At 41.4% G+C, this 72089-nt stretch overlaps 1 protein-coding gene and 1 non-coding gene across 5 annotated transcripts; both read left to right on the forward strand.

The window, feature by feature from the left end:
* Window positions 1-698: 698 nt before the first annotated feature.
* STX11 (syntaxin 11) lies at window positions 699-52722 on the forward strand. Of its 4 annotated transcripts, none has more exons than XM_032873109.1 (2): window positions 699-948; window positions 51836-52722. In XM_032873109.1, exon 2 carries the CDS (start codon window positions 51841-51843, stop codon window positions 52702-52704), a length of 864 nt encoding a protein of 287 aa, XP_032729000.1. In that variant the 5' UTR covers window positions 699-948; window positions 51836-51840; the 3' UTR covers window positions 52705-52722. The 4 variants fall into 4 exon arrangements, with proteins under 4 accessions (XP_032729000.1, XP_032728999.1, XP_032729001.1 ...); XM_032873108.1 differs by lacking the exon at window positions 699-948 and adding an exon at window positions 11060-11261; XM_032873110.1 differs by lacking the exon at window positions 699-948 and adding an exon at window positions 40437-40455.
* A 16224-nt stretch (window positions 52723-68946) lies between these two features.
* Window positions 68947-69028, forward strand: TRNAL-UAA. Its single transcript has one exon. It is a non-coding gene; the product is annotated as a tRNA-Leu (tRNA).
* The last annotated feature ends 3061 nt before the right edge of the window (window positions 69029-72089 follow it).

The raw sequence follows: 72089 nt of genomic DNA on the forward strand, positions 1-72089 counted from the left end.
AGGGCACTCGTAATCCCCTTCACCTGTTTCACCCATCTCCCCGCCCACCTCCCTTCTAAAACCATTAGTTTGTTCTCCACAGTTAAGAGTCTAGGAGTGCCTGGGGGGTTCAGCTGGTTAAATGTTTGACTCTTGATCTCAACTCCAGTCTTGATCTCAGGATTGTGAGTAAAGCCCGGTGTTGGAGCCTACTTGAAAAACACACCCAGTGTGGGGCCTACTTAAAAAAAAAAAAAGAAGTTAAAGCATCTGTTTCTTGGTTTGTTTCACTCTTTTTTTTTCCTCTGTTCGTTTGGTTCTTAAATCCCACCTATGATTTGTTTGAATTTTATAGTTTTCTAATGAGGCTGTCCCCATAAGGAATTTATACCATGTTTATGTAAGTACCATTATATTTACATTGTATTACATTACATTACATTACATTATATATTATACATTACATTATATTACATTTGTCAGAACTGAGTGTCATTTATTTTTTTTTTCCTTGAAGAGAGGTGTACTCACTACTTAAATTGGAGAGATGATGTCCTAGGACCCTGAAAAAAATAAGGCATGAACAGATTATAGGCAACACCCACATTTGCATTGTAATCAATCATGAATTCCAATTTGCCTGGGGGCATTTGCTTTGTAAATGTTTCTTTGTGACTAGGGATGTAGAATTGTGGCAAAAGTTCCTGTTTCATAATTGACTATGCCTATCACCAACTTGTAGAAAATAGGGTTTAAAGAAATCAGCTAGAGTGGCCTGCTTTCAACACTGAGACTTCGTGATGCAAGGCCCTGTCAGCTCCCACCAAAGATTACTATTCACGCTCCGGGCACATAAGTAAGGTAAGGAGCTGCGGACTGAGGGGAATATCTGTCAGCTTCCCCAGGGTCTCCCCAACAAGATCATTATTCCAAGCGGAGGTATCCACAAGAAGACTGTCCCCTCAATCTGTGAGTTTCCTACTGAGACTTCAATCTGTTCTCACTGTGTCACTTTTAGTAAGCTCATCTTTAAAACATATTCACCATTTGAGACCTGTTTGTTTTTTGTGGTGCCAATACTGTACTTTTAAATTTTCCTTATGGTCATGGAAGGATGTTGGCTGTGGTCCATGCACTTACAAAAATTATAAACCATTTTTGAGGAAGGACTCAGTCCTTTTGAAGATTGTGTTAAAGGGAAAAGTAAGACAAAGTCATGGAGCTGCAAGAAGAGGAGGAAATGAATGAAGAAAAAGAGAAGAAAATCATGTCTCAGCCCCAAGGTAAGGCTTTTTGGTGTAGAAAAACACGGTTTCTAAATGAATGGCACAAATTCATCTAAATGAACCAAAATATGGATTATAAAAATGTTTAGTCTGTGAAAATTATGCTAGTTGAGAACAAATTTAATTGTTCCAATTCAAAACCAATATTTAAAGGCTCATGATGAAACCATTACTTTATTACTAAAAGGCCTGGCTTATTTGTAACATTCTGTTTATGCTTTTCTGTTTCACTTTTATCAGTTCCGCAGGACAGGGCAGTGGTGCAAAAAGGGGTTTACCAGAAGTGAGTATTGAGTAAGTCTCATCTTAAAATAGTTTTGCAACATGTTATGCAAAATCACAGTTGCAGAAAAATCATTGAGAGCCATTAAGCAGATCAATTATACTATCTCTAGACCTGATATTTTTTTAGTCCATTCTCTCTCTGTCTCTCTCTCTCTCTCTTTTTTTAAGATTATTTATTTGACAGAGAAAGAGCAGTGAGAGAGGGAACACAAGTGGGAGAGGAAGAAGCAGGCTTCCCACCTACCAGGGAGCCTGATGTGGGGCTTGATCCCAGGCGCTTAAGGACTGAGCTACCCAGGCGCCCCTAGCCCAGTCTCTTTGACAGAGCATGTTCTATTTTTACACATAGAACATCTGTCCATGCTCACCTTCGACCCTCTTGCAAGTATACCAATATATCAGAGGGAAGTTTTCACTTAATTGCAATTTGGGTTAAAATAAAAATATAGCCATGTCATTTCAAGAATTGTAGGCAGGAAGATTTAACTAAAACCCAAATAGTCCATTTTCACCGCTAATTTTCTACTTCTCCTTGTGTATTGTGCACAGAAAAATAAGCTTCCTATACAATAAGAAATTTGCTTTTCTAGGAATTATCTGTTGCATTCTTTTTTTTCTTTCTTTTTAGTAATTTTTCTAAGCTTATTTAGATTTAGACATCACTCTTTGAATGTAGGTAACAGGATAAGAGAAATTTGCTTCATATAGTCCTCATTTTTTGGTTCTGTGGTCTTTAATGCTGTTCTTGGATTCTTAATTCTTTTTTAAAAATTTATTTTATTTAATTTTTTAAGATTTTATTTATTTGTTTGACAGAGATCACAAGTAGGCAGAGAGGCAGGCAGAGAGAGAGGGAGAAACAGGCTCCCTGCTGAGCAGAGAGCCTGATGCTGGGCTGGATCCCAGGACTCTGGGATCATGACCTGAGCCGAAGGCAGAGGCTTAACCCTCTGAGCCACCCAGTCGCCCCTGGATTCTTAATTCTTAAGAACATGGACTTTTGTGTTGGACACAAGGATTTGAACCTAGGATCCTTTGCCTCCTGGTGTTGGGGCAGCGGGCAGGAGATTTTTAAGGCTCATTTCCTCCTCTGTCAAATGAGGTTGAATTGTACACTCCTTATAAATTTGTAATGAGAATTAAATAACATATGAAAGTGTTAGCATAGTAGTTGGCACATTGTAACTGAGCAATATGTATCAGTTGTCTTTATTTTATTTTTTTTAAAGATTTTACTTATTTGTGTTAACGGGGGAGCAACAGGCAGATGGAGAAAGCAGGCTCCCCGCTGAGCAAGGACCCAATGCAGGACTCGATCCCAGGACCCTGGGATCATGACCTGAGCTGAAGGCAGATGCTTAACTGACTGAAACACCCAGGCGTCCCCAGTTATCTTTAATATAAGTATTAGCATTATGGGGTTTATATATTTTTAAATGAGCTGATGTCTGCTAATAATTGTACCTTCAAATATTGAGCTTTCAAAGTGTGTCTTAGTCCACGTAGGCTATATGCTATAGCAAAAATACACGAGACTTTACGGCTTATAAATAGCAGAAGTTTACTTTGTCACAGTTCCGGAGACAGGGAAGTCCCAAGATCAAGGTGCCAACAGATTTGGTATCTAGTGAGAGCCTGCTTCCTGGTTCACAGATGGCTGTCTCCTTGCTGTGTTCTCACATGATGGAAGGGGCAAGAGAGCTCTCTGGGGACTCTTCTATAAGAACATGAATCCCATTCTTGAGGGTTCCATCCCCATGACCTAATAACCTCCCAAGCCCTCACCTCCTAATATCATCACATTGGGGATTAGGTTACAACATTCGAATTTTGGGCAGACACAAACATTCAGTGTATAGGAAAAGGTTAGAAACTATATTCTCTGGTAAATTGTATTTTGAGTAATGATGGTTTGTTTACAGTGCTGAGGTACAGATTTTCTCATATCTAGAAATCATCTAGATATCAAGATATTTAATATCTTAAACACTAACCTATTTATTTTATAATCTTCTTTATATATTTCCACAAACAATATTTTATGTAGAGAAAATATATGCAAGAAGATGTGCCTATGAATCAGAATATTTTTCTAGTCTGAGTGTACTGGAGAAAAATTTATATTATATGACATACAACATGGTTTCTTCAAAAAGCTGACTGGTAGATTGAAATAAAGAGATGCTAATATTATCAGGGAATATTTTTGTAGAGACTGTAGGTATAAAATTTTCAAAGCAGAGATTTATACACTGCAGTCTAGCTGATTAAGGATGCCTGTTCCCACCATGAAACAGACATGTTCAAATTAGAATAATTCGATGAAGGTTTATAAATAAAGGTAATATTATAATGGTATAGGCAGAGTGGAAATCTTAGGGACTCTCAGGCTGTCATACTCCAGGCCTGAGAACCATGAGTAGGGAGAGGTTTTCAGAACCAAGAAGGAGAGGGAATCATGTAGAACAGACCATCTTAGAGGAATAGTGACCTTCTGTTAGGAACACAGATAGTCCTTCTGCTTGGAATAAATTCCCCGACCTCATCCCCTGCTTCTGCTCTCCTGTTAGATCTCTCTCTTGGCTAAACCCAAGGCAAGCCAAAGAGAGGAGCCTGTTGCAATCATTCATTAAGATCAACCATCCAGGGTAGAGAGCAGAATGGAAGAAGGTAGAAAGTAAATCTGAAGGGCAAACAGAAGGTATGCTCACACATGCTGACATTATTAAAATCTTTAAAAAAGATTTAATAAAATTCTTTATTTTTCCTTGTTATTATATTCATTGGTGGCTAGTGTTTATAAACAAGTTGAAGCTTTATAAACATGTCCTAGACAAGATCCTTCCAGGAATTTTTGAGCTACTTTTTAAACAATAAGAGAAAAGAACACGGCTTAAAATCCCTGTTTTGTTTAAAAAGATAAAAAGTGTTAGATCCATATTCTTCAATCTCTTTATACCAGGGTGTCACCCTCTAAAATGTTATTTTAGTGTCCTGAGCTCCCAAGTTCTGCTCAGTGCTTACTTTTGTCATTCATTCACCCATCATTCAACAAATATTTTTAAGAATCTCTAATGTCGTAGGTATTGTGTTAGGCTTTGGGTAAAAAGTAGTAAGGGGAAATATAATCTCCATTCTGAATCTAAAAATATTTTTTGAAACCAATGGTTTAGTAGATAACTATTTTGAGTGACATAAAGACTTACCTAATTTAGCAAATCTGTGTTCATCAAGGTAATCATCTAGAACAACAGAACCACAAAATCACAGAAAAGTCCAAATCTAATATTTAAACACAAAAATTTGAGACCTTGCATGGCAGGCACTTATATATGAAGGGCCTTAGACTTTTTAGATAGCATATTTCTTCCCTCCTCAAAGAAAGACCTTTATCTTAAATTTTAAGCTGTCCAATTCTGGAAAAACTTATCCAAATATGATTTGTGGGACAAAGCACAGGGCACTAGCAGGATCTAGAAAGCACTGCCCAATATAGTAACCAAAGAACTGGTAATGTTCACCGTGATGTTCTACTCTGTGCAGTCCAATAGAGTGGACACTAATAACCACCAGTTATGGTGGCCGTTGGGCACTGAAAATGTCACTGAGACTGAGAAACTGAATTTAAATTTTTGCTTAATCTTAATTAATTTAAATAGCTACCTGTGGCTACAATAGGGAACAGTGTGAATCTTAAACAAGATATGCAAGATGGGGCTTGCCATCTTAATCTCATTTCCCTTTTCAACAGGGTTAATGACAGCTGTTCATTTACTCATACAACATCATGTGTCCAGCAGCATGTCATGAAGAGAGGAAATCAGAGATAGGTTCTAAGAAGTAACAAGTGAGGCAAGGAGGTGGAGATATCAGAACGCTTGTGCTTTGCTAGTGTAAGTGTAAAACAGTGCAGCTTCTGTGAAAAATGGTATGATGATACGACAAAAAAAATTATACAGAGTATTACCATGGGATCCAGCAATTCCACTTCTGGGTATATACACCAGAAAAATGAAAGCAATGACTGAAAAAGAAATATTATGCAGCCTTTAAAAGGAAAAAGATTCGGACACACATGCTGTAACATAGATAAACCTTGAAGCTATAATGCCAAGTGAAATAAGCCAGTTAGGAAAGGACAAAGATTGTGCCATTCTACTTATGGGAATGTCTAGAGTAGTTAAATTCATAGAGACAGAAAGTGGAGTGGTGGCAGCTAGGGGTGGGGAAGTGGGGGATTGGAGAATTAAGTGTTTAATGGGTACAGAGTTGTCAGTTGGGAGGGTAGATAAAAAATTCTGGAAATGGATGGTGATGGTTACATGACAATGCTAATGTACTTTTGGAGCTGAACTTTACACTTTAAAATGATGACAAAGGTATATTTTATGTCACATATATTGTATCACACACAAAAAAGACAAGTGAAACATACGTCCTCAAGGAGTTTGCAAATTAGTATGGTGAAGATTAGTATGGGGATTGCTACATGGTGTGGGGATAAAAAATGACTATTTACTGAGGGTGGTGGAGGAGTTGTACTTGAGAGGGGTGGCTGGGCTAGATGACCTGCCAATCCTGAGATTCAATGGGTTTATGAGCGCTTCAAATTTGGGATGGCAGGAGGATACAAAATGGTGTATACAGAGGACAGGACTTCATTTCATGTAGCTGCTATGGCCCTCTCCAAGCACTTGTCCTGCTTTATTTGGGTTTATCCTAAAGTCCTCATCCATACTCCTGGTTCAAAAAATCTGCACTGGAGGTGAGAGCCAAGCTCTCCAGAAAAAAATGTATAAAACATAGGAGACCTACCTGGGAGCCTAGAAGGGGGTGGGCATAGCAATTGCAGAAAGCCCAGGTCAGTCTAGACTTTGTTATTATCAGTATCTTTAGCCGTTCAGCATCTAAGTCTCGAAGATCCCACTCTCTGATAACCAACTTGCATTTTCCAACTGAATCTTTCTAATCCCCCACTGCACAATTCCTTGACACGCTGGAGCCTCCCATCCATTCACCTAACACCTTTTCACTTTGCCTCAACACCGTCATTCATTTCCTCTCTTCTCTCCTTAGTTTAAATGCCATGTCCCTTCCTTATAATCATTCCCTTGCATAGATGCTCCACACTCTTTTTTTTTTTTTAAGATTTTATTTATTTATTTTTACAGAGAGAGATCACAAGCAGGCAGAGAGACAGGCAGAGAGAGAGGAGGAAGCAGGCTCCCCGCTGAGCAGAGAGCCCGATGCGGGGCTCGATCCCAGGACCCTGAGATCATGACCTGAGCCGAAGACAGCGGCTTAACCCACTGAGCCACCCAGGCGCCCCAGATGCTCCACACTCTTATTCCTCTCTCCTCCATCATATTCATCTGGCAACTCCAAACTCTGGTTGTATCTGGACCTCTGCCTAGCTTTATTTGAACCCAAATAGGCAAACGAAGCTGGTGAGAATACACAACTCTACCAACTGGCCTCCCTTCATATCATGGTCCCTGACTTCAAATGAACCCTTAGGGTTAACCAGTAATCCGACTATACTTTCAAAGTGTATTTACCGTGTCACTGTCCCTGGATGATATTTCATACTTTCTATCCTCTTCTCAAACTTCTTCTCTTTCCATTGATAACCTTGCTTCTTCATTGATAAAACATTTTTCTGCCTCCGCGTTTACCAGCATCTGTGCCCATATGTTCTGCCTCCCCCCCAGCTATCAGAAAAGAATTCTATTTTCTCTATCTTCTCCAATTTAACCCCAATATTCCTTTTGTGCATTAGATCCCACCCCTGCTCATTTATTCAAGAACATTGCTACAACAATGATCTTTACTCCTCGGTATCATCACTTTTTCCTTCTCTTTTAGTTCATGGCCATGAGCATACAAACAGGCATATCTTCTAATCAAAAATAAAAATCTCTCTCTTGACCATATATTTCTTCCAGCTATTGGCCCATTTTCTGTCTCCATTTGCTCTTTTTTCATTCTCTCTGGGCCCAATCCAGACAGGCTTTGATCACTACACACCACCAAAATTCTTAGCAAGTGTGCCAGTGACTTCCAGGTGGCCAAGCCCATTGCTGTTTTCAGTTCTAATTTTACCCACTTTAGCAGCATTTGATAGAGTTAGTAATTCTTGGAACATTGTTTTAATTTGGCTTCTGGAATACCACTGGTTATGTTTGTTAGTCTAACTCCTATATCACTGATTATACCTTCTCATTCTCCTATTCTGATTCTTCATCTTCCTGATCTCTGACTTTCAGAGAGTCGTGGGCTCAGATTTCACACATTTAAATTCTATCTGCTGGTGCCTGGGTGGCTCAGTTGTTAAGCATCTGCCTTTGGCTCAGGTCATGATTCCAGGGCCGTGGGATAGAGCCCCAACTCCATTGGGCTCCCTGCTAGGTGGGAAGCCTGCTTCTCCCTTTTCCACTGCCCCTGCTTGTGTTCCCTCTCTTGGTGTCTCTGTCTCTTCATCAAATAAATAAATAAAATCTTTAAAATAAATAAATAAGTAAATAAATTCTATCTGCACATCACCTATATGCTAAACACTCCCAATTAATAGCATTATCATAGACTCATCTATCTAAATGCCTTCTTGGCAACTCCAAACTTAAAGTGTCCAAAATGGAACTCAGTCCGTAGCAACCCTTTCCTCCCCTCTCCCAGCCTCACAAATTACTTCTCAAGCAGTCTTCCCCTGTTAGCATAAGAAACCCCTTTTCTTCTAATTGCTCACCCTGATCCTTTTTACTCTCTCACGTCCTACATTCAGTTAATCAGCCAGTCTTGTCAGCGTCTCCTTGGGAATATATCCAGAACCTGCCCACTTCTTACCAGCTGTACTGCTGGGGGTTTGAATCAGTGAGGGTTGTCAGAGAAACAGAACCATGTATATATGAATGAAACATATATATTATGGAGGCTGAGAACTTCCAAGATCTGTAGTCGTCAAGATGGAGACCCAGGAAAGTCCGTGGTATAATTCCTGTCTGAGTCCAAATGCCCGAGAAGCAGGAGAGTAAATGGTGTCACTTCCAGTTTGAGGGCAAGTCTGAAGGCAGGAAAAAACTGATGTCCCAGCTCAAAAACAGGCCCAAAGAGGACAAATTCTCCCTTCCCCAGCCTATTGTTCTATTCAGGCCTTCAACAGAGTGGATGAGGCCCACCCATACTAGGGAGGGCAATTTGCTTTACTCATTCTATAGATTGAATCTATAATGGTGTAAAGGATATAAATCTCCCTTGCAGAAGAATTTGTAAAATTGGGCTTCTTCCACCCTCTTCTCTAACTCGTCAACACAACAGTAAAAAAAAAAAAAAAAAAAAAAAAAAGCCATATCAGGTTACCCTTCTACTAAAAATTCTTTGGTGTTTTTCTTTCTCAGTCAAGGTAAAGTATTAAAACTATCATGACCACCAAGGCCCTACATACTCTGTTCTCCACCCCTAGCTCCACCACCCATTGTCTTTCTCCCAATCATTCTGTTCCACCCACACTGACCCTACTCCTAGAAGCTAAGCATCCCTCTGCCTCAGGGCCTTTACATCTGCAGATCTCTCTGGTTGAAATAGTCATAACTCAAATAGCCACATTGTTTCCTCCCTCACACTGTTTTATCTTAGAGGCCTTTGGAATAAACCTGTTTTTTTTGTTTTGTTTTTAGTTTATTAAAACACCCCTCATCTCTCTTATTTTGCTTTACTTTTAAAATTAATTTCATGTTTTGGAACAATTTTAGATTTACAGAAAAACTGCAAGGATAGTATAGAGGGTTCTCAGAAACCTTGTTCCCATTTTCCTCTACTATTATAATCTTACAATTAGTATGGCATATCATCACAACTAATGAACCAATCTTGATACTGTACTGCTAATGAAAGTCCATACTTTATTCAGAGTTTATTAGTTTTTTTAAAAGATTAATTTATTTATTTGAGAGAGGGAGAGATCAAGAGCAGGAACTTGGCGGGGTGGGGGGGTGAATGGAGAATCTCAATCAGACTTCTGCTGAAGGGAGCACCCTCTAAGGTTCCATCTCACAACCCTGAGATCATGACCTGAACTGAAATCAGGAAGCAGACTCTTAATGGACAGAACCACTTAGGTGACCTCTCCTTAGTTTTTATCCAATGTTCTTTTTCTGTTGTAGGATCCCATTCAGGATACTACACACATTTAGGTGTAATGTCTCCTTAGCCTCCTCTAGGCTGTGGCAGTTTTTCAAACTTTACTTGTTTTTGATGACATTGACAGCTTAGAGAAATATTGGTGGGGTATTTTGCAGGATGTTCCTCTGTTGGAATTTGATGTTTTTCTTATGATAAACTAGGGTTATGGGCCTGGGGAGGAAGGCCACAGAGGTAAAGTGACATTTTCATCACATATCAAGTGCTTATACTAACAATGATATATTTATGACTGTTAATGTTGACCTTGATCATTTGGCTGAGGCCCTGCTTTTTAGGTGTCTCCACTATGAAGTTACTCTTTTTCCCCCCTTCCATACCTTACATTTTGGGATTAGTCACTTTGAGCACCCCATACTTAAGGAGTTAGAGGTTACGTTCACATAAATTTTTACAAATTCTTCTGCAGGAGAGATTTATCACCTCTCCGCCATTTATTTATTCATTCAACTACTTATATCATTAGAAACTCATGGATTTTCTTTTTTACTTTGGATTGCTGTCTAATACCACTTTATTTGTTAATTTTCTCAAATTGTTCTAGCTTTAGCCATTGGGAACTCTCTCAGTTGGCTTCTGCATTTCTCTGAAACTCCCCATCAATGAGGGTTGTTTTTGTTTGTTGGTTGGTTTTTTGTTTTTGTGTTTGTTTGTTTGTTTGTTTTTAGTATTTCCTAACTTTTGAGCCTCAGTCTTGTTTTTCCGAGACTCCACCATTTCACATAATACAACCTTTATCCGTTTATCTTTCCGCACTGGAATGCAGGTCGTCGAAGACAGGGTCTCGGCGCTACTTTTAACCGGGAAAGCATCCCCAGTCCTTGAGCGGACTCTCCGTCGGTTCTGACTGAATGAATGAACCCGGCTGGGTCTCAGGGCTACTTGAAAGGGGTGAGTCCGAGGAGGCTCTGGTAAGACGGTGCTCAGCCTCCCTGCCCGCCGCCTGGCGGGTCCCTCAGGTGCACGCCAGCCCGAGCCTCTCGCAGTCACACCCACACCCAGAATCTGCCCCGCGCGTCCGCGCCGAGCCCGACGCAGCGGCCGGCAAACGTCACCAGCGACAGGGGGTTCCCGGGGAAAGTCCGGGGCCTTCGGGCCCCCTCCCCGCGCGGAGATGGGGAGCCGGTGAGGTGCCTCGAGCAGCCCGCGGAGAGCGCCCGTGGGCTCCCAGGAGAGCGGAGGCCGCCGGAGCGGGCCGGGCCAGACCGCCTGCTGTCGGGACGCCGGGACCCAGGGCGGGGCCGGGAGGGGCGCGCGGGCTGCCGGCGCAGTCGTCCCGGGGCGGGGCCTGCTTCCCCAGCTGTGGGCGCTGGCGACACCAGGGGCTGGGCGGGTGGCGTCCAGATGCGGCGGCGGCGGCGCGGAGCTCGGGCGACTGAGCAGCAGCCCAGTCCCGGCAGCGGGAGGCGCCAGGAGCCTCGCCGCCAGGCGTCTCGCAGCGGGTTTCCTTCGGTCTCACGACTCCCAGCGTGGGACCCGCGCCCTTCTTGGTTCGCACGCTCCGTCCTGTTTCTGGTTCGTTTTCCGCCTTTGTACCTGATTTTTCTCTCCTTAACTGCCCAGGAGCGAGGATGCGCCCCGCTAGGCTGAGAGCCGCGGGGGGCGCCGGCTGGCCTCGCTGGCTGGGGCCTGGAGGGGTGGCTTTCGGGTCTGGCCCGAGGCTCATGCCGCCGCCTCCCGCCTTAGGGAACTCGGCTCTGGGTTTCTCCTGTACAGCGGAGTGCCTTTCCGCCCCTCCCAATAGGCAAGGGACCGCGCATTTAGGGCTTCTTACAAATTATTTCAGGTACCTGTTGATAGGCTTTCCTTCCTAAGTGTGCACCTAAGACTTACTTTAGTTTTAAGTCGAGAGGCTGAAGGTCTTCTGAATTACCAGGGACATTACTTCGCTGTGATCACCTGTTCTCTCCCTCCCTTCCTTCATTTACTTATGAGAGAGTGAGGCGGGGGGGGGGGGGGGGGGGGGGGGGGGAGGGGGTGAGAGAGAGAGAGAGACTGAGACTCTCAAGCAGGATCCACGCCCAGCGCAGAGCCCGACTCAGGGCATGATCTCAGGACACTGAGATCATGACTTGAGCAGAAATCAAGAGTCTGCCACTTAACCAACTGAGCCACCCAGGTGGCTGGTCACTCCCAATTTTAGGTTGCACTTTCTCAAAAACACTGGAATGGGTACTTCTGAACTTGAACTTAACAATGGGAATCAGGAGCCAGAAAATACGGAGAAATTGATATTGCCTTGAAATAGTTCCTTCCAAGCCCACATAAAAAGACTTTTATTTTTTTTAGAAGAATGAAGACAAGAAATAGTGGCAAGGTAACTTCAAGAACCACACGGTCCTGAAGGAATTCTAGACTTCTCTGACAATAGATGCAATCTGTATTACTTCCTGTGGTTCTCATGCACTTGTTGAAGGCGTTTCTCAGAAAAGGGAGGAGTTGTTATTTCCACAGGGGTATCCAAAAATGACTCACAGCGCTGCTCATTTAATTGTGAGGCTTTGTTAATGAACTTTTGAAAAGTGAGGTTTGCTCTGGGTGTGTGTAAAGTAAGACTAAGATGTAAAGTTCTTGCGCTGCTAAACTGGGACTGGTGGTATAGGAAATAACAGTTCAAGTTTTCAGTTTCCTAAAGCGACTGATGGTACCGCCTACCAGCTAGGGTCACTAGGCTGATGTAAGATAAATATTCAAATCATGTGCTTTGCTGCAGAGGCCCAAGAGAAAATTAAGTAAAAACCCTATGTTATTACTTTCACTGGTATGGCATGGTATGGTATGGTAGAAAAACATCATTTTACATAGGGATTGAATTTCACTCTCTGAATTCAAATATTTTGGACAGTTTGTCTTTAGGAAATTAGTGCCACATGAAAATACTTGAAGATGGTGGATACCTGTTGGAAGTGAAGATATTAAAATATTTAAGCTGATAGGTTCCAATGCAGCTGGATAGTGGCTCTTCAGAAAGGACTGTACACTGTCTTAAGACACAGTAGAGAAGGGGACAGCATCTCTGTTGGAGCTGAGTTGAGCTGAGGTCAGCCCAGCAAACAGTTATCAAGCACCTTCTCTGTGCCAGACTTTTCACAGAGTTCTGGTTATAGTCATGAATAAGATACGATGTTGCTGAAAAGGGCCATAAACATTAGTGTGGAAGGTTGGAAAATCCCATGAAGGAGACAGGTGCTCTGACAAATCTGTGTCCATGCTAGAGCTTCCATCCCAATATGTTTCTGCAGATTTGAATGAACTGTGTCAGCATAATGAATAAGCTGTGCTTATTCAGTAAACATTTCATTTAATGAGTGATTTAGCAATGCATTAATTAGAAAGGCATGATTCTTAAAGTGTTTAAATTAACCATATTTCATATTATTTAATAACTATGTTAAAAAAAAAAAAGGCTTCTTATTACCTCCAGACAATGGCAGACACTCAGAGTTACTTACCTTTTAAAAACAGAGAGGCAGGGTGCCTGGGTGGCTCAGTGGGTTAAAGCCTCTGCCTTTGGCTCAGGTCATGATCCCAGGACCCTGGAATCAAGCCCCGCATCTGGCTCTCTGCTCAGCGGGGAGCCTGCTTCCCTTCCTCTCTCTCTGCCTGCCTCTCTGCCTACTTGTGATCTCTGTCTGTCAAATAAATAAATAAACTCTTTAAAAAAAAATAAAAACAGAGAGGCTAGTTAATGGCCTATAAGTTTATAATACCATATTGAAACAACTTTCTGGTTATTGTTTTTTAGAGTTCAAATCAATCTTTCCTAACACATCACAGCTGTACAATTCAAATGTACAAGTCATTTAGTGATGACTAAATCTACTGTGTCACAGTTTACAGTTGAGATTAAAGTCTGGTGAGGTACTTTTGGACTGGATGCCAAAATATATTTAATTTCTACAATTCCATAAGGTATGCCACTAGTATTCCAACTAGTGGGGGAAAGAATGCCAAGTCTGAGACAACTCTTCCTCAGTTTTCATATTTCACTTCTCCCTCGAGGGCCTCAAAGTTACTATGAGAAAGAAAGGATAGAGTATGTTCTTCATCATTGTACTTCTGGACCTTGGTACAGGCATTACATCATGGCAGGTATTGGGAAGTATTTATTGATTAAATAATGACCCTCAATGTAAGAGGGGAACTGCCAGGCAGATGGAGGGATAGTTGACTCAGCAGAAAGATCAGCACTATACTGTCAGCCTGGTTAGTATGGGCACAGGGTGAGGACTGGAGAGACAGATTGGGCCACGTCACCAAGTCCCATGTGCCATGTTGGACCTGTGACTTCATGCTATAGAAGACTTCAGCAGATGAGTTAGATATGTGTTTTTGGAAAGACAATTTAGAATCAAAGTGGAGAATAGATTGGATGAGTACAATACTAGCCTTAGGGAGGCACACAGGAGATTACTATAATATTTGAGAAAAGAAATTGGAGAAGGTTTTAGTCAGGCAGTGATAGTGAAGATTGAAAAAGAGGGAAGGAGCTGACAAGGCTAATGAGAAGAACTTGACCACATCTTTAGGGGTGGGCAGTGAGGGAGAGGAAGGAGTTTAGGATGATTCCTACATTCCTAGTTAATGACTAGGATTGGAACATAAGTAGAAGAATAGGTTTGTGCTAAGGGACCATGGGGCCCTTATACAGTGCTTGGCACATAATTAGTGCTCATTAGTTTTTGAATGAATAATAATAGCTAAAATGTATAAAGCGCTTATTAGGGCCAGGCACTATTCTAGGCTCATTATGTGAATTCAGTCTTTTACTTCTCATTGTATTCCTGTGAGTTAGGTACTATAACTGACTACTTTTGACAGATGAAGAAAGTGTAATGTTAGTAACTGATAGAGCTAGCAATTGATCCTGTGCACTTGGTTCCAGAGCTTACATTCTGAACCACATTGCTTTGATATGGTATCTCTAAGAATGAATGAATGCATGCATGAGTGGATGAGTGAGTGAATGAATGAGTGAACAAAGTCTCAGACACAGTGGTCAACTCAAATCACTGTCTTGACGTCAACAATTCTTCCTCATCCAGGGATGGCCCAATATATAAGATGGGCCCTCAGTGGCCCTATTGTGCTGTATGGCATCGCTCCCCCTACCTTCACCCCACGATATATTTGGTTGGTCTAGGAATAAGCCTAGAACTCCCCTTATCTTTACTCCTCCACACCCACCAAAGTATTTAATCAGTTCTTTCTCACAATCTGGGGAAAGCAGCTTTTTCTGCCCAAGGGTCCTGTCTGCAAGCTTTAATAAAACCACCATTTTGCACTTAAAAAAAAAAAAAAAAGGAGTAAGCCTAGAGTAATCAGAGAATTTATCCTGGGAATTTTAAACACTGTTATGGAAACTCACTCTGGCTGTGAATTTCCAAAACTTCAACAAACGTGTCTTTGGAGCTACCTTGATTACCACTCTCCCCAGACACTGATTGTTACTGCTTTGCATTTCTTAGGTGCAGTCAGTGATCTGCTGCTGAAATCTGTAGTATCCCTCATGTGGGGAAACAGAAATGTTGGCCAGGGGGTATTAATCTATAGAGCAGGGTCCAATGGTAGAAGAATTGCTAACAAATTCTGGCAGGTGGAAAACTCCAAATCTTAGACTCCTGGTTTGTGATCTGCCTTCTGGGGTCCATTTTAGTCTGTTTTTACCCTGAAGCAGGTGCTTACCTGCCTCTAACTTCTAGAATCTTACTAAGTGAAGCTGGCCTGCAGTGTCCTCCTACCCCCCCCCCCACCAGTCCTCTTGATTTTAATAGGCAAAATGACTCAGATTTCTAGGGGCTGGGGCCTGTTTTCTATTTTTAGTATCCAGGTAGATTCCTTTGGTCCCAATAAAATTATTTTTGACAAACAAGCCTAGCTTCCCACTTCCCCCCAAAATCTGGCCTTAGCTCTTCACTGTTCTCATGATTTTATGAGTTAGGTTAAGACTTTGATAATTTGTTCAGCAAGCAGGGCCTAATTATCTTTTTCACAGAAACCTCTTCTTTGAACTATTTAAGGGTTATAAGCTCTGAATTAATATTCTACCCAAACTGAATCAGCAAACTCGTCTTAAGTTTGAAGTTTTAAAATACTTTCTCCACGTATGAAGGACATGTTTCATTCAGGATTTCTTCAGGCTTAACTGGAAATCATGGTATTTATAGCTTCCCACTATATGGGAAGACACTATATGGGGAAACATAGCTTCCCACTATATGGGAGACATGAAGTCTTCTGGAATGATCCAGGCCACATGATCACCCTTTGGTCTGAAATCCTGTACGCCTGCCTGTAATTCATTCAGTGCTCTGATAAGAAACAGAAGGATTTTGGCTAATATTTCATGTGGCTTTGTCTTGCCTCTTCATTTCAACTGTGGTTTCTCTGAGAACAGAGCATCACTGAACTTGGAAGATTTCATAGGTCTCTCAGCTTCCTTCCAGTTATAATCATTCTGTGACTTTTGCTGATAATAAAGCCATCTGTTAGATTAAGCTGTTTGTTAGCCACTCCTTCTGAGGATACAGGACATTATTTGTGTATCTCATAGAAGTTCTTGATAAGGCTCAGTAATCTGGTAGTTTTTAATAAAAAGCACAGTTTTAGAATTGATAATTTACAGTTACTCTTTTTGAACTAACTCAGCATTTTCACCTTGATTTATGTGTTTTTTTTTCTTTTCTTTTTAGTGGCTACAGTATCAAGGTAATCCAGAAAATACTTAGTTGCCTGGAAAAGTATTCCTCATTTTATGTACTTGTTTCCCTGTTCAAAGTTGTAAAAGAGATTCCATTACTCATTGCATAACTTATTGTGTAAAAATGTGAATTCTGACTTTAGAGAGGAGTGGAAATTGCTCTGTTGCTATCTTCATATGGAAACAGTGAACAAATATTGTTCTGTCTTCTGTTTCAGTTTCGGGATTGTGGTAATGCGCACCAGACCTCCTGGTTTTATTTCTTTTTCTTTCTTTCTTTCTTTTTTTTTTTTTATTGTGTGCCTAGCTGTATTGATTAGTAACAAATATGTTGATTTGAGAAAGTAGCACCCAGTATGTAAGATGAACTATATCTTATTGTTAGATATCCTACATCCTCCTCCCTTCTTCCTTGATCACTACGTGGTAAACCAGGATGTGGTGATGTTAGCTAATAGTATTATTAGCTAACTCATTTCAAAGTACTCTCATATATGTTTTCTCTTTTAATTCCCATAAAAACCTGACAAAACAGAAATGGTAAGTATTATTGTTGTCATCTGTATTCGAATTTTATACGTGAGGAAGGACACACTTAGAGAAATTAAGTGACCACCCGATTACCCAGGAGGTCAGATACAGAGGTCCACTACACTGTGCTGTCAGTGCTTGACTGAAAAAGGCAAGTTCAGCATCTTCGGTCACATTCCTTGCCAATAGACGGTGAGGTTTGCAGACAGGAGGTTTATGGGAAATACTGTGGGAGCAGCACTTGTCAGGGAGAGAGAGCATCAGGATTATGCAGAGGGAGAAATTGAACTTCAGCACATGCACAGTGGGACCTCAAAAGCAGTAAACTTTGGAGCAGGAATGGCCCTTCAGAAGTGTTCTGCATGCAAGGGAGCTAGCTGGTCATTGGCATTCCCTGCATTGACTAGTCCCTGGATATGGGCTACACCCAGGCACGAGGTGCAGATTCCTTCAGTCAAAGGCACTTCCTGGAGCTCTGAGCCTTCAGGAGCCAACATTTCTGGCAGCTGGGGGAGTGAGGGCCTTGGTCCTGAAGGGGTTCCGAATATCACATCATCCACAACCATTGGAAGATCCGAGTATCTCATCATCCACAACCATTGGAAGAGAGCATTCTGTGCTGCAGCCTTGTTTGTGTCTTTTGACCCAGACTGTTGTTCTGCTGAGTGGAGCCCAGAAAGTTGGCATTTTTTCCAAGGCCCTTAAGCATTTAGAATAGCTGACGCAGGTAGCAAGAAGACAAAGTAGCTTTAATCCTAGGAAGATGAGGAGCAGAAAGGAAGCCCAGTGTGCAAAGGCTGGGATGAGTGGAGAGATGGTGCCTCATAGAAGACTCATTTCTGACGCCCACAGTTAACAAAAGCCCTCGGCTGTCCAGACGCAGAACAAAGTATAATGCATACTGGCCTTTGCGGTAATTCAGGACTTTACCATTGTTGAATGGCAAACAATTTTGTGATATTAACCTACGTTTTCTCTCTCATTTCTCCCTTCTTCCCTCTCTCATCTTTCTATGCCTTTGAAAAGCCCAGACCAGTCCAGTGATTCTCAATATGTAGCCTGTAGATTATAATCATCAGAATTTCTTGGAGTCTTTAAAAATGAGCCCCCAAACCAAACACCCAACAAAAAAGAAAACAGAAAGTCCAGGCCCACATTTGATATCTACTGGAACAGAATCCTTAAGAGTGGAGCCTATGAACTGTTATTTTCAAAAAATTTTCTCCAGGAGATTTTTATCCATACTATAATTTGAGAACCATTGACCTAGACTGTTATGCTTTTGATGGTGACCAAGCCTAGTGGGATTCTTTAAATAAGCAAGAAGTTATGAAAACTGGGACAACAGAGGAACATATGAGCCTTATTCCCAGCAGGTTTGTTAGAGCTATATTTACCCCTTGTCTTTCATAGAAATTCTCTGGTGTGGCCTTAAGAGACTGTCCTGAATTCTTTGGCTGGCTTCTGCCTCAGATTGCTGGAAAGAGAGAGAAATGAGTCTGATGTGGCCCTTTACCAGCTGGGTGAGAGATGCCAAATTCCTTGAATAGTCGTGGGGAGAAGTCAGTGAATTTATAGGCATCAGTAAACTTTCTAGGAGAATAAGAAGATTCCGAGAAATTTATCTCCGATAAAGCTTTGAGATGCTGTCTTATAACTTCAAGTGACCATCCAATAGGATGAGAAAGAGAACTATGACAAGAAAATGTATTTTCTTATTCATTGAAATAGGGATTATTGTTTTTCAAAAGGGAAGACACTTTGAAACCTACCAGTTCTGAGTCTGGTCATTGCAGGAAGTATTAGTTACCTAAAGAAGAGCCTGATAAACTCCTAGGACATTTTTATGCTTTATGCTGGGTGCTCCAGGGTACATGGCAAACACAACAGGTACAGCCCCTTATGGAACTTAGGGGCAAGTAGAGAGGATGGGCAGTTAAACAGTTAACAATAGACTATAATAAGTATCAGGAAAGAGGAAGTGCCAGAAGGTGTGAGACCATAGAGCCAGTTATCCAGCTCAGTCTGAGGTCAGAGAGTTTCCCATTCTCCTGAAACGTATAAAATAGAAACTATGAGGCTGGCTTTGGTTCCAAGAGAAAGGGCCTCTTTGTAACAAAGGAAAATCTTTTGGTCTATCTAGTTTAAAGTCGACCAGTCCTTCACGTGTGTGTGTGTGTGTGTGTGTGTGTGTGTGTGTGTATGTGAGTGTGTGTGTGTATGTGTGTCCTTCGTGTGTGTGTGTGCAGTATGTGAACACACAGGTTAGCAAAAAGAGGTCAAGAACATGCCTCCTTCCTTTAATGAGGAAAATAGATAGCAAGGAACAGAGAAGGAAGTCTCCTTGCATCTCATTCGATGCGCCACTGCTTGAAGTTAATTAATATTTTATTTTATTTTTTTTTTAGATTTTTATTTATTTATTTGACAGAGATTACAAGTAGGAGAGAGGCAGGCAGAGAGAGAGGGGGAAGCAGGCTCCCTGCTGAGCAGAGAGCCCATGCGGGGCTCAATCCCAGGACCCTGAGATCACGACCTGAGCTGATGGCAGAGGCTTAACCCACTGAGCACCCACGCGCCCCTTGAAGTTAATTAATATTTTAATATGTTATATATAGTAAAGAAAATACATGTAAAGCTCTGAAAATCATGGGCTTATATCCCAATTTTTTTAAAGTTAATTTTAAGAATCTGAGGATGATGCCGTTGGAAGGTACTTGACAACTTTGCTTCCGGGCTCTGTTACAGATCAAGTTTGAAGCACATTTGCTCAGTGGTCAGTGTCTGTTCTCGCTCCTCGTCTTCCCGCTTCACATTCTTGGCCCTGGTGAGAGAGGGTGCAGCAATGGTGCTGAAATTCAGAGCCTCCTTATGACCCGGCAGCTCACGCCAGGCCCTCGTTTTCCTTCTCTGGTCAGTTCTTGCTCTTTTAGTATTTCTGTACTGGCTTCTTTTCCCCCATTAATTATAAACGTCATCCAGGGCAGGAATTGTGATCTCTGGATTTTTAAACCTGTGAATCTCCTGCAACTCTTCTATTATACTCTATCACATTAAGCAAATAACCTATAGTATCTGAGTTAAGAGGTGATCCCTGGGTTGAGAAAGTAACCAAATTAGTTCTCTTTTGAGAACATATTTCTTGTCTAACCTGATATCACAAAGCAAATATGCCAAGTGCTAACATGTGCATACTTATCCTGTGAATGTCTACTTTAATTACTAAAAATACCATCCACCTGGCAGAGTGTAGGGAAGGGAGGATTAAGTCATCAGGGAGCAGCACTTATTAGATGTCAATGGAGGAACAGAATGCTCTTCTGGGTGTCACTTAAGTCCACTTAAACACACGTCCACACCATCCAGCATCTTGGAATAACACCGATACTAAAACTTAGAGTTTATGCAGGGGCGCCTGGGTGGCTCAGTGGGTTAAGTGTCCGCCTTCGGCTCAGGTCATGTTCCCAGGATCCTGGGATTGAGCCCTGCATCGGGTTCTTTGCTCAGTGGGGAGCCTGCTTCTTCCTCTCCCTCTGCCCCTCCTGCTTGCTCTCTCTCAAATAAAAAAATAAAATCTTGGGGGAAAAAAAGCATACTTTAAGTGAAAATATAACTCGAGCTTGAAGTGTGACTTTCTGTGAACAGACATGTAATGTCCTGTGATGACCATTTACCATGTTTTCTTATATCTTTCTTCTCATGCCTTGGCATGTTCCTTGGTTTATTTCAAGTACAAATCAAGTTATGCTCTAATTTTTATCTTGCTTTTACTGTAAATACTGTATTTGGGAGTGCATGAATGGTTAGGGAATCGCTCTCGACGTTTGCTTCTACTTTCTATTTTGTGTAGTTATTGCTGAAGTACAGGTTAAAAATGAGGCCACTGTGAATCTGGTTGAATATGTTGTTAATTGTAAATTAGTTTAACTTTGATATTTTTTATTAAGAATTGGAGTTTCTTAATAAAAGGCTATGTTGGTAAGATGAAATATTTTCTCCTTTTGAAAACTCTTTAGAAGATGGGACTTGTTCCCTAAAGAATCAAAATGTCAGCAGTGTCAACTTATCTGAAAGAAGAAAATCCCAGGTAGTTAGTATGTTTTGTTTCATTGGAAAAATTGTCAAGTTTTTAATTGCCCTTTGTTGAAACTCAGTGCTATAAACACTTCCTCTTTCCTGTTGACATCAGCATACCTGTACCCACCACCAATAATACCATGAACACAGCTAAGGATATTTATTTATTTATTAGAGAGAGAAAGCAAGCGCACAAGCAGGCAGAGTGGTAGGCAGAAGCGGAGAGAGAAGCAGGCTCCCTGCTGAGCAAGGAGCCCAATGTGGGACTCGATCCCAGGACCCTGGGACCATGACCTGAGCCGAAGGCAGCAGCCTAATTGAGCCACCCAGGCATCCCAGAATAAGGATTTTTAAAGATTTATTTTTATTTTTTAAATTTTTTGAAAGATTTTCTTATTTATTTACTTATCAGAGAGAGAGAGAGAGAGAGTGAGAGACTGTGCATAAGCAGGGGGAGCGGCAGGCAGAGGCAGGGGGAGAACAGCAGGCTCCCCGCTGAGCAGGGAGCCCATGTGGGGCTTGATCCCAGGACCTTGGGATCATGACCTGAGCTGAAAGCAGACGCCTAACCAACTGAGCAACCCAGGCTCCCCTAAAAAATTATTTTTAATTGAAACATAGTATATAAATATTACATTAGTTTTAGGTGTACAATATAGTGATTTGACATATGTATACATTACAAAATGCTCACCACCATAAGTATAGTTACCATCTGTCACCAGACAACATTGTTACAATAATATTGGCTATATTCCCTATGCTGTACTTTACTTTCCTGTGACTTATATATTTTATAACAAGAAGTTTGTACTTCTTAATCACCTTCATCTACTTCTCCTCTCCTATCACCTCCCACCGCTCTGACACCACCAGTTTGCTCTCTGTAATTATGAGTCTGTATCTGTTTTATTTTTTCATTTGTTTTGAAATCATTCAGTATTTGTCTTTGTCTGACTTATTTCACTTAGCTTACTTAGTACCCTCTGCGCCAGTCCATGTACAGAAAATGTGTTTTCAGTTTGTATTCTTTCCATCTTGTCCTAGTAACTAAAGCATAGATGAATATTATGTCCTGATTTCCCCACTCATTTTTGGCTAAGACAGTAAGTCTGAACTAATATCTTATTTTTAATTTGTATTTATTTGCTAAATAGTAGATTATTTCATATTTTTATTAAGAATATTTTGTCTCCTGTGAAATGCCTTTCTACATGTTTTGTCAATAATTTATTGTCACGTTATTTTCTTACCAATTGGGACCATCTCTGCACATAATATCGAGTCCCTACACAATGTCTATTATGTTTTGTGCAAACATTTTCTTCCAGTTTCTTGTTTAATCCTTAATAATTGTTATTCTTTTTTGTTGCAGAGAGATTCTGCATTTCATTTAGTCAAATTTGGTTATCTTTTTCTTTGAGATTTCTTCCATAGCCTCACATCTCACAGAAAGTTATTTTCCCAGAGTACTGATGTTCAACTTTACTTTCTATTAGTGTTTCTGTTACTGAGTTTGCATTTTAGTTCTTTGATGTCCCTGAGACATATTACAGAGTCTCCTGTAAGGACTAGAGAGGAATAAATTCTTGCTACTCGATTATACCAGCCTAGTTGCTTAAAATTCTTTTCCTTCATTTTACTTTTTGATGGTTTCCTTCACTTTACTTTTTTCTTCAGATACTAGATTTTATACATAGTTGGTCTATTTCTTAATGTTGTGTTCATGTCCATTAATCTAATTTTTTTAAATTTAATTTTATTTTTTTCTTAAACATATATTTTTATCCCCAGGGGTACAGGTCTGTGAATCGCCAGGTTTACACACTTCACAGCACTCACCATAGCACATACCCTCTCCAGTGTCCATAACCCCACCCCCCTTTCCCAACTCCCCTCCCCCCATCAACCCTCAGTTTGTTTTGTGAGATTCAGAGTCACTTATGGTTTGTCTCCCTCCCAATCCCATCTTGTTTCATTTATTCTTCTCCTACCCCCTTAACCCCCCATATTGCATCTCCTCTCCCTCATATCAGGGAGATCATATGATAGTTGTCTTTCTCCGATTGACTTATTTCGCTAAGCATGATACCCTCTAGTTCCATCCACGTCGTTGCAAATGGCAAGATTTCATTTCTTTTGATGGTTGCATAGTATTCCATTGTGTATATATACCACATCTTCTTTATCCATTCATCTGTTGATGGACATCTAGGTTCTTTCCATAGTTTGGCTATTGTAGACATTGCTGCTGTAAACATTTGGGTGCACGTGCCCCTTCGGATCACTACATTTGTATCTTTAGGGTAAATACCCAGCAGTGCAATTGCTGGGTCATAGGGTAGTTCTATTTTCAACATTTTGAGGAACCTCCATGCTGTTTTCCAGAGTGGTTGCACCAGCTTGCATTCCCACCAACAGTGTAGGAGGGTTCCCCTTTCTCCGCATCCTTGCCAGCATCTGTCGTTTCCTGACTTGTTAATTTTAGCCATTCTGACTGGTGTGAGGTGATACCTCATTGTGGTTTTGATTTGTATTTCCCCGATGCCGAGTGATATGGAGCACTTTTTCATGTGTCTGTTGGCCATCTGGATGTCTTCTTTGCAGAAATGTCTGTTCATTTCTTCTGCGCATTTCTTGATTGGATTATTTGTTCTTTGGGTGTTGAGTTTGCTAAGTTCTTTATAGATTTTGGACACTAGCCCTTTATCTGATATGTCATTTGCAAATATCTTCTCCCATTCTGTCAGTTGTCTTTTGGTTTTGTTAACTGTTTCCTTTGCTGTGCAAAAGCTTTTGATCTTGATAAAATCCCAATAGTTCATTTTTGCCCTTGCTTCCCTTGCCTTTGGCGATGTTCCTAGGAAGATGTTGCTGCGGCTCAGGTCGAAGAGGTTGCTGCCTGTGTTCTCCTCAAGGATTTTGATGAATTTCTTTCTCACATGGAGGTCCTTCATCCATTTTGAGTCTATTTTCGTGTGTGGAGCAAGGAAATGATCCAACTTCATTTTTCTGCATGTGGCTGTCCAATTTTCCCAACACCATTTATTGAAGAGGCTGTCTTTTTTCCATTGGACATTCCTTCCTGCTTTGTCAAAGATTAGTTGACCACAGAGTTGAGGGTCTATTTCTGGGCTCTCTATTCTGTTCCATTGATCTATGTGTCTGTTTTTGTGCCAGTACCATGCTGTCTTGATGATGACAGCTTTGTAATAGAGCTTGAAGTCCGGGATTGTGATGCCACCAACTTTGGCTTTCTTTTTCAATATTCCTTTGGCTATTCGCGGTCTTTTCTGGTTCCATATAAATTTTAGGATTATTTGTTCCATTTCTTTGAAAAAAATGGATGGTACTTTGATAGGAATTGCATTAAATGTGTAGATTGCTTTAGGTAGCATAGACATTTTCACAATATTTATTCTTCCAATCCAGGAGCATGGAACATTTTTCCATTTCTTTGTGTCTTCCTCAATTTCTTTCATGAGTACTTTATAGTTTTCTGTGTATAAATTCTTTGCCTCTTTGGTTAGGTTTATTCCTGGGTATCTTATAGTTTTGAGTGCAATTGTAAATTGGATTGACTCCTTAATTTCTCTTTCTTCTGTCTTGTTGTTGGTGTAGAGAAATGCAACTGATTTCTGTGCATTGATTTTATATCCTGACACTTTACTGAATTCCTGTACAAGTTCTAACAGTTTTGGAGTGGAGTCTTTTGGGTTTTCCACATATAGTATCATATAATCTGCGAAGAGTGATAGATTGACTTCTTCTTTGCCGATTTGGATGCCTTTAATTTCCTTTTGTTGTCTGATTGCTGAGGCTAGGACTTCTAGTACTATGTTGAATAGCAGTGGTGATAACGGACATCCCTGCCGTGTTCCTGACCTTAGCGGAAAAGCTTTCAGTTTTTCTCCATTGAGAATGATATTTGCGGTGGGTTTTTCATAGATGGCTTTGATAATATAGAGGTATGTGCCCTCTATCCCTACACTTTGAAGAGTTTTAATCAGGAAGGGATGCTGTACTTTGTCAAATGCTTTTTCAGCATCTATTGAGAGTATCATACGGTTCTTGTTCTTTCTTTTATTTATGTGTTGTATCACATTGATTGATTTGCGGATGTTGAACCAACCTTGCAGCCCTGGAATAAATCCCACTTGGTCGTGGTGAATAATCCTTTTAATGTACTGTTGAATCCTATTGGCTAGTATTTTGGTGAGAATTTTTGCATCTGTGTTCATCAAGGATATTGGTCTGTAGTTCTCTTTTTTGATGGGATCCTTGTCTGGTTTTGGGATCAAGGTGATGCTGGCCTCATAAAATGAGTTTGGAAGTTTTCCTTCCATTTCTATTTTTTGGAACAGTTTCAGGAGAATAGGAATTAGTTCTTCTTTAAATGTTTGGTAGAATTCCCCTGGGAAGCCATCTGGCCCTGGGCTTTTGTTTGTTTGGAGATTTTTTTTTTTTTTAAGATTTTATTTATTTATTTGACAGACAGAGATCACAAGTAGGCAGAGAGGCAGACAAAGAGAGAGGAGGAAGCAGGCTCCCTGCTGAGCAGAGAGCCCGATGCGGGGCTTGATCCCAGGACCCTGGGATCATGACCTGAGCCGAAGGCAGAGGCTTTAACCCACTGAGCCACCCAGGCACCCCTGTTTGGAGATTTTTGATGACTGTTTCAATCTCCTTAGTTGTTATGGGTCTGTTCAGGCTTTCTATTTCTTCCTGGTTCAGTTGTGGTAGTTTATATGTCTCTAGGATTGCATCCATTTCTTCCAGATTGTCAAATTTGTTGGCGTAGAGTTGCTCATAGTATGTTCTTATAATTGTCTGTATTTCTTTGGTGTTAGTTGTGATCTCTCCTCTTTCATTCATGATTTTATTTATTTGGGTCCTTTCTCTTTGCTTTTTGAGAAGTCTGGCCAGGGGTTTATCAATCTTATTAATTCTTTCAAAGAACCACCTCCTAGTTTCGTTGATTTGTTCTATTGGGTTTTTTTTGTTTGTTTCTATTTCACTGATTTCTGCTCTAATCTTTAGGATTTCTCTTCTCCTGCTGGGTTTAGGGTTTTTTCTTGTTCTTTCTCCAGCTCCTTTAGGTGTTGGGTTAGGTTGTGTACCTGAGACCTTTCTTGTTTCTTGAGAAAGGCTTGTACCACTATATATTTTCCTCTCAGGACTGCCGTTGTTGTGTCCCACAGATTTTGAACCGTTGTGTTTTCATTATCATTTGTTTCCATGATTTTTTTCAATTCTTCTTTAATTTCCTGGTTGACCCATTCATTCTTTAGAAGGTTGCTGTTTAGTCTCCATGTATTTGGGTTCTTTCCAAATTTCCTCTTGTGATTGAGTTCTAGCTTCAGAGCATTGTGGTCTGAAAATATGCAGGGAATGATCCCAATCTTTTGATACTGGTTGAGACCTGATTTATGACCGAGGCTGTGATCTATTCTGGAGAATGTTCCATGTGCACTAGAGAAGAATGTGTATTCTGTTGCTTTGGGATGAAATGTTCTGAATATATTTGTGATGTCCATCTGGTCCAGTGTGTCATTGAAGGCCTTTATTTCCTTGTTGATCTTTTGCTTGGATGATCTGTCCATTTCAGTGAGGGGAGTGTTAAAGTCCCCTACTATTATTGTATTATTGTTGATGTGTTTCTTTGATTTTGTTATTAATTGGTTTATATAGTTGGCTGCTCCCACGTTAGGGGCATAGGTATTTAAAATTGCTAGATCTTCTTGTTGGACAGATCCTTTGAGTATGATATAGTGTCCTTCCTCATCTCTTATCATAGTCTTTGATTTAAAATCTAATTGATCTGATATAAGGATTACTACTCCTGCTTTCTTCTGATGTCCATTAGCATGGTAAATTCTTTTCCACCCCCTCACTTTAAATCTGGAGGTGTCTTCGGGTTTAAAATGAGTTTCTTGTAGGCAACATGTAGCTGGGTTTTGTTTTTTTATCCATTCTCATACCCTGTGTCTTTTGATTGGGGCATTTAGCCCATTAACATTCAGGGTAACTATTGAGAGATATGAATTTAGTGCCATTGTATTGCCTGTAAGGTGACTGTTATTGTATATTGTTTCTATTCCTTTCTGATCTACTACTTTTAGGGTGTCTCTTTGCTTAGAGGACCCCTTTCAATATTTCCTGTAGAGCTGGTTTGGTGTTTGCAAATTCTTTCAGTTTTTGTTTGTCCTGGAAGCTTTTAATCTCTCCTTCTATTTTCAATGATAGCCTAGCTGGATATAGTATTCTTGGATGCATGTTCTTCTCGTTTAGTGCTCTGAATATATCATGCTAGCTCTTTCTGGCCTGCCAGGTCTCTGTGGATAAGTCTGCTGCCAATCTAATATTTTTACCATTGTATGTTACAGACTTCTTTTCCCGGGCTGCTTTCAGGATTTTCTCTTTGTCACTAAGACTTGTAAATTTTACTATTAGGTGACGGGGTGTGGACCTATTCTTATTGATTTTGAGGGGGGTTCTCTGAACCTCCTGAATTTTGATCCTTGTTCCCTTTGCCATATTGGGGAAATTCTCTCCAATAATTCTCTCCAATATACCTTCTGCTCCCCTCTCTCTTTCTTCTCTGGAATCCCAATTATTCTAATGTTGTTTCGTCTTAAGGTGTCACTTATCTCTCGAATTCTCCCCTCGTGGTCCAGTAGCTGTTTGTCCCTCTTTTGCTCAGCTTCTTTATTCTCTGTCATTTGGTCTTCTATATCACTAATTCTTTCTTCTGCCTCATTTATCCTAGCAGTGAGAGCCTCCATTTTTTATTGCACCTCATTAATAGCTTTTTTGATTTCAACTTGGTTAGATTTTAGTTCTTTTATTTCTCCAGAAAGGGCTTTTATATCTCCCGAGAGGGTTTCTCTAATATCTTCCTTGCCTTTTTCGAGCCTGGCTAGAACCTTAAGAATCGTCATTCTGAACTCTAGATCTGACATATTACCAATGTCTGTATTGATTAGGTCCCTAGCCCTCGGTACTGCCTCTTGTTTTTTTTTTTTTTTGTGGTGAATTTTTCCGCCTTGTCATTTTGTCCAGATAAGAGTATATGAAGGAGCAAGTAAAATACTAAAAGGGTGGCAACAACCCCAGGAAAATATGCTTTAACCCAATCAGAAGAGATCCCAAATCGTGAGGGGGGAGAAAGGGGATAAAAAGAGGTTCAGAAAGGGGAAAAAAAAAAGGAAACAATTAAAAAAAGAAAACAAATAAAAAAGAAAAAATATAAAAAGGGAAAAATACATATATATTAGATAAACTAGTTAAAAAACGTTAAAAAAGAAAAGGGTAAAAGTTAAAAAAGTTTAGCAGGAGAAGAGAAAAAAATTGAAAAAGAAAAAAAAAATTAAATTAACTGCAAGGCTAAAGAATCATGGGGGAGAAAGCCATGAGTTCCGTGCTTTGCTTTCTCCTCCTCTGGAATTCTGCTGCTCTCCTTGGTATTGAAACTGCACTCCTTGGTAGGTGAACTTGGTCCTGGCTGGGTTTCTTGTTGATCTTCTGGGGGAGGGGCCTGTTGTAGTGATTCTCAAGTGTCTTTGCCCCAGGCGGAGTTGCACTGCCCTTACCAGGGGCCGGGCTGAGTAATCCGCTCGGGTTTGCTTTCGGGAGCTTTTGTTCCCTGAGCGCTTTCCGTAGGTTTCCGGAGGACGGGAATGAAGATGGCGGCCTCCCAGTCTCCGGCCCGGAGGAGCCGAGAGCCCGGGGCCCCACTCCTCAGTGAGCTCTCAGAGAACAGCGCCCAATTACTCCCGTCACCCTGGTCTCTGGCCGCGCTCCGAGCCAACCGAGCCTGCGACTGGTTCAAGGTAAACCCGAGCTGAGAGTCACTCCTCGGCTCTGTCTCCGTAGCCGGCTTCCCCGTTCTAACACCTGTAAGCTCTGCGACACTCAGACACCCCCGATCCTTCTGTGACCCTGTGGGACCTGAGGGCACGCTGACCCCGTGTGGGCTTCACCCCGGTTAAGCCTCTGGAGTGATGTCCCTCAGCGAAGCAGACTTTTAAAAGTCCTGATTTTGTGCTCCGTTGCTCTGCCACTTGCCGGGAGCCGCCCCCCCGCGGCCCCCCCCCCCAGCGGTCTATCTTCCCGTCGCTTTGGATTCACTTCTCCGCCAGTCCTACCTTTCAGAAAGTGGTTGATTTTCTGTTTCTAGAATTGTTGTTCTTCTTCTATCTCCCGTTGGATTTGTAGGTGTTTGCAATCTTTAGATAAGCTATCTAGCTGATCACCTGCTACCCGAAGTAGTCTCAGCCTGCTACTTCTCCGCCATCTTGATTCCTCCTCCCATTAATTTAATTTTTACATTTGCAGGATTATTATGCTTTTAATTATCTTATGATAAGTGGTAATATCTGCTAGGGCTTTCCTCATTTCACCAGTGCTATTTCCTTTTCAATTTATAAAAAAACTTTAATCATTTATTATTTGAGTTTTATTTAAGGATCATTTTCTTTTTTAGAATTTTTTTTAACCCTGGCAGGAATTATGGGTTTAGTTCAGTCAAAAAATGAACTTGGGTGAGAATTCCAGATTCCATTTATAAATCTGTCTAAGTATCCATTCAAAAGTGGACTCTGTAAAGAGATGGTTATGTGAGAGAGGGGGAGAGAAATAAGCAGGTAGGATGGAGAGCTCCTGGTCACCCCTCAGCCAAAATTTACAACCTTGCCCTTTTAGCTAGCATTTTGGATTTACAGAAAGCCTAGTTTGTTCTTTTTTCCTGCTTGCTTCTCTCTCTCACCACCCCCACTCTCTCTCCCTTCCTTGCTTTCCTTTCTTTTCTTTCTCTAGTTTTAAATTTTATCAAACATAGCTACATAATTAAAGAGTCAACTAGTTCTATAAAACTAATGAACAATGAAAGTCTAATGAAAAAGGTCAGGGGCGTCTGGGTGGCTCAGTAAGTTAAGCATCTGTCTTTGGCTCGGGACATGATCCCAGGGTCCTGGAATTGAGCCCCATGTCAGCTCCCTGCTCAGCGGACAGCGTTTTCTCCCTCTCACTCTGCCTGCTGCTCCCCCTGATTGTGCTCTCTCTCTCTGTCAAATAAATAAATAAAATCTTAAGAAAAAGGAAAAAAAAATCAGTCCCTTTCTGTTTCATGTCCCTCTCCCCCAAGGCAAATATGTTTGCTCTACCTTTTCTTTATTGTGTTTACTATGTTTACTAATTCTTTTGGTATCTATATTTATATCTCTAAATAACATGCTTCTATTACTATTTTTTGATTTTTCCATTTTGGGCATTATCTGTTGATTTCCCTGTACAGAAGATGATGATTTAGTTCATTTTAGCCCTCACTGCCAGAGACATGCACCTCTCTTGTTCCTTCATCCAATCGTCCCGATACAGCAGAATCCCAATTTGAGTTAGATCAGTATTTAATAGTTCTATGCTTAGGATTATGAACATGCTAATCACAGGAGAGCCATGTTTTATATCAGGATTACTCTCCTCTAACTACGTAATCTGTTTTTGCTTTCCTGGAGGTTAATTGTCTTGACTTGTTGCTGTCGTTGTTGTTTAGTTTTATTTACACTTACAACCTATTCAATCCCAAATTGTCTAAATCTCCTCCCAAGAAATTTTGACCCATCAGTAATTCTGAGTTTCATCTTTCTTTCTTTCTTTCTTTTTTTAAGATTTTATTTATTTATTTGACAGACAGAGATCACAAGTAGGCAGAGAGGCAGGCAGAGAGAGAGGAGGAAGCAGGCTCCCTGCTGAGCAGAGAGCCCCATGCGGAACTCGATCCCAGGACCCTGAGATGATGACCTGAGCTGAAGGCAGAGGCTTTAACCCACTGAGTCACCCAGGCGTTCCTGAGTTTCATCTTTCTGAAGAAATCTCTCATGTAACCTATTCACCTAATCTAGACAGATGGTCTTTCCAATCAAGTCAAGCTCTCATCTTGGAGTTTCCCTTGGCTGTTGTCCTGGACTGCTCTCTGCCTCTCCTCTGTTGGATTTCAGGCTAGGATTCTATAGTCTGTGTCTTTTTTGCTTCACTTCCATGTTTTGTTGGAATGCATTCCCCAGTCTCTTCCGAGAAAGAACATAGGAACTTTTTTTTTTTTTTTTTGAGAATTTGTCTATCTGAACATGTTTTTATTCTACTTCATATTTGATTGACGGTTTTACTGAGCTTAGAACTCTGGGTTGAAAATACATTTTCCTCAAAAGTTTAAAGGTATTGTTCCATTATTATTTTTTTTTTTTTAGTTTCCATTAGTGTCGTTTAGAAGTCCAAAGTGTCTTGACCCTTGATGCTTTGTAGGTGATCTGATTCTGTACCCACCACTCACCACCATATGATGTCTTCTCTCTGAAATTCTTGTTATTCAGAATTTGAATTTAAAGTACTGGACCTCCAAATTCTTCTCTTTATTATTATTATTTTTTAAAATATTTTATTTATTTGAGAGAGAGAGAGATTGAAGACAGAGAGAGAGGACGAGCTGGGGGAGGGACAGAGGCAGAAGGAGAAGCAGAATCTCCGCTAAGCAGGGATCCCCATATGGCTGGATCTCTGGACCCTGAGATTATGACCTGAGTGGAAGGCAGATGCTTAATCCACGGAGACACCCAGGCATCCCAATTCTGCTTATTATTTCAAACCTCTTTATTTCTTCCTTTGCACTTTATAGAAAAGATCTCTCATTCTTCTGCCTGGAGAATATGGGTCTCTGAAGCACCTACTGTGCTTCACAGTAGGTGCAGGAAGAGGGCTTGGAGGGCCACATTTCATATAAAAAAAAAAAACATTCTCCTCCTTCTCCTCTCTTCAGATAAGTAGCTTTCCCCTGGTATAGATTCAGAGTCTAGCCTGTACTCTCCTGCCAAGATGGGATGAGGGATGAGGGATCCTTCCCCTTCTTAAAAAGACTTAACCAAACTCAGTTTTTACTCCGTCATCACCTCCTTTTTCATAGGTATTCAGCCTTTAATTCTGATTCGCAGGTATTTATCTCATGGTTGTTTCTTGGGCTTCTCCACTGTTAGCTTAGGATTCAATTTTTAAAATATCTGCTAGGTTGGTTATCCCTCGTCCACTTGCTCTACAACTTCCAGAATTTTATTGTTGCTCTCTTCTCTCTGCTCTTTCTCCCTGTTGGTGTATGCCTTTGAGAAAGTTCTTTTAGTAGGAATTTGGAAGGGAGCAGGAATACTCTTCAATTTACATTTCATCCAGAATATAGAGGTTATCTTTAAAAATACAAATGTGTTTTCTAGAATGAGTGGTAAATTAAGGCACCATGTAAGAACAGATTTTTCATCAAAATAACTATTATTGCCTTAAAAAGTAGAGACAGGAACATAGGACTGGGATGTTTCAGTGGACAAGTTTGGATTTGCCTGAGGGATGGGGAGGAGGGAGGGTCATCTCTGATTGAAGGGCATGTCTAAAAGGAGGGCAGGATAAAATGGCCATAGTGGAGTTTCTTTAGGCCAAGATAGAGGGAGGACAGTAAGTAAAGACCAAACAACTCAACATCATTTACAAATTTTCTGTTGATGTTCATGGAAAGTGTGTATGTTTACCATGAGGAGTAAAACCGTTAAGTACTACATTTGTTGAAAATTCACTCCCTGTGGGTCAGGCACCTTACTGAGCACCCCTTGAGGTTGGTAAGTGTTTTTCCAGTTTGCTCAGAGCTGGGAGTTCAATGCAGGTTTATTAGACTTTGCTTCCTCTTTTAAATACTAAACTATTATATCTTTGTGTCATAGTTGACACGAGTTATTGAAACTAAGAAACTTTTGGGCATTACACCATTAACTTTTGGGCATTACAGAAAACCGAAGATGTATCTCCCTCATTATCTTCATAGTTCTGTCTTTAAGAGTGTCGAAAATCAGGAAGTTGCATATGTTGGTTTTGGTTTCAGCTCTGTCTGTACTTTAAATATATCAGAAACCTATTTCACATTTCTGAATTTTCATTTTTTTCTTTAAAATTGCTTTCTATAAGCTTTTTGTTGTTGTTGTTACTTATTTAAAAAATACTTTGAAAGGACTGAGACCACATCTTTTTTGCTCATTGAGCTAGTCTTATCCTCTTACATTGCCTGGCATACGGCAGGTACTCACTAAATATCTGTTGAATAAACACATAAGTCTTTCTCATAGTAGCCCACGCAAACACATGTGTCCTGATGGATGTGCACAGGAACAGCAATCCCATAGCTTATTTTATGAGTGTTACTTAAAAGTTAGTTAACAGGGTGCCCAACTTGGTTTATAGAAATAAAATAAACCTAACATGCCATAATTTCTATGCTGTCATATATATTTTAGCTAATAAAATTGAGATATTTTAATATAATGCCAAAATCTAATAAACACTCAATAGAAAGTTATGGTATTTAAAATTATATGCATTTTACGGTTGTTGGAATTAATCTATAGGGTTTTGACAATCTGTACATGGGGGAATAGATAAAATTATTCTTTAGCTGGAGACTTTTCTGCAACTTTGGACAGATTGGAATTTTTAAAAAGATTTTTATTTATCTGAGAGAGAGCAGGTGAGAGAGAGAGAGCACAAACAAGGGGAGTAGCAGGGAGAGGGAGAAACGGACTCCCCGCTGAGCAGGACGCCTGATGAAGGGCTCCATCCCAGGACCCTGGGATCATGACCTGAGCTGAAGGCAGATACTTAACCAACGGAGCCTCCCAGGTGACTGACTGACAGGAATTTATCTATTGATTCCAATTATGAATGTTACCAATACCACTATAAAGATGCAACTTCCCTTTTATCCAAAATAGAATCACCCACATAAGGGAAATTGTAATTCTGTTAATATTAAAACGTTTATAAGATTACTTTTCAACACCTGAAGGTGTTGATTCTACATAGCACTAAACGGCACAACTGCTATGTGGGACGGTTTATATTGGGGTAAATGTGTAAGAAAATTGGTCAGCTCCTGCTTTTAAGTTTGTTACTTTTATTTTACAAGGAGCTATTGTTTATCTTTTTTGACAGTCATAATCAGAGATACTCACTTTGAAAAAGAAGTTTTCATTATAGAAGAGTTTGTTTCCTTGGCCCTGCTTCATACAGTAAATAAAAAACATCCAACCCATACTTTGTTGTGCTTCAGAGTGAATATAGGCCATTAATATTCTGTCCTCTGAGTAATTTAATAATGTAGAAACTGGTAATAGAATAGTTGTATGGTGTTAGAGGATCATTTTAGATCATATGGTCTGTACATGTTTCTTAAGTGGTAGTCCTTGTAATATTTTGAATAAATTACCTAGTGAACTGATTATGGGTGACAGTGTACAAAATAACCCCTAATCCATGTTTGTAAAATACCGTAAGATATATGGAGTGCTTTTACATGCATTACTTACATCATTTAATGATCTCCTCCATACCCATCTTCCCCTAAAAAGACCCTTATGAGATAGGTGGTGTCATTACCATTTTACAGGTGAGGAACCTGCCATTCCAAGTCCTGAGAACTTTTGCTCAACTTTATACAGCTGGAGATGGAAGTAGGGATAAGTGCTCTGGCGGTTAGCTGAGCGCCCTCTCTCCTATACCACATTTGCTTTCAAGACTCACGTCAGCTAACTGAGGGGCAAGGTTTCTTCCCTCCGTGGTCCTGTATGTAACTGGAAAGCAAAACAGAGCCCACCACTACTAACAAGAAAACTTTACTAGTGGAGTGGGGAATAGGGCTTACCTTCATGAGACCTGTATGAGGGAACTCCTCAGTGGATGTTTCCTGAACTAAAATGGTTAATCTGCTCCCCAAAGAAAACCTGGTCACTGATTTTATAAACACTGAATCTTGAAGATAGCAGTCCTCAGACGGACGTAGCATCTTAAAGCTCTTCTGCCATCTCTGGGATATGTGGAATTGGGGTCACCATTTTGAGATTCTTAAATATGAAAGCAAAAGTGAAGGATTCTCTTCCTTTTTAGAACTTCCTTCTTTTTTACAAGTTGTTTTCATTGTTCCCGATTTCACCTGCATATAAATGTTCATGGTAGAAAGTACAGTGGGATATGCCCTCTAGGCCTGTCTCCCTGAGGGGCTCTCTGTCAGGCCTCTGGCTGGAAGAAACCCCAGACAACTCCTGTGGTTTACTGTGGAACAATTCTATATTTCGCAGTGCCAGGATCAGTTCTGACTGTGGTCTCTTAAGTATTCACAACCTTATAAGATAGAAAAGAGTCTGTATTGATTGTCTTATATAGTTATTATAAATAGTAGTATTAGATGATGTGAAAGTTTTACTCTCTATATAAAACAATTCTGTATGATTTGATTCCTCTTCCTCCTCTTTCTTCTTTAAAAAAGAGCATGTGTTGGGACACTTGCGTGGCTCAGTCGATTAAGTGTCTGCCTTTGGCTCAGGTCAGGATCCCAGAGTTATGGGATCCAGCCCCGCCTCAGGCTCCCTGCTCAGGTGAGAGCCTGCTTCTCCCTCTGGCTGCTGTTCCCCCTCCTTGTGCTCTCTCTCTCTCTGACAAATAAATAAAATCTTTTAAATAAATAAAAATAAAAAAGATCCTGTGTTGCTTTTGTACTCAGAAAAAAAGGGATTTTACAATGAAGAAATTGAAACAAAAATTATTTAAACCCCCAAATATGGGTGAGATGGGTAATAAATTGTTGGTGGTATATTAGCAAATGCACTGTTTATGCGAATAGTTGCTGAATATCCCTTGTTTGTTTTTGTTTTTGTTTTTCTTTTTTTTTTTTTTTGAGTGAATTAAAAATCATGAGGAAGCAATAACAGGGTATAAGAGAGCTTACTCTGCCAGGCACTCTTTGAAGACCCGTAGGTGGATTATCTCATTTCATTCTCTCTACCGTCTCAATACCATCTATCATTCTCAACACCATCCCAGAAGGCATTTATACTTGGGGAAGAAACGTGACATAGCAGAGGTTTAAAAAGCACTCATCTATTAGGCATTGCCCTCTCTTACTCCTGGGAACCCTGAAAGTGAAGCAGTCCAGGCTATACCCAGTGGTGGCAAAGCTGGCCCAAAACTTAGCCACTCTCCTAACATTTCCCTGAGCATATGCAGAATCTGAAGCAGATTCTACAACCCTGAAAAGAAGTATCCTGATTGCCTTTAACACCCTGAGAGGTCAATAGGGCCATAATCAATTTCTGCTGTTTCTTCAAAACCTAGTTCACATCCTTCTAATTTTTATGCTTTTTTAGTATGATAGCAGGAAACATCTCCGGCCCAGTCCTGGATGACAGAGGAAGGTGTGGAATATGGCAGTGGAGTCATGTTTGGAAGTTGCATTTTGTCTGCCCAGTGTTCTTTATTTTGGCGATCTGAATGATAGACTTATGATACACTTAAAACCGTCCACCTCCATTTCAAAACTGGCTTTTCAAGTTCTCAGAACCTCTTATCAGACTGAAACTCAATCAAGGTTAAAAGTGCTGTGTCTTTGTGCTGTCCTGTCCCCACCACTCAAGAACGCTTACTTAGCACGCTGCATTACTAAACAGTTTCTGGCCTTTCTTGTGGAGGCTGCTTGTGTTTGAGATAATCTTTTTTTAGCATCTTTTTTTTTTTTTCCTCTCTTTACTCTGATTATGACCACAATCTTCAAAAGGAAAGGAAGGCTATCCTCAGACATGCTAAGAAACACATACTCCTTTTTTGTGTATGCTTCATATTAATGTTTGCATACAATATAAACGGGATATTATAAATGCACACTGCATTAAAATCCAAGGATGTAACGGAGTCATGATCATCAAGTAGGTAACCTGCAGCATTACGACAGTCTTTTGGTACACACTGCTTCTGTGTGTGTGTGTGTGTGTGTGTGTGTGTGTGTGTTTACTTTCCTCCCAAAAATCACTTTTATTACTTTATTTTTTAAAAATTTTTATTTTTAAAATTTAAATTCAATTAATGTATTATTTGTTTCAGGGGTACAGGTCTGTGATTCACCAGTCTTACATAATACCCAGTGTTCATTACATCACGTGCCCTCCTTAATGCCCATCACCCGGTTACCCCATCCCCCAACCCTTCCAGCAGCCCTCAGTTTGTTTCCTAAAATTAAGAGTCTCTTATTGTTTGTCTCCCTCTCTGGTTTCATCTTGTTTCATCTTTTCTTTTCTTTTCCTATGATCATCTGCCTTGTTTCTTAAATTCCACATATCAGTGAGATCATATGATAATTGTCTTTGAGAGAGAGATCACAAGTAGGCAGAGAGGCAGGCAGAGAGAGAGGGGGAAGCAGGCTCCCTGCCAAGCAGAGAGCCCAATGCGGGACTCGATCCCAGGACCCTGCGATCATGACCCGAACTGAAGGCAGAGGCCCAACCCACTGAGACCCAGGCACCCTATGTTTGTGTTTTTAAATCACAAGCAAAAAATTTTCATTCTAAATGCCTGAGCATTTACTTTAAAAAAATTATGATTTATCCATGATTCGTGTCGTTCTCTCAGTTCCTCTTTTTTTTTTTTTTAAAGATTTTATTTATTTATTTGACAGAGATCACAAGTAGGCAGCAGGCAGACGGAGAGAGAGGGGGAAGCAGGCTCTCCACCAAGCAGAGAGCCCCATGCGGGGCTCGATCCCAGGACCCTGAGATCATGACCTGAGCCGAAGGCAGAAGCTTAACCCACTGAGCCACCCAGGCGCCCCTCAGTTCCTCTTTAAAGAAGGATACTTACTATAGGGTACAGAGAAACCTAAAGAGGGAAATGTCAGTCAGCTTTGTCAGCATAACAAGCTACCCCCCCAAATCATACTCTTATTTCTCACAGGTATGAGGATTAAATTAGGTAATTCATGTAAAGCTTCTACAATGGTATGTGGTGGAAAGCAAGTACTGGGTGTTTCTTCTACTTGGCTCAACTGAACTCAGTCATACTGCAATGGTGGGTAACCTGAGGGCTGCCTCTGTCTCCATGTGGTCCTAACCCTCCAGGAGGCTTAACTTGAGCCTCCATGTCATGGTTTCAGAGTTTGCAGCAGTAAGAGAGGACTTGCCCCAATGCACTGTGCTCCTCAAGCCTCTGCTTGCATCCTGATTTCTATTGTCTTCTTGGTCAAAGCAAGTTTCCCAGCCAAGCCCAGATTCAAAGCGGGGAGAAATTGACACAACTTCTTGCTCAGAGTTACAGCTGAGAATCTGTGGCCATTTTTGTGCAGTATAGTCTGCCTCCCGCAAAGTGTATTCACATTTCTGCCATATTCCCCTCCATCCTGGGATTCCCAGGAGTCTCATTATGAAATCAGCTTCTAAGTCCAGAGGCTCCTCCAGGATCTGTATCCCTTCTGGACACTTCTGGGACTCCTCAGACCTAGCTCTTTGCATGTGGATGTTCTTGATCCTAAGACAAAGAACAATGAAAAAAAAAAAAAACAGTTATCTCCCCTTCCACACCCAACATAGAATTATGAAATAGGGAAAGGACAACCAAAAGACATAACCTATTAAAATAAAAACACATTAACAGGTTATAAGTAACTATCACGGTTCCATGGCAATTCTGTCCAGGTCTGTGTTGCTGGTACCCCCGCTCCTGGGCCAGGGGGTGATTGATTAGGACCCAGTTCTGTGTCTCAGGACTGGTTCACAGGTTCCTATTTCTCCACTGCTCCTGGCTCCACCTTCTGAAACATTCCTCTTTTCCTGTAAGAAATGACTTATTTCTACTTCCAAATAGCTTCTTTAGCCTACTTCCTGCTCATAGGAAAGCAGGCACCCAGAGACCTCTTTTCCTCTGAATAATTTCTGTCTTGCCTTTGTGCTTATGAGGAAAATTCTCTTTAAAACCTTGTGGATTTCCTAAGAATCCCATAGAACCCCTGCCCCTAAAACTCACATCCACATTTTTTTTCAAGACAGACCTCTACTTCGGGCCAAATGTCACGCTGCCATGAGATCACATGTTTAGGTGTTTCAGAGCCCCTTTTGCCCTGCTGAGAAGGTCTATGAGGCACCACATTAAATGTTACCAAGGTCTTTACACTGAGGCCATTTTTTTTTTCCTATGAAAATATTTTCTTCCAACTGAGGAGATTGAAGGTAAACAGTTCTATTTTCCAATCTTGCACATTCTGGCTCTTCCCTATCTTCTCTGCATAATGCTTATGAACTAGATCACTCAGGTTTTAGCACACCTCTCTCTTGCAGAACCTTATATGCAGCTAGAAGCACTCAACGAACACTTTCCGCCTTCTGCCTGGAGACCTCCGCAGCTGGATCCAGCCTTCACTGTGGGCATTTTCAAGACACTGTCTTGCTGTTACATAATACGGTTTCCCTTTCCCCCAACTGCTGCATAGTTTCCTCATCACTTTTTCCACCTCCACTCACATTTTGCATGCCATTTTCCCAGTTTTTGCTCATAGCTACCTCACTGCTTTTCACCTGTTCTCTGGTCTCAAAGTCATGGCTGAATGTTTCAGGTTTTGCAGCATTCTACTTCTAGCAGCAGTTTCTGGATCAGTTAGTTTCTGCTGTGTTGTGCTGGGGCTCCCTGTGCTAAGCCCTCTTGCACAGTGCCTTCCAAGACGCTCGCATTATCACTTTTTTTCTCACATCATCATATTAGGTGATGTCCCATTGGCCAAAGCAAGTCCCCTGGCCACACTCCAATTCAAGGAGTTGGAAAACAGTCTATACCTCTTGAGGGGAAGAACTGCGAAGAATGTGTAGTGAATTTTTCTTTCAAACTTCTCCAGAAGAGTATGTACAAATCTGGGGAGGAAGAATGGGGGCACTTGGGAGGCCAGGTCAAGAAAATAGGATGTGAATTGATGGTCATCACATTATGGAAATAATCTAACAATTTGATGTTTTTATAGTTCGGAAACTATGAGGTGCCAAAAAAGTAAAATTAATAGCAATTACTTATCAAGGTTCCTCTATTAAAGTTCTAATATATACCAGGTTTATGAAAATGCTTTACATATATTAGTATCTTTTTGCTATAAGTGGAAATGTCTCTTCCGTAAGAATTTTTCCCTTCGAATAGCCATCCATTTACCATTATTTGTAGGGTGCTTAAATATAATGAACTTCTCTTTCTTCATCTTTAGAATTAAGGCATGGATGCAAGATAATCACTAGTCTTTCTGCTTCTCTGATGTAATTATTGGGTTGATTGAAAAGAGAACCAATAAATAACTTTCCCTTACCCATCTGATTTCTATTCCCATTGAAATAGAAGGAAAAAATAGAGGCCAAACTGTTACCTTTGTCACCAATAAAGACAAGGTTGAAGGAAGTGGCTTCATTGATGGGGAACTGTGCTTTATGTCCCTGAACCTCAAGTTAGATGGATGTACCCTCCCCATCAGCTGACCTCTCCACTCCCACCCAGGAGCACAGTGGAGGAGAACATGGGTTCTCAGTGGTAAGCCACCTTTCAAAAGGAAGAGGGAAGAAGAGGCTGGGCTATCATGGGCAGTTTCTCCTTGGAAATTCACCAATCAAATAAGCAACTCTGCTCTTTGGCAGGAGGAAGTGGGGAGAGAGGTCGACAGGGAGGGAAATGTCAGAGTGGTGACAAATGTTTCTTCTTAGCAATGTGTACACCACATACCCTCAAGTCTTCACACAGCTTCAGCGCAGGATTGAGTGGACAGAACATGAACATAGGATCTGGACAGATGTAGGCTTAGATCCCAGCCTTCTCACTTACTAATGGAATGGATTGGATACAGAACTTAAATTTTCTGGGATCCAATTATTAGTCAATTGAAAATTTTGTCTCACGAAGTTATTACAAAGGTTATTGATGGATTGTGTATCAATCAGTTGTCTGGTACAGGGACTGGCTTAAATCAGACACTCAGTTTGTCACCGCTACCAGTTTTTCCTTCCCTGCTTTACTTAGTAGGTTTGATTACAGAGGGTTGTTGATCAACATGCAGTTTACCATGATTAAATTCTTGGCTTTTATCTAATTTCTTACTGACTTCTGCTGCAACCTGTGAAGAGAATGAGAGGTATATCCATAGCTGGGAATAACTGAGGTAAGGTTTGCAATTTTAACCCTGAGGCAAGAGAAGCATTTGAAAACAAAGTGTATCACCACACAGTTCAGAGATGTTAATAATGACAGTCTGAGTCACCAATAAACTGTATGTAAAGTCCTCTCTTTAAAGAATGGAGTACATCGATACGTTTTAGAAGAGGATTTCCAGCAAAAATGAGTGAACCCCTTTCCTATTTGAAGGGAGAAGATTCAGTTAGGCAAAAGTCAATTCCATGGAAAAACCTGCAGTGATGACATTGGATAACAGATTATTCTGCATTTATGTAAAAATTCTCAGTTAGAAATAATAATTTTTTCCTTGAATAATTGAAGAGGAGTAAGCAACCAACAGGATTAGAATCAGTGGCTCACAGGACTTTGTCTCAGAGAAAGAGGAACAGGAAAAAATATCTACAGATTCCTTGGGTTGGTCCTTAATTATGAGTTGGGAAAGAAAAGGTCATTAATGATTCTTGAAAACTCTATTGATTACTCTATTGATTTCCCCTTTTTAAGAAACTACCCTGTGGGATACATGTAAAATATGAAAGTTTAATCAAAGTCATATTGCGTTGAACATTTATTCCCCACGATGTTTTTTTTTTTTTCTACAAAGATTTCTTCTATATTTTCCAGTCATAAATTTGTTTCACTTTCAAGGGACAAACCCAAATCAGATGTAGAATACAGCAACTGGTTTTGTTTGTAAATCCACATACAGATAAGAGTGGAAAAACTTATACAGATGATCAGACCTTGACCCTGGAACTCTATTGTCTTTACTCTCTCCCTTACCAAGCTCATTCATTAGCCTTTCCTCTGTTACCTCTTCCATGCTCCCGACTGCAAAATTTCTATTCCCAAGAATCAGTGCTTGGTCATTTCAACAGTTGGGTCAATTCTAACTACAGTGACTCTTTTTTATAAGAGAATTATCTGTGAACTTTAATTCTGTGGACTTTTGGCAAGTTGTAATGAGTTACTCCTCCTGTCTGATAGAATAACAGAGCTTCTAATAATGAAAGCATTGTAGTAGGGAATGCAGGGGAAACTTTGAAGTGAGGAAATTATTATGAAATAGAAGGTAATTGTTCTAATGGTGCCAAGGTTTTCATGTGTTCATTCAGACCTGAGTTATTAGATGCTAATAATTGTTGCAGATATAAAACTCGATTGGGGAAGAGTATGGTCTGAATGCTTGGGTCCATCAAAATTCACATGTTGAAATCCTAACCCCCAACAGGTCTTTGGAAAGCAGTTAAGTCATGAGGGTGGGCGCTCACGAATGGGGATGGTACCTTTATAAAAGAGGTCCCAGAGAGCATGCTTGTTCCTACTGCATTGTGAGGATACAGGGAGAAGACAACCATTCATAAACTGGGAAGCTAGCCACCACCAGACACAGACCCAACCATGCTGGCACCCTGATCTCAGACTTCCAGCCTCCAGAGCTGTAAGAAATAACTTTCTGCTGTTTATACCTGCTTATGGTATGTTATAGCAGCTCAAACGCACTCAGACAGGGATTATTTCCTAGAAGATTAAAGATGTCTTTCTTTCTTTTTCTTTTCAAATTTTTATTTAAATTCTAGTTAGTAAGCATGCAGTGCAATATTGATTTCAGGAGTAGAATTCAGCAACTCATTGCTTACATACAATACCCAGTGCTCATCATAAGTGCCCTCCTGAATGCCCATCACCCATCTAGTCCATCCCCCACACACCTCCCTCCATCAGACCTCAGTTTGTTTTCTCTCTTTTAGAGTCTCTTATGATTTGGTTCCCTTTCTCTCTCCCCCCCCATATGTTTATCTGTTTTGTTTCTTAAATTCCACATATGAATGAAGTCATATGGTATTTGTCTTTCTCTGACAGACTTATTTTGGTTAATACATAATACACTCTAGTTGCATCCATATCGTTACAAATGGCAAGATTTCATTCTTTTTGATAGCTGAATAATGTTCCATTATATGTTATATATGTATTTTATATATAAATATATGTTTATATGTATTTATTTATATATGTTATATATATTTATATATCATATAAAATATGTAATTTTATATATAATATATAACAAAATAAAAACATGTCATATATATTTTTATATATTATTTTCTAAAAGATTTTATTTATTTATTTGAGAGAGAGACAGTGAGAGCATGAGAGAGGAGAAGGTCAGAGGGAGAAGCAGACTCGTGTGGAACTGGGATCCCAATGCAGGACTCGATCCTGGTACTCTGGGATCACGACCTGAGCCGAAGGCAGTTTCTTAGCCAACTGAGCCATCCAGGTGCCCTATTTTATATATTATTTATATATATGTATAAATGTGTGTATATATACACACACATAGAGAGAGAGTGTGTGATTAAAAAGTGGAGACTATTTGCCCTTTTAAATTAGATTCCCCAAAAATGCTTTGGAAAGACTCTTGGCTTTGCTTTAGTGAAGAGGGGAAGAAACATTTATTCTTATTTCTTCTAGCTTCAAACTTATATGATTTGAATCCATCTCAAATAACACTCCTCAGACTCTCATGTTATGCTTTGAGTGAACTGCAAAAAATTAAACCACTAAATGTGTTCTTGCCAGTGTACTTTGGATCCAACACAACTTCTGTTTCTGATCTTTTAAATTAACCTTTGCAGTAGTATGAAGATAAGTCTTTTTAGGAACTCCTATTTTAGCCTGTAATTTTCAGAAGTTCAAAGAAGGATTTTTACCTCTTAGATGTGTTATTTTTTAAATCAAGACGTAGAGCCAAATGCCAGGTTTTACTCATTTGAGTGAAATTGTTTGTGAATCTGAATCAACCTGTTTGGGACAGCACACTTGTCGCCTGCTAAGCGTTGTGTTCCTATGTTGTGTCCTGGAAGGTAACTGCTGACTTACCACGGCATAGGACCTATGGGACTTCCTGGCCCCACTGACTGGGCAGGAGGGTCAAGAAGGGCAACCACACAGGGCTGTGCAAACTGGGCCCAGTACAAGACGCCACAAAGATGAGAGAGACTGGAAGTCCATCCCATGCCCAGTTTGCCAGATGCTGTGCCCTGGTGCAGGGCTGTATCACTCAGAGAAAGGGGCACCTTTCTAGCATTCACCATGATGTCATATGGTCCCCACACACAGGCTCATTAAGATGCTATATGGACTAGTGGTGGATTTAGACATAAAGACACATTCTGATTTGTAATCATCATTTTATGTTTATAAGACTTAATATATGGCTATAAAATCAGGACCTAGGACATACAGATTATATGACCTGAAAATCAGAACATGGACACTTCATTATTGAAGTAAGGGAGTCATTACTCAAAAGTCCTTATTTGGAACTATCACGGGGCAGGATATTTTTAGTTTCCTTAATAGTTGATAATGTTATACAAAGCCTATGTGTGCATGTGTATGTCTCCCTCTCTCTCTAAATATGTTCTTTTTTTAGTTCTCATTGAAACAAGAATCCTAAACTTCCTGAACTCAAATAAAGAGGAATAAAGTCTCTAAAGACATTTCTTTGTCTTCAGTACGGAAAGGAAGCTCCTTCCATCCTTTTGAATTTGTCCCCCTCCTGTAATCTACAAGCTGATTTTGGTAATAAACCTCAAATGATTGGCACATTGCCTTGCATTGAACTGTGTATCTCCAAGTCTGAAGTTTCTCACTACTTGTAAAAAATACTTCAACACATTGCTGTGAAAAAAGGAAAGGTTTTGTTTTCTGGAAATAGGCAAAATTTACTTAGTGTATGTATTGCTTAATGTATAATGATATATAGATTACATAAAGACCTCCTTTTTAAAAAAATTTTTATTTACTTGACAGAGAGATCGCACGTAGGCAGAGAGGCAGGCAGAGAGAGAGGAGGAAGCAGGCTCCCTGCCGAGCAGAGAGCCTGATGCGGCAATGCGGGACTCGATCCCAGGTGCCTGGGATCATGACCTGAGCCAAAGGTAGAGGCTTTAACCCACTGAGCCACCCAGGTGCCCCTAAAGAACCCCTTCTAAATTAGTTCCTTCTTTAAAGACCTTATCTCCAAATACATTTGCATTCTGAGGTGCTGGGGTTACGGCTTCAATACATGAATTTGGGTGGGTGATATAATTCAGCCCGTAACAATGCATGAACAGTTTTGTTCTTGTTCCCCTCAGTAGGCAAAAAGTTCCTGTCGTATGATCAGAGATATGGCCATGTGCTCTGTTTACGGCTGGTTCCCTTACAAGCAAGTAGGAACGTTCATGGTGGTTCTTTGTAGCATCCAGTATGTAGGTTCTTTGTGTATCATAACCCCCACTCATTGACCTTCTGAGGTATGTACAAACCTGCCTTCTGAATCTTTTCCTGTCTTTCCGAATCTTTCCCTGTCAAGTTTGTTCATCACTCAACCTGAGGACTGTTGTAAGTTGTCCAGAACTGCATTGTGTTTATGAATCAGAAGCTATCATGATAATTATCTATGAATGGGTCACAAGTTTGGGTGTGCACTGAAATCACCTGAGGATCATCTTAGAAGTCCTGAGCTGGAAACTCTATGGGCTTAAGCATCGGTAGTGTTTGCAGCTTTCCAGAAGATTCTATTGCCTCCTAAAGTCTGAGAACCCCTGAGCTACCATCACTTCTCTGTTCCTGTATTTTTGGGTACATAAAATCTAATTGCCCAATGAAAGTAGGCTTATGTAATTTCCCCTTCCTTCCCTGTGGGACGTTGTTCTCAGGACACATGATATGCATGCCTGAAAAGGAAAGTACAAGACCGAAGCAGATTTCTGGTTGTTGGTCATAAAATTTCAGTTGAATTTTTCATCTCCACATGACTCAAAGCAGGATTTATTTTAGCAACTTTATGAATACAATTTATTTTAATAACTTTATGAATAAATTTATAAATTTATGAATACAAAAAATGTATTACATTATTCTTTATCATAGCGAGATAGGATGGTCAATAGAATTGTTTCATTTTCTTTCTCATTTATCATAGTTTCCTTTTTAAGATCTCACAGTACAGAATCAGGCTACTGGAAGTGTCAGTTAATTTGATGTTCTTTCAGGGCCTGCTTCTATATTTTGGTATAACTACATTTTAACCTTTTGGGCAACATTCTTCGAAATAGCAGCTTCGTGGTTCACTTTTTTTTCCTCTATTTTTTAAATTTACATGTTATTTTTTTCCCCAACTTTTTATTTACATTTCAGTCAGTTAGCATACATGTAATATTAGTTTCAGATGTAGAATTTAGTGATTCATCACTTACATACAATACCCAGGGCTCATCACAAGTGTCCTCTTTTATACCCATCACTCACTTAACCTCCCCCCCCGCCCACCTCCCCTCCAGCAACTCTCAGTTTGTTCCCTATAGTTAAGAGTCTGTTTCTTGGGGGCGCCTGGGGGGGCTCAGTTGGTTGAGCATCAGACTCTTGATCTTGGCTCAGGTCATGATCTCAGGGTCCTGAGCCCTGCATAGAGCTCTGCAGAGCTCTGCATTGGGCTTCCTGCTCAGTGGGGAGTCCGCTTCTCTTTTTCCCTCTCCCTCCACCCCTCACCCCTGCCTGCATGCTCGCTCTCTTTTTCTGTCTCTCAGATAAATAAAACCTTAAAAAAAAAGTTTATTATAGAGTTTAAATACTAACCCTTTATCAGATATGACATTTGCAAATAGCTTCTTTCATTCCATAGGTTGCCTTTTAGTTTTGTTGATTGTTTTCTTCTCTGAGCAGAAGCATTTTATTTTGATCAAGTCCCAATAGTTTATTTTTGTTGTTGTTTCCCTTGCGTCAGGAGACATATCTTGGTAGAAGTTGCTATGCCTCATGTCAAAGTTTACTGCCTGTGTTCTTCTCTAGGATTTTGATGGATTCCTCTTTTTGTTGAACTTCTGTTGTAGTTTTCCTAATGCTTGCTCCCTGGCTACCAGGAGCCATCCGGGTCCATGGGACCAACTCAGTCTGGGGTGGGTTGGGCCAAGAAAGGTTGGTAGGAAGGCAAAGTAAAGGCCACATTCTTATCTATACCTCCATGGAGAATCTTTAATTCCCTACACTGTTCCTTTCATTCTCCTCACTTAATTATGGACTTGAGCCTTCAGATGAGCATAGGCCTTCACTTGATTTAGGATCCATGCCTTTATGGTTTTCAGGTCTTGAGAAGGACTGATTATCTCTGAACATCTTCTTCCAAGGCCATTTTCTGTATGATTGATGTGTGTTTTTCTGCTCATATTATGAATGAGATGATCCCCCCAAATAGCTTTTTTGTGGCTTTAGAGGAGCAATAAAGAGCATGGGACCTGTCTTGGATTAGTGGGAGATCAGCAAACAGATTTCTAATATGTTGTGTGTGGTGCTTTACCTTAAGAACCCATTCATCACCTTCCATTGTAGTGCCTCCTAAGTCTTGGCCAAGAAGCAAGGATTCTTCTACTATTCTTAACCTGGTTCATCAAAATATACACATTCTCTGTACCATCTACCTGTTGCATAGTAGAATATACTGGATACTAACTTAAGCAGATGGATACAGTTCAACTCTGTACCAGCTAGCTAATGTACTTTGTTCAGGTCACATAAGGTTGTTAACTGATTGCAACACGTATGTCTTAAAGAAGGGCCTTAAGAAATTAGTCCTTTAAGCAAATCATATTTATAGTTTTATGGGATTGTATTTAATTATAAAATCTACATTGGGCATCATAAAAACTTTGGAAAATACAGAAAAGCACATGGAAGGAATTAAAATCATTTATAATTCTACAATTTGAAGAAACCAACTATTAACATTTTGATGTATATTGTTCACGTCCTTGTTTTAGGATGTATGTGTAGTAGCGTTTCACATCTCCTTCTCTTTACCTAGTTTTTCTACCTAAGATGGTATTTATACTTTCCTACCATCAGATAGCCTTCTAAATTGTGCTGATTTAGCAGATAATACCTCATTTTTGCACACTTAAAGTATTTCTGAATTTCTGTAAAAAGAGCAAGGTGATGGAAATTTTTTTTTTAAGGTGATGGAAATATTTACAGCAAGGGGCTTCACACACTCCTGCATAAATTTTTAGAATAAATGTGCATGGGGCAAAACAAATAGACATTTTATTTTATTTATTTTTTTAAAGATTTTATTTATTTATTTATTTGACAGACAGAGATCACAAGTAGGCAGAGAGGCAGGCAGAGAGAGAGGCAGGCAGAGAGAGAGGCAGGCAGAGAGAGAGGAGGAAGCAAGGTCCCTGCAGAGCAGAGAGCCCGATGCGGGGCTCGATCCCAGGACCCTGGGATCATGACCTGAGCCGAAGGCAGAGGCTTTAACCCACTGAGCCACCCAGGCGCCCCCACAAATAGACATTTTAAAAGCTTGTGATACATATTGCTAAAAAAGATTCTATCACTCTGCTCTCCTACCAGCATTTTTTCAGAGTTCCCAGAATCCTCACCAATTTTCAAACATTATTATTATTATCATCATTATTATTATTATTTTAAATCCTGGCTACTTGGTGGGTGAAAAAAAAATGCAGTGCTTAAAATTTTATATATTTTATATTAAATTTTTAATAGTGAAGTCCTTCATGACTCACTTTTATATATTTACCGAAGAAGTTTTGTGTAGTGGTTAAGTACAGCTGCTCTGGGGCCCAAGTGTTCCCTTCCGGGCAACCATGGGTAAGCTCTTTTATCTCCCTGTGTTCACGTACCAGCTCTGATAATGGCGATACTTACTTCATGGAGTCCGTATGAAGATTAAAGAGGGTATCACATGACAAGTGCCTAGAAAGCACTTGGTATTACAGTAAGCACCTAATCCATATCAGTTACTCTTAGGTTCTCTAGCATTTAGATTTCTTCATGTATGTGTTGCTTTTTCATTGTCTTTATTTGGGCAAGTGGTTTTGTTTTTGTTTTGTTCTAGCACGAGGTTTTAGTATATTAAGTACATTAACCCACTACCTGCATATATTGTAATTTCCCCCAATTTATGGTTTGCCTTTAAGTTTTGTTCAAGGTGTGGACATTTTGGGTATCAGGAAATTCAGGCTAGGGGATGGCATAGTTTTGGTCCAGCCTGGGTCTTTTTTCTGCCCCTCAGCCCTGCCTGTAGGAGAGTTACATCCTTATCACTGGGAAGGTCCGGTATTGATTCTTGTCACCAGATAGCAGAAATGGCATTTGGAAGCAGGATATTAAAAATCATTATCTTGGAATAAAACTTCAGCTTAATTTATGCAAATAATGATGATAGCAGATGACAGGTCATGGATAATATTTCACCACTTCCCAATTATGACTAAATCCAACTCGTCAGCATTCTATAGTGAGATAAAATTAATTTCTTCAACTTGGAAGAAGCTTTGAATTTGAGATCAAGATCCCTCATAGATTGAGTGTCCATTAAGTGCTACTACATTTTCCTTCTTTTCTGCAAATGACACAGTAGGAGGATAATCTTTGTAGCTACACAATCTTGTGCACAGGGGGAACATGTTCAGTATTTTGGCATTTACATGTGCTACTAAAAATGAAAGTTTTTCACTTCCCTGGAAAAAATGTGGACATAGAGAACATTATTTTCCCTTGCTATGTAGCTATGAATTAGAATCACCCTTGCAAAAACACGGAAATTCTGCTAAGCTGCCAACTTGTTTCAGAAATTCGTTAAAAGTACAAATATTGCAGACAACACCTGAACGTGTACATCGACACACAGTTCTGATATGAAAGTAACATCTATGTTCATCTGTGTATATGCCTGTTCCACATCCAGTTTGTACTCCTCCCAGATTTGCTCAGTCTCCACTACCCCCTAGTTCTTGGCTGTCCGATCAGTGAAGAGCCAAGAACCCAGCCGCTTCCTCTGTTGCCTCATTCCCTAACACTGCCATTTATTTCAGCCTCCCCCAAGGACCAGACTTTGGCAAGGCCTCTGTAACATCTGCTACATGACAGCCACTGCAGCTCCAGTGTAAGGGAGTGACTTGATGCTCCCACAGAGGCTTACATGCCCTCATGCCTGGTTTCCCAGCAGCACCAGGTCATGGACATAGGACTTGGTTTCCCCAGTGGCAGCCCTGAGGAGTAGAGGGGTTTTAATGTCCATTGGCTGAATATTGACCAAGAAGAGACAGGAGACAGGCAGGAACCAACAAATTTATTTCATTTATGTCATTTGTGACTCCCTTTTTCTCCTTCTCATGGACTATTCCAGGTGCCATGACTCAATGTAATCTTTCTGGAGACTTCCAGTTGACTAAGCAACTGGCTATGTTGTTTTGTGAAGCGGTAGCCAGCTCGGTATTTGTCTCTGTTCTTTCCCACTTCACATCCCTGTTCCCCCTCACCCTGGTGGCCCTGAGATTGTATCACGAGTAATATGTTGGCACATAAAATTTTCTTCCGACTGCTTTCTTGGGAACCTGGGATAAGGCAGCATCTGAGAGCTTTCATATAGATTTAAATGAATATTTTATACTTAAGTACAGTGTTTAGCATTCAGGTATGAGTAAAATACCAGCATGTGCATAAAAACAACAACAAAAGTACAAATATTGCTACTGTGTAATGGTTAAATCAGAGTGTTATATTACTACTAGGCTACTAGGGTTATGTGTGACTGAAATTTTCCATATTAAAAAAATTTTCAAATAGTTTTGTTAATGATACTTAACACTACGGACCTTGGGAAAAACTGAACATCTTTTGTTTCTGACACGTCATCTGGTTATGCTGCGTGATTGCCGCATAGATGGGTATCTTCTTTCTGCCCATCTCTCCTACTTACTAAAATCACACTAAACACTTGCTTATCTCTTTCCCTTTTAGTAACTTCTATCAGAATATATTTTCAGATGTCACCCCCTCAAACAGTCACTCAAACTGAAGTCTGTATCAGTGATAATGAACAGAGAGGAGCAAGGAAATTTCAACATCCAAATTTTATACTTCCTCATTAGATTTTTGTCTTTGTTTTGTTGTTTTACTTCAAGCATGTTTTACTTTTATAAGATTTTTAAGAAATAACATTTTTTAAAAGATTTTATTTATTTATTTGACAGAGAGAGATCACAAGTAGGCAGAGAGGCAGAGAGAGAGGGAGAAGCAGGCTCCCCGCTGAGCAGAGAGCTGGATGCGGGGCTCCATCCCAGGACCCTGAGATCATGACCTGAGCCAGAGGCTTAGCCCGCTGAGCCACCCAGGCGCCCCGGGAAAACATATTAAACTAATGATTTATATGTTAACTGTTTTAAGAACTCTTAGGAATCTTGGGACCAGGCATGCTAAGCTGTTGCTGAAACAGACAAAAAATCCACAGCCCTTAGAGCTGGTCCTACAGCCTTGGCAGTACATTGATTGTCCTTATTTGAAAATCTTTATCCTTGCAAGTATTTTCTTCTTCTTTTTCCTTTTTCTGTGCCTGTTTTGACTTGCGATTATTGGAAAGCATAAGGCAAGCAAAAGTGATTGGTTCCTCATGCAATCTGAAATTTTACATTGCTGACTGAGTTCCGAGCTGCAGATGTCTCATGGGCTAGGTAGCACAGCTGTGTTCACGGCTCTCGGTCACGTTAGTCCTTTCCTTGTGAGCAAAATGTCATAGAATATTTAGCTCCTGTAGTACCTGTGTTGCCTGCAGCCGGGCATAGAGAACTGGCAGCGCTGGGCAGAAGTTTCCTTGTTTTGAGCTTCAGTGCTCTCAATGCGAGTATTTGACTCGCTCAATGAGTTTAACCCCAGTCTCTACTTGCAGGCAAAATGAAGGACCGGCTATCTGAACTTATGGAGTTAACCAAGAACTATGACCAGCAGTTCGCAGACGACGACGATGACTTTGACTCGCCCCACGAGGACATCGTGTTCGAGACGGACCACATCTTGGAGTCGTTGTACCGAGACATCCAGGACCTTCAGAACGAAAACCAGCTGCTGATGACCGACGTGAAGCGGCTGGGAAAGCAGAACGCCCGCTTCCTCACGTCCATGCGGCGCCTCAGCAGCATCAAGCGCGACACCAACTCCATCGCCAAGGACATCAAGGCCCGGGGCGAGAACATCCACCGCAAGCTGAGCGCCATGAAGGCGCTGAGCGAGGAGGCCGAGGCCCGGCACGGCCCCAACTCGGCGGTGGCGCGCATCTCGCGGGCGCAGTACAGCGCGCTCACGCGCACCTTCCAGAGCGCCATGCACGAGTACAACCAGGCCGAGATGAAGCAGCGCGCCAACTGCAAGATCCGCATCCAGCGCCAGCTCGAGATCATGGGCAAGGACGTCTCGGGCGACCAGATCGAGGATATGTTCGAGCAGGGCAAGTGGGACGTGTTCTCTGAGAACTTGCTCGCCGACGTGAAGGGCGCGCGGGCGGCCCTCAACGAGATCGAGAGCCGCCACCGCGAGCTGCTGCGGCTGGAGAGCCGCATCCGCGACGTGCACGAGCTCTTCTTGCAGATGGCCGTGGTGGTGGAGGAGCAGGCCGACACCCTGAACGTCATCGAGCTCAACGTGGAGAAGACCCTCGACTACACTGGCCAGGCCAAGGCGCAGGTGCGCAAGGCGGTGCAGTACAAGAAGAAGAACCCCTGCCGGACCCTCTGCTGCTTCTGTTGCCCCTGCCTCAACTAGCGGATCCGCCCGGCCGCCCCACCCTACTCCACCCCTGCCAGCAATGGCCGGGAAACACCCCGGGGAAGATCTGGGGCTCCTCCACGCAGGGGTGAGTTGCCCCAAGCCTTATGGACTTCGGTCTTTGGAGAAAGAAGAATTTTGAGGGGCGAGAATTCCCAACCCATCTTGTGTTTGGGAAGGGGCTGATGCCGTCCGGTGTTTCTTCAGTAAGGACAGACACCCACTGAAGTTGTGTGAGGTCATCATCCGGCACGTGGCCCCCTTTCCCTCTCCACGAAAGCCGGATAAAGAACTGACGCTGTAGCTTACTGTACCGTGAATGTCCATGGCATGCTTCCTAACGAAACTCTCGGGGGAAGTCAGTTCTGCATCGGCTGGTAGTATGAGCTCGTTATCAAGGCTCAAATTCCTTCACCTTATCCTGAAAGTCCCTTGGTTCTGTTCAATTTCACATGACCTGGATCTGGGGGAAAACTGTCCGTCTTTCATTTCTGATTCTTCATCTGGCTTATCCTGTGTGATTCCTGCCTCGATGCATACCTTCTTTCTGCCCACCTCCCCTACTTACCACATTTAACACATTATTTCCTTATCTCTCTCACTTTTAGTATTTCCCATCAGAATGTATTTTGGATTTTTTTCCAAATATTTTTAAGCACTGAGTTTTGAACACGCACTCAAATTGAAGTATGTTACCTGTCATATTTTATATATTTTTCATAAATAATTTAAAATTTATCTTTTTACTTGATAATACAAATGCACATAAATATGTAAATGTAAAGTACTAATAGTAACACATGTACAGAAGGACCAATTGGTTTAACTTGACTTTTGTAAATATGGTCTATAAATACCAAGAGCAGGACTTGTACTGGTCATTGGTGTTGGTTTGCATGTTTTGAGTTTATCTTGCTCCCATCTGCATAGTCAAAATTCTATTTTGAACCACTCTGTGTTGGTTGTGATGGTAGAGACAGATGTCAAAGGCTAAAATGCATACAGAACTGGAGATGATAAAATAATGTCTTTGTAAATACTTCTTTTGTTTTACTGTGGACCATTTCTTTCATGTACTGAAAGGGAGTAACTTAAAATAAAATAATTGTGTTTCTCAATTTAGCTTAATAAACATTACATTATAATATCCCCTTTGTGTATTTCTATCTTGATCACTTAAGTCTTAGTTTGCTTTTTCAGTTATTATTCTTAAAAATTCTTCTACTAGCTGCGCAAGGCTGCAGCGTCTAGATGGAACTCTGAAGAGAAGGGGAAAAGAGGAAAAACAATTCACTTGTGGGTGTCCCGCTTTCTTTCCCAAGTTACTTACAATAGTTTAGCAAATCATCCTGTTTCAGAGATTTGGTTTTGTTTGCAAAATTGTAATGCCCTTACCCACATTTACCATGCTTTCTGTCTTTCTTCTGAGTCAACCCTTAACTGCTTTTACTCATTATTTACTAAATGAACAAGTTTACTCAGCAGTCAAAATTCTCGGTTCTTTAACACAGATCTTAAAAAGGAATAGAAAGAAGATCCTGTGAACTCTTTGGAACTTACTGACGAACCTACTTATGCCCATGAAAATCTAGCTCTGCCCCTAATTTTGATTTCATGGTTAAATATGAGAATTGTGGAGACCAAGTTCACTGGGCTCCTCTCAGATTTCTCCCAATTTCTTTCTCAGCTAACCCCATGGATATGTTTCATTTTTAACTGAATTTCCTCACCCCCACCCCCCCAAAAGAAACTTCCCATGGCTCCATTGCTGTCTTTCTTTGTAGAAAAGTGATATTGTGATATTATTTATATAGACCACCAGCTGGTTTCCCTGAGAGAGAATGGTTCATGAATTTGACTTCTTTAAACATATACAGCATTTTCTTTGCCTAGAACCAATCATAAAAGTAAACCAGTTTGCAAGCTCTGTGTATTTTTTAATTCCCCACATTTCACATTGGAGAATTAAGTAAACACTTTCATTTACTAAGTGGTTAGTGAACTGTTGCCCATGACAAAGTAGGAATTTTTCTTCTTGCTTTTTAGTAACTCTCTGAGTGTTGCATAGTAGTTAAGAACGCTGATTCATGACCTCCCTCTCTCAGTTTAAATCCTAACTCTGCCTCATACTAGCTATATGATTTGGGCACATTACTTACCCTGTTTGTGCCTCAGTTTCCTCTTCTGTAAAATGGACATAATAAGGCCTACTTCATCAAGGTGTTGTAAGAAGTAAAGGCTATCTATGTTCATTATTGTTATTATATAGCTTTTTGTAGACTGAGAGAGCTAATACTAACAGTAAATTAATAGTCATTAACTTCTGAGAGAAAAAATGTTTATTTTTCTGTTATTTTCCATTAACAAAATGAAAAAAAGAAACTAAGACCTATCTTCTTCGAATATTAGGGCTTTTTTTTTCTACCACAAAAAAACCATTTTCACAATAGCATTTCTATTCCTTCTTATATCCAAACGTGTTCTGAAAAAGTATTAGATGTTCCGCTTAAAATTAACAGTTAAGCAGGAAGCAGCTGTTCTGTCAATTTGGCGAGGTTGTTCTCCTGATCTTCCCAAGCTGTGAATCAGAAAGTGTTCCGTTGTAGAGGCCAGGTCACAACAGACTAAAGGGAACAGCTGGCTTTTCCCACATCCTGCCTTGTTTCCCCCAAGCCCTTCCTGGCTCTGAGTGCCATTCCAGTGTGTGAAATGCTGGTGTTTTCCTCAGGAAAGGGTACTCCAGTGCCCCCAAGAGGTGCTGCAGAGGTTGGCTTTACCCAATCCCACAATGCCCTCTTGGCAAACTCTGAAAGTTGACTTAGGGCAAGAAGAAAACTTTGTAACAAAGCCACTCATTTCATACACTAATATCATTTAATGTACGAAATGAAGGAACCAATCACAAAGAACAATAGATCCTTAGGGGGCAGAAGGTGGAAATCTATTTCTAAAGCTATTTTCACATAAGCAGTGACTCCTTCTAACTTGCCAAATGCCAAACCTTACAGTCACCGCCACAAATTATAGGCAGTGACAACTCCAGAAAGATCAGAACTAAGAGAGATGCTCACCTATGATGCATCAGTACCCAGGATAATGTGAGTTTGAATTTTTTAAAAGCCGATCAATAATTCAAAAGAGTTTGAACTGTGACATCACAGGAGTAAGTTTATGGCCTTTCAAGATAATGACTTTGAAAGAAAACAGTGTTCTTCTTGTGCTTCATATTTATTTAAAAACAGCCTCAATGCTTTATAGTTGAATGTCATATGCACATACGTTTCAGGCTCTACAATGTAAGATTCCTGTCTTGACAGGAACCAGCGGAAGATTGTGTACAGCTTAAAAATAATAAAATAGGGTAATTGTCCTCTTGGATTTTAATATCAATCCCACCATTCTATTTCCACCATCAGACATTTCCACTTCTCTCTTTGAAATATAAACAGTATCTCTAATGCAGCATGAATTCACTCATTTGTAATCAGGATGATAGTTTGAAACATACAGTTGCTGTTAAAGTAACAGTTGACTTGCTTTTGATAGCAAGAATTGAGAATTCTTGCAACTAATAAAACGCGGCTATTAGAAAAGGAATTTGAAGAGGATCTAGAATGCAACCTCACCATCATATGAATATTGGGCATCTTTACTACCAGCATGTGTTATAAAGGAAGGATGAGATAGCCTTATACACTGGAAACTTCTACTGTAAAAATTATGTATATATTGGTAAGAAAGAAGGCTTTCTCACCTGATGATCTGGTTGAGAATATATAGGATGCTCTTAAACCAGTGATATCCTAAAAATTGAGGAGTGAGAAACAACTCCCCAACACTATCATTGTATAATTTTTTTTTTTTTTTTAAGTAGGCTCCATGCTGGGTGTGGATGCAAGGCTCGAACTCATGACCACAAGATCAAGACTTGAGCCAAGATCAAGAGTCAGACACTTAACCGACTGAGCTACCCAGGTGCCCCTCTAATTCCTGATATTTATTTTGGAAGTATTTTATGCCCCATTTTAATTATGAGCATCTTTAAGCCACTCTTGAACCTCCTCCATCTTTCCTGGTCTGTATCTCTACATTTGCAAGGTCTTAGACGCAACTCTTTAGGCATAGCTGCCCTCTGTATCCAGGTATCCCACAATAGTCTCTAGCAGATACAAATAACAGCATGAAAATTACATTATATTATATACATATAATATATAATAATATGAAATATTAGTCCGGGGGCTCTGAGAAGTCGACTCTAAGAGGGAATCCAACACACAAAACTTTAATTCACAGAAATGCATTACAGAGACACCAAGAGATAAATCACAGCTACCATAGTGTCCCTGCAGCGCTCAGTCATGGAGGGTGGAGAGGGGCTCGGTGGAAATGGATGGATTTCAGTGCCCATCCCTCAGGCCTGCTGGCCAGTGAGTGAGGTGTGTTCTTCTGGCCAGCGCTGCCCTTCTCTTCACCAAGCAACCTGGGCTTCCTCTGCTGGACTGCTTTTTGATTTTTAAGGGCAGACAGTATCATCTTATTTGTTTTTTAATCTTCGTGTTTTGTTGGTTTCATAGTACTCAATGTTCATGGGCAGAATGCAGAATAGAAATATTCAGAATTTGCTTTCTGTTATGAATGACTTTGTGTACATCTTTTAAAAATGTGTTGGAGGGGTGCCTGGGTGGCTCAGTGGGTTGAGCCTCTGCCTTTGACTCAGGTCATGATCCCAGAGTCCTGGGATCAAGTCCTACATCGGGCTCTCTGCTCGACAGGGAGCCTGCTTACCTTCTCTCTCTGCCTGTCTCTCTACCTACTTGTGATCTCTCTGTCAAATAAATAAATAAAAATCTTTAAAAAATGTGTTGGGGCACCTGAGTGGATCAGTCAGTCAAGCAGAGGACTCTTGGTTTTGGCTCAAGTCATGATTTCAGGGTCCTGGGGTGAGCCCTGAGTCGGGTTCTGCACTCAGTGGGGAGCTGGCCCAAGGATTTTCTCTCTCCCTCTCCTTCTACCCCTTCCCCTGCTCTCACTTGCACATTATCTATCTCTAAAATAGATAAATGAATCTTTTTTTAAATTTTTAAGTAAAAAATGTGTTTATTTTATAGCATAAAGCCCAATATCTCATCTTCGTGCTCAGTGGAAAGTCTATGCGGGGTGCTGGGCCCATGGGGGAGGAGGGCAGCATCCTGAGAATAGGGTAGGGCTTGGTGAGCTGCGGAAGGGAAGGTAGGATTGGAAAACAAACTGCTTGAGGGGAAACAACTCATCCAAGAGGATGGTCAATTTGAAAGGGCTATGCAGAGAGAGAATGAAGGTCTGACTCACTAGGGAAGCCCGCAGAACCAGGGGCAAACCATGGTCCAGAGGGAAGTTTCCAGATAAAGAGTTATTAAAGGTACAGACTCGGATTGGATGCAAGGAAACTTGTAAAACTATGTTCTAATCTGGAAATAATTATTTTCTTTTTATTCTTTCAGCCGTAGAAGATAAAGATTATTTTGTAAATCTGGGGTCACGATGTACTGGCTTGAGTTTCCCCTGTTCACACTCCTCTGTACTGTGGCGTCTGGGAGGGTAATTTGGGCAAAATCCCCTGTTCTTGGCTCCTCGGTAGAAAAGGCTGTTTCAGGGTGATGGCTTTGGACGTCAGTCTCGAACTGTCCTTCATCATTGACGTCTCTGCATAGATGAGGATGCCCTGTCAGACCTCAGCCCATTCTCCTAGGTATTTTAGGAGACCTATACATACAGACTCCTTAGAGAGCTATATAATGCTTATTCAGTACAAAAATGTTCAACTGCACGTGTGCTCTGAGGGAAATAATGGCAAGTCCCCTCCTTTTCCTGCAGGAGTCAAAGACCAAGGAGAGACTGCTGTGACCCTAAACCGCCCTTTATTTTATCTGCAAGCTCAGCTGGGTTGCAAAGCCGCAGCCCTGCCCCGCCAACCCTCCCCCTGCACAGGCAGGGCAGATTCACTGTTGCGTGGGGTGCCCGAGGTGCCTTCCGGCTGACAGCAGCTGGTGCTACAGCTTTTTCAAAACACAGCTTGGGATCAAATCATGAAGAGCCTCTCCAGGGGGAAGAGGATATACAAGGAACGTCACTCCTAGATGAAAAGAAATGATTTAGCCTTCGTGTGACACAGACAGGAATTTCTCTTGCAGCTAGGAATGTTTAACTAGTTCATTCTTTGGCCCTGCCCTGTGGTTTACCCCAGTTTAATGCACCCTTAAAAGGGCAGAGATGAGGTAACACGATTTCTCTTCAGAATCTTCATTCCTATGTTGTAATCCAGTTCATGGAAGGAACCTGCCAAACAAGAAATGTGACTCAGTGGCAAGATGTTAAAACACGCACTTCCCCAGGAGAAAGTGAAACTGTCTGGAAAAGGAAAGAAAGGGCCTGTTCCTGTAATGTTGGAACTCATCCCTAGGGGGGCCTCTTGTGTCTGGCACTCTGCATTGGCCATTATCAATATTTGACGTAACTCGGCAACGAGTTCCCATGTCCGAAAATCTTCATTAGCAAAAGTTGAGCTCTTCAAGCTGCAAAGAGTCTCAGAGCGACATGGAAAATGGACCCGCAGAAGAGCACACTGTAGGGTGAGAATGGGGCGAAGAGTAGCCCAGTCCTTCTCCATACGAATCAAGAGTATTATAGGAAATGTTTTTGGAAGGAATACTCTAGTAGCGTGAATGGATTTTAAATTTAAAATAAAAAGAAAGGGAGGAAGGATGACCTCTTCCCAGGATAGAAGGTGGATCAGAAAGTAAGAGAACCCCAGGCATCCAGAAGTGCAGAGTGAAACTGGGGATGTGTGTCAAAAGTGGACCAAAAATTAGAAAGGGAAAGCTGAATATATAAAAAATAGATTTTCCTGCACGTGCATACCACACAGCCTTACTAAATCATCACATGTGGTTAAGGCCACTGAGAAAAAGCAGGAGGGCAATTTGTTGCTCCCCAGTGGTTGGTAGCACAAAAACACAGTTGCCTCATATCTGTTTCAGGATATTGGGTCAAATGAGTTAGCCCACTCACTGACATGGGAAATGGTCCTGACTTCTGCCCTTGACTCTCTCCTCTCTGTACATTCTTTGTAGGCAACCTCATCCATCCTAAGGCTTTGCTCTCTCATGGTGGTAATTTCCAAACCTTTGTGGAGAGAGACTGACCACCGATGGCTCCAGCAGCTCCCTTTGCCTGATGAGGAGCAAACGCACAGTCTCAGCTTCACCCAAGGCGCCCAGCGCTGTCAGCGTGAGTAGGCAACCTCCCTGAGCCGCTGGCAGCCAACCTAGACTCGTCTGCTTGCAAGACTGCTCTTATTCTCATCTTTGAAAAGCATTGTTTTTGAGCAGTAAGGCTCAGCTCATAATGTATCCACCCAGCTGGGGCCTGCAAAGTACACCATAGGATGATGTAAGAGGACATGGGCATCATGGTGGGGCCACCCCTCTGCCTGCAATTCACCAGGGGACGCTGTGGCATTTGCCTAAGCCATTCACTCAATAATCTTTATCGTTAGCCTGGCTCTGTCACCTGAGCTCCAGACTTTAGTATCTTACTGTCTGCTTGCCCTTCCTTCTCGAATGTCCCACAGGTTCCTGAGACTCAACACTCTGTCTTTCCGCTATGGACCTTCTTCACTTAATGGGATCATTATCTTCCTAGATTTAGAGGCAAAAGATCAGAATCACCTTCACTGTCCACAAGCAAATGAAATGAAATTTAAATTGTTGCTGATATTAGAGAGCATGTAAGAGATTAATATTTGTGAACTATTTTGTGGTTAGCATAATCTGAAATGCGCACCAGGTGCTTGAGTTGCTACAATTTCCTGTCTGGACTTTCTCAATTGACCCAGCATGGAAGTGTTTCACGTATCAGGAACTGTATTTTGACACTACATCTAAATTGATATAATCCTTCATGTTAATGTAATTGATCATTTAATAAATGTCTAGGGGCACCTGGGTGGCTCATCATTTAAGCATCCCGTTCTTGGTTTGGGCTCAGGTTGTGACCTCATGGGTCCAAGGATCAAGCCTCAGCCAGACTCTGTGCTCAGTGGGGAGTCTGCTTGAGATTCTCACCCTCTGTCCCTCCCCCCACTCAACTCGCATGCTTTCTTTCTCTCAAATAAATAAATAAATCTTTAAAAAATAAAAAAAAAGAATGCCCACGAGGTGCAGATCTGATACTAATTAATCTGAGTTTGAACTTTCACACATTTCTTTTACATACATAAGCTACCCAGGGACAGCTTGTGCAGGCCTTGTATCCCTGCGCCATGTTTAATGGCTCCTTTTCTCATTTTCACAAGTGTCTTGTTTGGATGATAAATTATATGGTCACCCAGCATATGTCTGATATATAATCTGGGTGTCCCTCTGTTTGACATTTTTTAAACTGACCCTGCCCTTAATATCTAACCAGTTTAGGGACACCTGGGTGGCTCAGTCAATTAAGCATCTGACTTTGGCTCAGGTCATGATCTCAGGATCCTGGGATGGAGCCTGCTGTCCTGCTCCCCACTCAGTGGGGCATCTGCCTGTTTCTGTCCTCTCCCCTTCCTTCTCTTTCTCCTGTCTCCTTCCCCTACCCCTGCTTGTATGCCTGCCTGGTGGGCACTCATGCATGGTCTCTCTCTCTCTCTCAAATAAATAAATAAAACCTTAAAAAAATTAAAATAAAATCTAACCAGTTTAGTCTGAGCCCCCGTCCTGAGTGGCTGCAGAAAGACCCTGCCTTTTGTTAGATCATTCCTCTCCTTGGTGTAAAGCCCATGGAGACTGAGGATGTGGCCTTTCCTTTCTCACTGCCTCTTCCTGAAGCCATATTTCTTACTGGCCAAAAAGACAAAGTAAAATAAATATCCCTAAGAACAAATGAAAAATTTAAAGTAAAACATCACAAGGAAGGGAGAAAATTCAGAAAAACTAAAATGTAGAAATTAAAATATAAGGGTTAATCTATAAATGTAGTGAAAACAAGCTGTCACAAGAACCAGTGGTCACATTTAATTACAAAATAAACTTCATTAGCAAAAGTTGAGCTTTTTTACCACATGTAAAAATAAAAACACAAACAGAGATTTTAAAATTTTCAACTAAACTGGAAATAAGCAAAAATTCAAAAGGATGAAAAAGCCAGAATGTTTTTAAGGGAAATATAAAGGCACTGTAAGGAAAACCAGATAGAGGCTGAACACTTGAAGAACGAAGAACTAAAATAGGAATGGGGGATGTTAGATAAAATGAATAAAATGAGATAACACATGTGAAATGCTTCTCGCAGTGAAGTGATGTTGACACAGTACTCCATAAAACAAAATTTGTCTCTAATAAAGTTGGAAAACAAAAGACAAGTTGGGAAAGAGGGGAGGAGGGAGTAAAGAGCCCCACTGAAAACAAGCCGAGAGTCCCTGGCAAAATGTCTACTGAGACTTCTCAGTAGTTGACTTCCAGATAGCTGGGAGATAAGAGGCAGAGGTAATACAAGGCCCTACTCTTTGCCCTGGTCCCCTGTTCCCTTGCATGGCTTTATGGTATCTATGACCCAAAGCTATCTGAGAGAGCCTCATCACAAACAATTTTGGGAGAGAGTCTCCATTATCGGCACACATGCTCAGGGAACAGGTCTGTTCTCTGAAATCCAGAAGAATATCATGCTCAGGTATCTAAAAGCATCTGGCAAGTATTTGGGAATCCCCAATGTAAGCCAACAGATGGCTTTCCATTCTCACCTTCAGATGAGAAAATACATCCTAGGGTTGATGGTGTTCAATGATAATATGATCACTAATTTAAATAATGAAAATCTGAGGCACCTGGGTGGCTCAGTTGGTTAAAGCCTCTGCCTTCGGCTCAGGTCATGATCCCAGGGTCCTAGGATCGAGCCCTGCATCAGGCTCTCTGCTCAGCGGGGAGCCTGCTTCCCCCTCTCTCTCTGCCAGCCTCTCTGCCTACTTGTGATCTCTGTCAAATAAATAAATAAAATCTTTAAAAAGAAATATTCTGAAAAATAAATAAATAAATAAATAATGAAAATCTATGCTGTATTTCTTCATAATATATCTGAGATAAAGAATGGGTTTTAAAGTAACCTGGACATTGAAGCATTCAACTGATGCTGAAATAAAAGGGTGTTAGAATGATGCTGGGAAGTGAAAGATTTCTGGTAAAGTGAAAGTAAAGATTCTCTTCAGGACAAGACACACCTTAGGAGGAGGCAGTTTCTGGGTCCAGACAATAATTTATATACCTATTTCAATTCAAGAAGACAACAAGTATACCCTCAGGAGATAGCCTTACCTAAGAGAAAGAGGTAAACGATAAGAAATCAGGCCAAAGCTGGGGAATTGAGAAAGCGACTTCTCAGGAACACTGTAGAGCCTTTCACGCTTTCCACACATACTGTAGGAGCCCTCTGGAATGCACTGGCTCAGGAATGCTTTGGCAGAAACCTTACTGGGATAACTGAGACTAAAACCGAGTCTGTCTCAGATCACCCAACTCAAGTGTGCATTCAAGGAGTTGGGGTAGGGCTTGAGAACTGGCATTTCCAACAAGTTCCCAGGTGTTCTCGACACTCTGAGAGCCACTGGCTTATATTTAAAGACATGTTCATTTTCTTTTTCTTTTTTTAAGATTTTATTTATTTACTTGACAGACAGAGATCACAAGCAGGCAGAGAGAGAGAGGAAGGGAAGCAGGCTCCCTGCCGAGCAGAGAGCCTGATGCAGCGCTCGAGCCCAGGACCCTGAGATCATGACCTGAGCCGAAAGCAGAGGCTTAAACCACTGAGCCACCCAGGCGCCCCTACATGTTCATTTTCTTGCATAAGAAGCAGATTGGAGGTGTGTGGTTTCTGGTTGGCTGTGGCTCACTAAGGTCGTAAGGGCAAGATCTCTTTCTAATTTACCCTTCTGACATCTTTGGGCATTCACTGACTTTCCCTAGGTTTGTCCCCTCATGGACACAAGATGGCTAACACAACTCCAATAATTTCACCTTCACACCATCTCAGTAAGGGCAAGGAGAAAAGGGGAAGGAAGAGCATAAGCTTTCACTTCCCCAGGCTTTTTTTTTTTTTTTTTTTTTATCCAGAAAGAACATCTTTTTCAGAACCCTCAACCAACTTTCCTTATCTCTCATTGGCCAGAACTGGATCACTTACCCACTAACCCCTTATCCCTGCCCCAAACTCATTACTGGATAATGGGTGACATGATAATCACTGCCTTAGACCAATAATAATTCGTCCCTTGGGATAGGAGGAGCATCTATCTTGCCTGAAATCAAAACGCGAATGGCCGTTCAAAAAGTAACAAGTATCCAGGCACCTGGGTGACTCATTCGGTTGAATGTCAGATTCTTGATTTCTGCTCAGGTCATGACCTCAGGGTCGTGGTATCACCAGCCTCAGTCTCCAAGTTCAGCAGGGAGTCTGCTTGAGATTCTCTCTCCTTCTTCTGCCCATCCCCCACTTCTCTTTTTCTGAAGTAATTAGATAAATAAATAAAATCTTAAAAAAATATATTGACTATCACCCCAACTGGAGCTTACCTCTAGCTAACCAGCCAGCTAGATATTTTGCATACATTAATTCACTGAATTCTCACATTTCTCTGAAGTAAACATTATTATTCTCATTTTGCAGGTGAGGAAACTGAGACTTGAGAAGGTTAAGTATTTTGCTCACACAGCTAGGAAAACTTTAGAATTTGAACTAGGTCTATTGATTTCACAGTCTAAATAATATCCTTACATTACAATTTCCTGATGTCTCTTGTTTCAGAGATAGCTCAGAGAAATCTTTGCTATCATAATGAGAGCCCTTGATTATGGATTAAAAAAGGCTGATCTGTATTCTGTTTACTATATAGGATGTATGTGCACTATATTTCACAAGATTTGATACAAAAATTTTAACCTATGAGTACTTAATTAATTAATAATTTACTTTTCAGAATCTTTTTTTTTAAGATTTTATTTATTTATTTGACAGAGAGCACAAGTAGGCAGAGAGGCAGGCAGAGAGAGAGAAAATCCTGTCACCAAGGATAATATATTCCTAATGATATGACATAGCTTAATTTTTTTAAAGATTTTATTTATTTATTTGACAGAGTGGAGAGAGAGAGAGCATAAGTAGGCAGAGTGGCAGGCAGGGGGTGAGAGAGAAGCAGGATCTCTGCTGAGCAAGGAGCCCGATGCAGGGCTCGATCCCAGGACCCTAAAATCATGACCATTCATCAGTCATCCCTTCTCTCTGGATGGCTCCCAATTCTGTTTTCTCATGCACATCTTCTGCCTGACACCTGACCCACATCCCTGCTGTTCTGTTCTCTCCCTATTCTGAACTCTCTCCCTATTCTGAACTCTCCTATTCTGTTTCAGGGACCTTCACTGTAATATATTTCAAATAAGGTCTTCTTATGTTGCAATGCAGTAATGGTCTTATCACCTTCTATGGACCAGGAGTCTGCAAATCCTAAAATGTGCTAACACTGTCGTTCTTTAACTCTTTGCCAGTTGTCCACTAGCAAATACCCCACCCCCCCCAGTTATCAGTTCTTCCTCCTCCTTACAAATCCATACCCTCTTCTCCCCTGTGACCACCACCCGTCAGCTTAGCCCCCATGATCTTTTACCTGAACCATGTACTTGTCCCTGTTCACTGGGTCCTTCCTTCTGCCTTAGAGATCGTCTAAAGCATACATTTGGGGGCACCTGGGTGGCTCAGTGGGTTAAAGCCTCTGCCTTTGGCTCAGGTCATGATCCCAGGGTCCTCCTCCTCTCTCTCTCTCTCTGCCTGCCTCTCTACTTGTGATCTGTCAAATAAATAAATAAAAATCTCTAAAAAAAAAAAAAAAATATATATATATATATATATATATATATATATGAAAACAAAATATATGCTCATAAATATATCATCCAAGCTAGAAAAACTAGCTGGTATGTATTAGTCATCTATAGCTACATAGAAATAACATAAAATTTATCAGCTTAAAACAATAAATATTATCTTGCATAGTTGCTGAAGGTCGGAAAATCAGAGCTTGGCTGGTGGTTCCGGTTCTGGGTCTCTTATAAGGTTGAAGTCAAGATATTGGCCAGGGCTACAGTTACGAGAAGGTTTGACTGGGCAGGAGGATCCATTACCAAACTTGATCATACGGGACCTCAGTTCCTTGCTGGCTGCTCTGCACCACATGTGTCTCTCAAAAGACCGCTCATTAAATGACCGCTCATTAAATGACCGTTGGTTTCTGCCAGAGGGAATGATCCAAGGGAGAGATATCGAGACATTAGCAGCAGTGATGACCTAGTCTCTAAGGTTGCGTATCACCTCTTCTGTTTTATTCTATTCATTAGGAATGGGTCATTGGATTCAGCCCACATTGCAAGGGAAGCTCCATCTCTTAAAGGAAGGAGTATCAAAGCATTTGTGAACACATTTTTAAATCACCAAAAAAATGCATAAAGAATATCATGACTTAAATAAACACACGTGCACAGTGAAAAATACTTTAAACAGAGTAAAACATTTGCCCATAAGAAGTATGTCAAATGCAATTTCCTGAATATGAATTCATTTCAGTGTTGCAAAATTTGTCTTAATATTGTCACTTGCTTCCTAATATTGTCAGTTATAACAAATGTCACTGCATAGTGCTTTTCACATTTTGCTCCAACACTCAAGTGGATATTTGTCATGCCTTGCAGTTGCCAGATCTTTTGTATACCCTTCTGATGTTTGGGGGATGTCCTCCATTTTAAGGCCTGCTTCCTAAGGTAGAAGCCAGAACTTTGTTTCCTAACCTCCCTGTGGCTAGGACCTCGGGATGGAACTTGTGTTCCTTGACACTGAGAGTCCCAGGAGGGAAGTCAGTTTGGAAAAGGGCAGCATGGCCCAAAATCTGGCTTCCAGTAAGGAGGAGGGAAAGAACTCCAATGATGGACTCACATAGGGACTCTTCATCTAGGGGTGCTGCTTTCCCACATTGGCTTTATTCTCAGATAGCCTGTTTCTGTGTAATGCTCCTAGTGCTCTACTACACTATCCCAGTTTTTTCATTAACTATTGTTTCATTTAAAAACAAACAAACAAACAACCAAACACCTTAGTGACACACACACACACACACACACACACAAAATCCTAACATTTTTATTCTGTCCAGAGAGTCTGTGAGTTAGAAATTGGAAAAGGATACACTACCTTGTCCCTGCTCCATTATCTGGGGACTTAACTGGAAAGAGTCAATGGCTGGGTCGCTTCATAGTGACATGCTGAAATCAACTGAAGCTTCACTCATTTATATTTGCAGGAATTAATACTGACTGTTGATTGGGGCTGTTGACCAGAAAGAGTACATGTGGTTACTTCAGCTCTGTCACGGTATGGCGGCTGGGTTCCCAGTGCAAGAATCCCAAGAGAGCAAGGTGAATGAGCTCAGAGGTCACAGAGTGCTACTCCGCCACAGACACAGGCTTCCCAGATTCAGTGAGGGAGAAGGGTACGGGTGTCAAAATCACAGTGGAGGAAGATGAAGATGAAGTCACATGTGGGGTGGGAGACATTGTTGTAGTCCTCCTTGGAAAAATACAACCTGCCAAACAGCAGACCGAAATTTTCTCTTCTCCAATAGCTCAGTAAACACTTGTTATACAGGGCTGTTTTTAAAAAATCAAATTAGATAGAGTATGTAGAGAGCTTAGAGCAATGACTGCCACATAGTGAGTACTTAGTAGGTTCTTTTATTATTACCATCTTTCATATTCTGAAAGCCCAATTTTATGAAATCTGAAGCTTCTTGATGATTTGGTGCCTTAAGATGGAGATGGCAGAAGGAGGAAGTGATCTGGTGTCATCACCCCATGGATGTTTCTAGACCCCGGCACAATCTAAGTTCGCCTTCTTTTCTCGGCAGAGCGGGCCAGGTCTAAGGAACCTGCCCTTAGTTTTGGTCGGCGTGCTGGTGCTCGGGTGGGCGAGGCCTCGAGCTCAGTAGGTGGCACACGGTTGAGGCTGGGACAAAGGTACAGGCCACTGGTCCCTCCCGGTGTTATGTGGCCTAGTGAGGGGGGGCAATTCCACCGGCTGTTGCCCAGAAGAGCTGCCACGGCCCACGGGTGTTCTTAACCAGAACTCAGAGCTTAGTGACAGCCTCCCAGGTCAGGGCAATATGCTCGAGGGTCACAGGAGTTCGGGAAGGTAGCAGGGCAGGGTCTCTTACAGCGTGACCCAGAGCCGGAAGAGCCAGTGGGCGGGGTCCCACCGAGTAAGATGAATCTGTGCAGTCTCCAGCACCGTAGAAGTTCTTGGTTAAAGGCAGCCGCCTGCACTGTAGCAACAAGGGCCTGGCTGCCAGATCGCGCTCAGGCCCCCGGCTCCCCGACGCTGCGGAACACCGAGGCGGTGGCTCTGGGGTAGATTCGAGGTCCCCGGTGGTGGGGAATGCAATGGCAGTCCCGGGAAAGGAGGTGACAGGACAAACGGAGTCTCCTGGGCACAGAATGGAGGGAGAGCATGGCCGGGCACCGAAGAGAACCTAAACTTCCAAGTGCACAGGTGGGTCGTGGGAACAAGGAATGCCCTCCCTGACCCTGAGGCCGTGCCGCGGGTGTGGTACCCGCAGCCGGCAGGGAGGGCCGCTGGTGCCACACTCCCTGCGTGTGGCGGGGCGCAGTACAGACACGAATTTTACAAACTTCCTTCCTGTGTGAGCTGTGAAGAAGAAAAGCGGTTCTGCTGCCCATGCAACTCATTCCTTGAAGTTTATTCTATTTAGCATAAAACCAACGAAACTCCACCCTCTGGGCTCGGTCCCTGCACCCGCATTTCCGCGCGCCTCCCAAACGTGCTCCCAGGAATCCCGAAGTTTACGAGTCTGTTTGTTTCCCGCGCCCGCGCACCTCGAAACCGAAAGCACCACGGGCGGCGCCGGAGTCCCGCCCGGAGCGAGCCGCCGAGCACCGCCGCCACCAGCGCGCCGAACTCGGCTGCAGTTGCCCTCGCTGCCGCGGCGGGCCGGGGGCAACAGTGAGCTGCGGCGGCGGCGGCGGGAAACGGAGGCTCCCGCGGGGAGGCCGCTCCAGCTCGGGACGGGAAAACCGGGAAAGCGGCAGCGAAGGATCCTCAGAAATTCTTGAGGGAGGGTGCGAGGACGATGGAATACAGCTTGTAGGAAGAGTGAAAAGCAGACCGTTCGCCTGTACCAGGATGGCCGAGTGGTTAAGGCGTTGGACTTAAGATCCAATGGACAATGTCCGCGTGGGTTCGAACCCCACTCCTGGTAGATGTTTGTTTTCTGCTCTTTTTTTTTTTTTTTTTAATTTAGCAATTTTATTTATTTTTTTAAACATAAATTTCACCCAGCACACCACGTCTTGGGCCCAAGAATTCCGCCTTCTAGCTGGGAGAGACGCACCCTTCCCCACCCCTCCCCCCAACATACACCCCGCGCGGCTTCGTTTCCCGCGGGCGGGAGACGTCGCGCTGAGCGGGTTGGGCTAGAGCCGGCCGGCTGGGGGCTGGCGGGCGGCGGACGTGGGGGCCGCGGGCGGGGGGCGAGGGGGCCGCGGGCGGGGGACGGGGGGGGGGGCGCAGACGGGGGGCGGGGTCCGGCGGGCGGGGTCTGGCGGGCCGGCGGCCGGCGGGCGTCTCTCCGGCCCCGGCTGCGCGGCGTCCACCGCGGGTGGGCCGAGCCGGGGTGGGGACTCCGAGTTGCGGCGGGGCTCGGGTTCCCGCTGCCGAGCGAGAGCGGGCCGGGCCGGGCCGGGCCGGGCGGGGCGGGCGCCTCTGTTGTGAAATCTTGGTTAGAAAGCTGCCCATGCAGAAAAGTCACAGATAAATCTCTGCCTTTTTCCTTTTCGCAAAATTAATTGTATGCACGTAGCTCTTCCGTTAGCTCCTTGAAGGCGGAGACAGTGTGCATCACAGCTCTAAAATCTTAGGAGTCTAACTTGCATTCGGCTTAGAATTTTAAAATACTAACGGCATGGTCTAGTTTGTTGTTTTTTTAAAAATAAATACTTGTTAAATATGAAAGTAATCTCAAACCTAGAGGAAAAAGTTAAACAACTACAGTGCAAAGAACACTTAAAAAGATCATTTGACAGTAAGATACCGACTAGATGCTCCAAAACAACCGTTAAAATCAGGAAATTAACATTGATAATTTACTACATCTAGTGCCCAAACCGCGTTCAATCACCGGTTGTCGTTTGTAGTAAAAAGTTCCTGTTTGTAAAAATGTATTGCATTTCCTTGTCACATCTCCTTAGGCTTCCTCAGTGTGTAACAATTCCTCGGTGTCTCCTGACTTTCATGGTCTTGACAGGTATAAAGATGACAGGCCAGTCATTTTGTAGAATGTCCCTTTGTCAACTTGGATTTGTCTCATTAGATTTAGGTTGTACTTCTGTATCACAGAAGTACCACCTTGCATCCTCTAGGTGGAGTGATTTTGATGTGTCTTATTAACTGAACTTAATTCACTTAAGACTCTCCCAACCTTCACCGCTATGAATTCACTCTTCTTCCCTTTGTGATTAATACGTATTTTGGGGGAAGTGCTTTGAAGCTATATAAATATACTATAACTCATCAAACTTCTCATTTTGTTCAGTTATTTATGGAATCTTAAGTAATCTAAATATGCACTTACGGTATCCTATTTGAATAAATGGTTACAATCCATTCTATACTTGTTTGATGCTCAAAGTGTCCCACATTTGCCATGGGGAATCCATTCAAGCCAACTTTTGACATGTCTCCATCATTTTTTTGCACTTCCTTAACAAGTCCAAGATATTCCATGCTTACCTTGTATTTTCTGTGACCCAGCCCTAGACTAAGCCATTTTCAAAAGATTCCTGGCTCTGTTTCACAGAGAATGGTAATTAGAAACCATTCTTTTGATGTGTTACTGTTCCTAGGCCCTCTGAGTGGACAGAATTAGGTGTGTGTGTGTGTGTGTGTGTGTGTGTGCACATTTATATTTATCTACTTTCTATTTATATTTATATTCAGGAGTTTATACCATCACCTCCAATTCTGATGCAACACTACAGATTTTGGTTTAGTTTTTCTACCCATATTTCTAATTCCCTAAACTTGCCAATGTAAAATTTACCTTGCTTGAGCCTATCTAATGCCTTTAGAATTGAATAGTTCAAGAAGGGAAGGGAAGAGGAAAAGAAAGAGGGTCTAAGTAGTTTGGAAATGAGCGACCTGCCAGCATCTGAGAACTGGTTCTGAGCCGGTCACTGTTAGACACTTGGGCTGTGCAGATCAATAACCCAGCATCTGTCTCACAGAGCTCAGTTAGTGAGGGATAGATTTTAATGAATCACATTTATAATGACAAAATACGAATTATGTCCAAGATGTTAAAGGAGCAGCGTGAGAAGCCCTCACTCTTTCCCAGAGCGCCAGCTTTAGTTGGGAACAAAAGGAAGAGAAGTAGGGCTCTGGGAAGGGAGGAAGAGAGGTATAGGTGGAGTAAGCCGTCCTGAAACATTGCTAAGTATGGTCTCTGAAGTCCGCTAAAGAATTCGAAACAAGAAGCAACCTGATTAGTGTTGCATTTAGAAGGTTCTCTAATGACTGCAAACTCTTGGTCTGTCTATACAGGTTTTGAAGAAGAGGGCATATTGAATTGGGAGGAAATATTTTTGGGTGAAGATTATTTAATTCAGTCCATACCCAGTTTAGCTGAGCTCACTGTCCCTCTCCCTTTCTCCTTGAACACCAAGCAAGAGTAAAAAAACAGCATATTGATTTGAAGCCTTTCCAGCCTGAGCATTGGTGCTTGTGCTAATTTAAGTGTTCCTATGACTATGTTCAAATGCAAATATGGACCAGTGCTACCAAGAATAGGCAAGGAATAATGTAGAGTTTTACTTTGTTTCTTTGAAACTGTATTGTAAATCAGGCTTGTAGTCTGTATTCACCAGTTACTGTGCAATAGCAGAGATGGTAAAAAACTCATGAGTATACTTCTTAAGATTGCTGAAATTCTGTCGGATTACTCTGAGATGCCATAAAGAGAGATCAAATGATGTCTGAAGACTGCTGGTCTAGAAACAAGAGGATCTATTAAATAGATCTTATAGCACTGAATCAGAGGTTTTGTATTGATTAGTATGTAGGGTCTACTTAACCACAATCTTTGCATGCCAATTTAAGTGGACTCTTTTGCTTTACTATTTCCCTCTCTGCATAATGTTTTATCACTAGTTTCCTCTGATTAATAGGATTCTCTAACTGAATTTTGATTTATTTCAGCAAACATGAAGAATACAATTTAATTTATAAATGTTCAAATCACATGGTGACTTGGTAGAAAGAACCCA

The sequence above is a fragment of the Lontra canadensis genome, unplaced genomic scaffold, assembly GCF_010015895.1.
Source record: "Lontra canadensis isolate GAN:19392208 unplaced genomic scaffold, GSC_riverotter_1.0 scaffold47, whole genome shotgun sequence".
NCBI lineage: Eukaryota > Metazoa > Chordata > Mammalia > Carnivora > Mustelidae > Lontra > Lontra canadensis.

Excerpts from the sequence above, each read along its gene's own strand:
- STX11 (XM_032873109.1), top strand. The coding sequence starts at position 51,841 with ATGAAGGACCGGCTATCTGAACTTATGGAGTTAACCAAGAACTATGAC.